Source organism: Sorghum bicolor, chromosome 1 (genome assembly GCF_000003195.3).
Source record: "Sorghum bicolor cultivar BTx623 chromosome 1, Sorghum_bicolor_NCBIv3, whole genome shotgun sequence".
NCBI classification, from domain to species: Eukaryota; Viridiplantae; Streptophyta; class Magnoliopsida; order Poales; family Poaceae; genus Sorghum; species Sorghum bicolor.
The window spans coordinates 54,090,263-54,161,137 of record NC_012870.2 but is presented as its reverse complement, the minus strand read 5'-3'; the positions used below and the strand labels follow the sequence as shown (position 1 = coordinate 54,161,137).

Here is a 70,875-nt window from a genome sequence, read left to right as displayed (position 1 = left end):
TACATCTTGGTTCGTGCAGAATATTGTCTCTAAACATGATAAATGAAAAAGATGAAATATTTCTAATCATGATCAATCCACTTGATGATATTTCCTGAAAACCTACAATTATTGAAAAATTATTTTAAAAATCCTGTGTTACTTAAGTCATTGTGGAATGTGAGATGGTAGAGTATGAGTACCTTATTCTTGATATCTTTGTCGCTTGGAGAATTTCTTTCAAAAAGTTTTAAAAATATTGCTACCATCCTCAGTGTTTTATATGCCGGCTAAACCTAGAAATATTAATTATGATAATTTAAGCAATCTGCTTTGTATTGAGTTTGTTCAAAACGAGTTAGACCCTTGTTGAGAGATTTATCATACTCCTAAGATCAAGACATTTTTATTTAGAAAGATTCACTCTTCCGAAGTATTATTGCATTAGAGGCATTGGCTATGCAAAAATATGAATTTCAAGGAAATAAAAAGAAGCAAGTGCTCGGAACCCACGCAGAAAAAATAGACAAGTGTCCGGCAGTAGAATTAGGGGTACCACGGTATCCACCTAAGGAAAATATTTTTTATGAGATGATAAAAATATGATAAAAAGAAAATGATAGCCCATGGTTTCTCTAATAAGCAATATGCCAGTAAGAGTTGACAAATTTTTAATTTTCAAAGTCTTTGATCTAAGAGTATGGCATTCCTCTCCTCGGACCCCGTTTTGATCAGGCAATAAATGCAAGGTAAATAAGCTTGATAATTTCTGCAAATTAAAACAGCCTCAGTGAGATATACAAAAGATAAATGAGTGATCTGAGAGCGCCTATGAGGATAAAGGTATGCTAATTTTCTTTTAAAAATATACAAAAACTTCAAGTGACAGGGTTAAGAAGAAGAAAGGATCTCTACTTCAACCATATAATTCCCTGACTACAATACACAGTGGACATTTTGCAACACCCTGCAGGTATGAAAAGAATGCTTTACAATGTTTTAACCCCAGTTGTTTTTCTGAACCATCCTTTTCTCGAGGACGAGTAAAAGCCTAAGTATGGGGGAGTTTGTTGACGGTCCTTAAGTATTAATTTTAATCATCAAATAAACAAAGAAAAGGATCCATATGCAAGCAACACCTAGAATTAGGGTTTGATCTAACAGAATTCCATGAGTTTTGCTATTTATCTATTTCTACAGGGGGGTTATTAGGAAATATGGAGGAAAGGCCCACACGTCGGGTTTACATAGAGATGTTAACGTGTGCACCAATTTTCCTCGATCTAGAAGAGTCCAGAAGCCACACGAACGAGCGGGAGGCCGAGCAGGCCCATCAGCAGGGCGCCCGCCCCCCTATGGTGGTCAATCAGCACGAGCCTCGCGGATTATGCTCCACCGCCTCTGAGGATCAAGGAAAACCGTTCAATTAAGGCCGGTTTGATCCGACGGCCCACGTTCATTTGAGAGGGCTATATAAGCAAGGCCCCTGGCCCCTAGAGGAGGGCAATCCCATTATTCATTAGCATATTTTCCAGAGAGGATTCAGAGAGAGAGGTCCCTCTAGGGTTCTAATCTCCTAGGGCTTAGCATCCAATGTGAGATTAGAATTAGTTCTTCTAGATTGAGAGAGATAGAGTGGAGGTGTAGATCGGAGGAAGCCCAGCCTGTCGGTGTCTACTCCGAGGTTGTACCTGCGGGATCAAGTCTCCTAACCCGAGGCTTGCTCCTAGGATTCTTCAGTATTTCGACTTCTAAATTTTAGTAAGTTCTTTGTTTTATTGTTCTTTGGTTTATGAGTTTACTTTGATCTCTTCGCGTAGAGTTTAGAGTAATCATCGCTAGCATAAACATGGTGTTTGGGCTAGGATACTCATAGATATCCCCTGTCTGGTCAGATCGTGGTAGTAGCGAGGAACATGACATTTCCGTAGCTACCTTTGTAGCCCATAATCTCGTTAGCGGGATCGGTAGGGTTTATAGGTGCGGGTTGAACATCCTCTGTGGTATCTAGATTCTATAAGCCTCCCCAATAGAATAGTAGATCATCCTTACCAAGGTTAGAACGAGGGTGCAGTTGTAGTCTTCTCTATACATCGCTCACATCAAATCATAGTGGTTGTAGCCTAAAGGTTAGTAGTAATAGATTTGGTTAGTCAGATACACGCTTTCTCCTAGTGGTAAATGTTGGGTATTCTTAACATCATTACCAAAAGTAGACTTAGTTTTCTAATTATAATAACGGTGCCAAAAATGCCAAACCTATCCCTCATACCACTTAAGCCAAGTTGTCATCCCCAGCATGACATGAGAGACACGGTATTGAAATATGCAATTGCTCTTCTAAATAAATAATGAATGGGATCTGCAAGCGCACAGATTAATACCGATGTAGCATTTTAACCGGGAAGTATTCCAGGTATCGTTATTTATATTTTTACCACTGGGAAGGGATTAGCAATCATCAATATTGATTACAGAATGGAATATGAGATTGAGTATCTATCATTGCATGTATAATTGAGAACATTTATATAATTCTTTCATACAGGGATAAGTGTCACATAAAAGATATATGAAGTAATGAATAGTGACAAAGATAATTAATCTGATCATAACTTAGCCACATAATAAATATGATAAGCACCTCAATTAGATACTCTAGAAAGTCATCAGCATGGAATTAGAACGAACTACAAGAATATTTCCTAAGTTATTCTCAACTATATAGTCTAGCATTATCATAGTTAGTGCAAGCATACTTAGCAATCATTGCGAGACAAGACTACGCCCATGCATAGTGATATTAGCAAGGTAAATGAGAAACATAGCAATCACTCCCCTATAATAATATTGCTCTGCCAGCCCAATACACGAGAGGGGGACTATATAAGAATCAATGAAGCAGTCACTATCACGAACTACCCCACAATCTGGCCTATTGGGTACAATCGCAGATAAATACGGTATGAGCACCACGCCTACACAATATCTATCATTTACCCATGGATCCGACGGATAAACGCTACACGATCCTAAGCATATATATAGATCCAATCTAACTAAGCCAAGTACATAACTATGATAAACTAAGAACAATATAATCTTGAATATAAACAAGTAGAGCAAAGTCATAAGCAATATATAAGTAGAACAAAGTCATATTCATAATATTGAAGAACAAAGATGATTAGAAGAACAATTAGAAGAACAATTAGAGCATTACCAAGAATCCTCTTGACAGATCCGGAAACCAATCGAAGATTGACTCCTTCTAGTTCTAATCCTATGTAGCTATGCTAATCTAGATGTCTAATTGATGTGGTGGCTCTAATCTTGATCAGAGGCTTCTTCTCCGTTGAAGAATAATGAATTAGGGTTGAGAGGCTCTCTCCTCCAGGGGCCAGGGGGTCTGGTTTTATAGTCCCTTCAAGTGAATATGGGCCGTTGGATCAAACCGACATAGATTGAACGGTTATCCTTGATCCTTTAGGTCGGTGGAGATCTTTCTCGAAAGAGAGTCCTGATTGGACTCCACGCGGGGGCGGGCGCCCAGGTCAACTGGGCGGGCGCCTAGTGCCTGGCCCCGTTCGGCCTCCGTTTCCTTCCCGTGGCTTCTGGAGTCTTCTAGATGCAAGATAATTGCGTGGCACGTTGATATCTCTATGTAATCCCGACGTGTGGGCCTTTCTTCCATATTTCCTGATAACCCCCTACAGAAATAGACAAACACCAAAACTCGTGGAATTCTGTTAGATAAAACCCTAAGTCTGGATGTTGATTTCATTTGGATCCTTTTCTTTGTTTATTTGATAATTAAATTTGATACTTAAGGACCGTCAACAAACTCCCCCAAGCTTACCTCTTGCTCGTCCCTGAGCAAGGATAATCTCAGCGATGGATCAGAAGTTGCTGCAATACTTTTAAAAATTGACGGTACACATGCTTTTAAATGAGGTCTCATCTCTGAGTTAGAGTAAACTATCAAGACTTAAAACTTACTTACTTTGCCTTTCACCATGGAACTTATAACCGTCACTTCTGTCTTGAGTGGTTAAAAGATAGAACAGTCTAGTCAGGTGCCATGTCTCTTATTCTTGATCAGCTATAGCTCTGGAGTTTTTACAGATTTTCAAATAAAACTCAGAGATTCCTTGTACGACTCTCTCATATATCTCTTTTGTGGTATTTCTGGATCCTTACCAAGGCAGTGATGGTATATGCCTTCTCTCAAGATATGTAGTATTTGTGGTATAAGGCATAGTTACATTGCCTTCTCTCTCATCCTACCCTAATAAGGCTTTTGATATCTGGAGCTCATAGGTGGGAGATAAAGTATACATACTCACAAGACATTTATTGTATAGTCAAACCATGGATCCAAAGAAACAAGCCAATAAGTTCATTCAAGATGTGCATGTGTGGCGAATGAATGTTGTATGGTGATGATGGTGATAACAATGGTGAAAACAATGGTGAAAGTCTAATTCTACTTTTGCTCTTTTGAGGGGATATATACCTTCCTTGCTTTTTGAAACTTTATGAGGAGAATGAGATGCTCTATCTTTTCTTTTCTCTCAGGTGGGTACCCCTAATTCTACTGTCAGACACTTGTCCATTTTTACCTCTCGTCTCTCTTTTTCTTTTCTTTCGAGGTTCCGGGCACTTGCCCCTTTTTATTTCCTCGTATCTTTCTCTTTTTTAGAGCACTCATCTTTTGAGATAATATAGCAAGTGGTAGTAACAAGATAACTTGAGCATTTATTTCACAAGGTAAATAGAAATATTTTTGGTTATTCTCTCCCGGATTAGAAGTAAAATATTTTTGGGTGGTTCTGGAGATGGAAATGGGTGGATATATGTGGATGGTACTTCCGGAGTAGAAGCAGCATATGTGAGTGAATGTGCAAGTGAATCTTGATTTAACCACATGACAAGCTCCTAAGGGTCTACACAGCTTGACCACACTCAATGCTCATAAGTAGTAAAGTAAATGTGTGGCTCAAAGTCTAGCAACCATGTATATATGGCTGTGGTAGGAATTTAAACTCTCATCATACAGGAACTCATCATGCAATATTTTAAAGATTTGAAGATAAAGTTCTCCAGAATTCTAGCATCTCTAGGAACAGATAAACAGCAGCTCAACCTTCCCATATCGTATCCTTTAACAACTTAGACTTCAGATCAAGTTCTCTTCCCACAAGTTCAGGTTTAGAGTAAGCTTTAAATTATAACAGTTATGTCTAAACTTGAGACAGAACTCAAATTTGAAAATTAGGCAGAGCAACTATTCATCATATCCATGCTAGAGTTTTATTATTAAGATTCAGTTTAGCATAGCCAATTTATTTATTAAATACACTAAGCAAAAGATATATATATATATATAAGCATAAAATCTTTATTTGATTTTTCATAGTTATGTATATTTAATATAGTGAAAGTATAAAGATAGATAGAAATACTTAGCGGGATAAATGGGGGTGCTCTCCCCCAAGCTGAATTTTGACGTAATTTCTTCTAATGTAGCTAGCAGGTGGCACAGGTGTATTTGAAAGTCAGCAGTATCCTGACAGCGATTAGAATGTAGTCTTCTTTATTCTTAAATTCTGTAGAGCTCAAATAGACAACAAAGCTTTGTGGAACTGATTAAGTATTAGCATAAATATCTAGCCTTTATCATGTTGAGACTCCTCAATAAATATTACTCCCTATTTTTTATATTTTCGTATTATAAAGCAGAAAAACATTTATTTTATTTTTATGCCACCACAGTGAATGTACTTATGGGTTTTATGTCACTCGTATACTCACATGGGGCTTACTATTTTTTATCATTTTTATTTTCTTTTTAAGATAGTATGAACATGATTAACTAAGCAAACTATTTAAAATAATTGAAAGGGAAAGGATAACTACCAAGTTTACCTCTTGGCAAGGCGTTCGGTGTTTTGAAGTCCTCCGAACGGGACTCTCCGTTTTCTAGTTGTCCTGGGATTCGTTGGGTGGCAAAGTCGGTACTTTCGGTGGCGCCTCCTCTTCATGTATGGTTATCTTCTCTTTCCACACCTGACTTGGTGCTACGGACTCCTCTGGATAATTCTGTTTAAACTGTATGTCTTCTGACCTTACAACTTCTCCTTCATAGTCTGCCCATCCGTCCTTGATGATTTGCCTCCTCTGGTTGCGGTTGCGTCGTTTTCTTCCCTGCTTAGATTCTTCAAAGATGTAGTTAGGGTTAGTAAAATAGCGGCGTACCTTCTCTGAGGGGAAGTGCATATGGACTTCTTCGGTTCCAATGTAGATGATTGCTTTAACGGTGCTGAGGAACGGTCTTCCAAGGATGATGGGTGGATCATATTCGTCTTCTCCCATGTCAATAACCTGAAAGTCTGTGTAGACAAAATGATCGTCTATTTTGACAGGGACATCAGTTACTGTTCCTTTGACCTCTCGAAATGTCTGATCTATCATCTGGAGCTGAATGTATGTTGGTTTTAGGGGCATGGTTCTGAACAAGAGCCGATAGGTCACTGCGGCCATTATGTTGACGCCCGATCCGGTGTCGCAAGCCGTCTTGTAGAAGTTGTATCCATTTATGGAGTAATAGATGCTTGGCATTCCTGGGTCGTCCTTCTTGGTCAAAATGGTGACTTAAGTTGATGATCTTGACCTCCTTGAACTGCAGTGACCATCTTAGCTGACTTGGTTCACACTTGCTTGTTCCTGTTCCTCCTGTTGGTCCTCTTCCTTGATTCATGTCTGGATTGCTCTGGAATTTGTGTAGTCTTGTTCTTGAAGGAAAACGTCTCCTTCCTCCCTTTAATATAGAAACTGATCTTGGCAGCACTAGCGTAGATGATAGCTCCCGAGGTGTTTAAGAATGGCCTCCCTAAGATGGTGGGTGCTCTCTCATCATTACCAGTCTCTATGACCACGAATTCTGCTAGGGCATATAAGGTATCAACTCGGACACAAAGGTTCCTCAATATTCCTTTTGGAAAACTTATCGTCTGATCTGCAAACTGCAAACACATGGTTGTCTCTAATAAAGGATATGTAAAGAATTTTTCATAGAGTACCCTGGGTATAATGTTGACGCTGGAGCCAAAGTCGCAGAGTGCTTCTGGGACGTCCACCATGCCGATGGAGATCGGGATGACGGGGCGTCCTGGATCGCCTCTCTTGACCGGCAGAAGTTCAGTAGTAACTTCAGTGACGGGGTTACTCTAGTAGTTACCTACTTCAAACATGTCTACAAGATTTGCAGATTCTAATCCTTCTAGTTGTGATGGTATACCGGGGTTAGTAGTAGGAACAGCAGCAACTATTTGATTTAATTGAGATTCAATCATTTTATTAAAGCTAATTTGATTCTTGATGGCAGTAGAGAAATTATCCATTCTATTATTTATGTTTTCTAGCATTTTATCATTTGATGCCAATTTCTTAGATAGGTTATCCATTAGCTTTCCTTGATTAGACACTAACTCCCTCAAAGGTGGTAAATTATTATTATTGTTGTAAGAATTATTACCTTGATAATTACCTGAGTAGTTAGGCCTCTGTTGATTCCAACCTTGATTTTGTTGAGTACGGTTGTAGTAGTAGTAGTTGTTATTGTTGATGTAGTACACATCCTCAAGCATCTCAGGGTAGTGATTGCCTCAGTGTCCAGTATCTCCACACTCCTCACAAGTCATGTGAGAGTCGTAGATGTGCATAACTTCTTTCTTGTCTCCAGCTCTATCATCGAGCTTCTTCATGAGCAGGTCTAGCTTTGCAGACAACATGTCTACCTCCTTGAGCTGATGCATACCTCCACCTCTCTTGCGTGTCTAGGTCCTCTCTTCATTCCAGCCTTGGTTGGACGCCATCTTCTCCACAAGAGCTGTGGCTTGTGATATGGTGAGTGATAGGAATGCTCCTCCAGCTGCAGCATCCATGGTCTCTCGGGCACTGTTGCCGAGCCCATGATAAAACGTCTGCATCAGTAGCCAACTCTTCATTCCATGATAGGGACATTCTAGGATGTAGTCTTGGAAGCGCTCCCATGCTTCTGGAACAGATTCATCATTTTATTGCTGAAAACTTGTAATCTTCCCACAGAGAGCATTGGTCTTGCCCATGGGAAAGAACTTAGCCAGAAAGTTTGTTGAGCAGAGTGCCCACGTAGTATTCTTCTCCTTTGTAGCGTAGAACCACTGCTTCGCTCTTCCTAACAGTGAGAATGGGAAGAGACGAAGTAGTATAGCATCTCTGAAAACTCGTGACATGGTAAATGTGCTGCAAATCTCCAGGAAGTGTTGGAGATGAGCACTAGCATCTTCGTGTGCCTTCCCACAGAACTGGTTGGATTGCACCATGTTGATAAGTCCAAGCTTGAGCTCAAAGTTGCCATCGATCTCCGCAGTATGTCCAATGCGGATGTTGTCCGTAGTGGGAGCTGAGAACTCGCAGATTGATTTGTTCGCCATGGCTTCGAACTCTGAAGACAAGTTCCGGTGATCTTCTTGATTGGATGAAGCTTCTTGCTGAAGTGTTGATGATCTCTTCTTGAGCTTGGCTCTTGTTTTTCTGAATAACGCTTCGGGATTGTCAACAAAATTTCCTGGAAGATGCATTCTATTCATACATTACCCTGCATAAGATAAAATAGAAAAATATCAGAGTAAAACTGTATGAGAGAATTAATAAGCTCAATCATATTAGTGATGCGAATGATAACTCAAAATCCTTTATTCATTCCTGATTAGTAATCAACCTTCCCCGGCAACGGCGCCAAAAATGCTTGTTAGGTATTCTTAACATCATTACCAAAAGTAGACTTAGTTTTCTAATTCTGATAACGGTGCCAAAAATGCCAAACCTATCCCTCATATCACTTAAGCCAAGTTGTCATCCCCAGCATGACATGAGAGACGCGGTATTGAAATATGCAATTGCTCTTCTAAATAAATAATGAATGGGATCTGCAAGTGCACAGATTAATACCGATGTAGCATTTTAACCGGGAAGTATTCCAGGTATCGTTATTTATATTTTTACCACTAGGAAGGGATTAGCAATCATCAATATTGATTACAAAATGGAATATGAGATTGAGTATCTATCATTGCATGTATAATTGAGAACATTTATATAATTCTTTCATACAGGGATAAGTGTCACATAAAAGATATATGAAGTAATGAATAGTGACAAAGATAATTAATCTGATCATAACTTAGCCACATAATAAATATGATAAGCACATCAATTAGATACTCTAGAAAGTCATTAGCATGGAATTAGAACGAACTACAAGAATATTTCCTAAGTTATTCTCAACTATATAGTCTAGCATTATCATAGTTAGTGCAAGCATACTTAGCAATCATTGTGAGACAAGACTACGCCGATGCATAGTGATATTAGCAAGGTAAATGAGAAACATAGCAATCACTCCCCTGTAATAATATTGCTCTGCCAGCCCAATACACGAGAGGGGGACTATATAAGAATCAATGAAGCTGTCACTATCACGAACTACCCCACGATCTGGCCTATTGGGTACAATTGCAGATAAATACGGTATAAGCACCACGCCTACACAATATCTATCATTTACCCATGGATCCGATGGATAAACGCTATACGATCCTAAGCATGTATATAGATCCAATCTAACTAAGCCAAGTACATAACTATGATAAACTGAGAACAATATAATCTTGAATATAAACAAGTAGAGCAAAGTCATAAGCAATATATTGAAGTAGAACAAAGTCATATTCATAATATTGAAGAACAAAGATGATTAGAAGAATAATTAGAAGAACAATTAGAGCATTACCAAGAATCCTCTTGACAGATCCGGAAACCAATCGAAGATTGACTCCTTCTAGTTCTAATCCTATGTAGCTATGCTAATCTAGATGTCTAATTGATGTGGTGGCTCTAATCTTGATCAGAGGCTTCTTCTCCGTTGAAGAATAATGAATTAGGGTTGAGAGGCTCTCTCCTCCAGGGGCCAGGGGGTCTGGTTTTATAGTCCCTTCAAGTGAATATGGGCCGTTGGATCAAACCGACATAGATTGAACGGTTATCCTTGATCCTTTAGTCGGTGGAGATCTTTCCCGAAAGAGAGTCCTGATTGGACTCCAGGAGGGGGCGGGCGCCCAGGTCAACTGGGCGGGCGCCTAGTGCCTGGCCCCGTTCGGCCTCCCCTTCCTTCCCGTGGCTTCTGGAGTCTTCTAGATGTAAGATAATTGCGCGGCACGTTGGTATCTCTATGTAATCCCGACATGTGGGCCTTTCTTCCATATTTCCTTATAACCCCCTGCAAAAATAGACAAACACCAAAACTCGTGGAATTCTGTCAGATAAAACCCTAAGTCTGGATGTTGATTTCATTTGGATCCTTTTCTTTGTTTATTTGATAATAAAATTTGATACTTAAGGACCATCAACACTAAAATATAAATACGATGCTCTAGATAACCTCCCGGGTGAAGTGCTCACTAATATCCGTGCGCTTGTGGATCATTTCCTGATTGCGTTACCAAATATCAATAGTGTACGTGATCTTAGTTTTAAAAGCATGACAAGACTCTCGTAAGGTATACTACAAAGGTTGACTGAACTCAATGCAAAGCAAGCAGCATAAATATGTAAATGTTTTCCTAACTCTAAATATATATTATATCTGGCTTTGATAGGAATTTATTTTGTCATACAAGAGCTCACAATGTAGGTTTTTTTTGGGTTTTTAAAATAAATCTCCAGAACTTAATAATGATGGGTATAAGACAAATAGCAGCTCAGACTTTCAATGATCATATCAACCAACTACCTAGACTTAGGTCAAACTTATGCCTCCACAAATTGCAAGTTTAGAGTAAATCTTCAAATTAAAATTGTAATGTCTAAAACTCGAGAAAATCTAACGTTGGAATCTAGGTACTTGTAAAGAATAGAGCAACTATTCATCATTTCTAAGACAAAATTTTAATGTTTCATCAATTTTTATTTGGTTCTAGTTTAAACTGACTCTAAGTAGATTCTAATACTTAACTAATTATAAACTCACAAAAGACTATGAATTGTGGACCTTCATGTGCCCACATATTTTTGATATTTTTGTAACTATATAGACTCAACAATCGCTTAGGTATAATTACCTGATAACTAGGGGATGCTCCTTCCCCAAGCTTGATGTTTGCAATACTTGGTGTTGATGTCCTTTAGAGCGAGCTAGCCAGTAGCAAACCTGGTGGGTGCCACCGATAGACTCTCTTCTTGCTATGTGTTATTCTTGCATAGTCATACTCCAACAAGAAAACCAAAATTCGAGGCTTGAATTTAATAATGGGTTAGTGGTCAGCCAATAAGCAATTGATTATTCTTATGAGCTAATTTTAATGTTGTCTGATTTAAGCAGGATTTCAGTTTTCTCTTCTTTTTGAATTTTCTATTTATAATGCATGAATTAAATATGAATGCTATTTATTATATATTTTTTATGCCACCACCATAAATATCCCTAAGGGTTACCATAAGTTTATTCACATTGGGCTTTATGATGTAGTAATTAAAGCAATAAATATTTGTTTGTATTTTGTATTAATATGCCAAGAGAAATAAATATGCTACTAAGTGTATTAAAGCAAAATTACTGATGCATGCTAACTTAACTAGATAACTACCATTCTGACCTTATGGCTAGGGTACGAAATTTAAAGTCTACCGATAGGACTTAGATAGTGGAGAGCACTTACTCAGTGGGTTCATTGTCTGAGGTAACCTCAGTCAACTCCCCGTCTCGTGGTGATGCGGTACATGCGTCTTCCTTCCATCTTGCTTCTGTCTCTTTTGCTTCTTTCTTCTCTAGTTCCAACTCTTTAGCTTTGTTCTCTTTTTCCCAGGCTTCTTATCGGGCTAAGATCTCCTCTTTCTCTTTCTTGGCAATTTGGTCCATCCTTTCAGCTTCTTCGGTCCACTCACTCCATCGGGGTGCTTGCATGTTCTCTTCTTGCTCCATGAGGCGATCTTCATATTTTACAATTTTCCCAGGAAAATCTTCCCATCTGCAGTGAGACTGGGCAGCCTGACGGCGGGCTTGGTGTCTTCTCCTATTGTGTTACTTCCTGATCTGCTCATGGTTAACTAGTGTTGTAAATTGACATCGTACCTTTTCGGCCAGTAGGTTGAAGTGGATGTGCCCTGATCCAATGTAGATGTTGGCTTTGGCTATGTAGAGGAACGGACTTCTCAAGAGGATCGGGGACTCATCGTCTCCCTGCATGTCAAGAACTACAAAAACTGCAGGTATATATTGTTCTTGAATTCTTACCATGATATCCTTGACCACTCCTTTTGAGAACCTTAATGATTGATCCGCCATCTGCAACTAAATATATGTTGGGTATAAAGGTAAATCAAATAATTCATCGTATACCAGTTTTGACATTACGTTGCAGCCTGATCCAGTGTCGCAGACGGTGTGGGGGGAAGGTGGTGTTTTTGATTGTGCATTCAATGATTGGAACTCCTGGATCACCTCTCTTTATTGGAAATGGCTTGGGTAGCATATGATCATTCTCTGTGTTGAGAGCGGTGATCAATTGAGTTGTCTCTCCAAGTGCATGCTTGGTCCTCCTCCATCTTCTGTTGTTTCTATTGTTCTTCTTCTTCGGCATTGATTGATGTTCTTTCTTTCCTTGTTGATAGAATTGCTTCAGGGCTGCATGAAAGGTCCAAATGGCTAGAGGGGGGGGGTGAATAGCCTATTTAAATTCTCTACAAACTTCAACTAGACAAGTTGATTAGTAAAACAAAAGACAAAGCTATTCTAGCACTAGCACAACTAACCTATACAAGCCACCTACACAAGTCTAGCAAGAAAGCTAAACACTAGTTACAACAAGAAAGCACAACTAGAAGCTTGCTACACTCCTAAACAAGATAGCTAAGCTAAACAAGCTACACAACTAGCAAGGTATGCACAAAAGTAAAGGAGAGGGGAGTGATTGTTATACCAACATTGTAGAGTACAAATATATCCAATCAATCACGTGCACAATCACAAGAGAGACCTCGACAAGAGATGACACAAGATTTTTTACCGAGATTCACTTGCTTCCCGCAAGCTACTCCTTGTTGTGCAATACACCCACTTGATGGATCACGAGCTAATTGGCAATCCAAAGCCAAACCCTCAGCGGGTGCCGCACATCCACTCACAAGATGGGGATCCTCCAAGCCACGAGCAATCCACTAAAGTAGCCAATTGCGATCTCCCACGGGGAAGGCTCAAGAACCCCTCACAAATCACTTGGTGAGGCTCGATACAATCTCCAATCACGAGCTCAACACCACCGCTACTCCAAGCCGTCTAGGGCATCGGGAAACACCCAAGAGTAACAAGAAATCCGCAGCAAACTCAAGAATCAAGTGCCACTAAATGCAACTCTCAAAGCAATGCACTTGAATCTCACTCAATCTCACTAGGATTAGCAATCATGCAAGGAGATGAGTGGAGGGAGTGTTCTCTAACTCAAAGTATGCCTCAAGAAACAAAAGTGCAAGAGAGAGCCTCCCAAAGCCGGCTACCATCTATTTATAAGCTCCCTCAAAGAACTAGCTGTTGGCCACTTTCACTGGGCTGAAAACGGGGGCACCAGACGCTCCCCCCAGCGTCCGATGCTCAGGGGTTGGCCACGTGTCCTTCTTGAATCTCGCGTGTCAGTTTCTAACGGCTACCTGCGGAACACCGGACGCTCTGCAAGTCTACACCGGACGCGTCCGGTGCACACCGGACTCATGCGCAGAGAGTTTCGCAAACCTGCAGGGTCACCGAACGCTAAGCATCGGTAGCGTCCGGTGCTCACCGGACTAAAGCGCAGAGAGGGCTGCAAAATCTCCTCACACCGGACGCACACCACCGGACGCACTCAGAGAGCGTCCGGTGCTCAACACTAGCAGGGTCAAGCACACCGGACTCTGAGGCCAGCGTCCGGTGCCTCCGCACTCAGCGTCTGGTGAGTGTTTCTCTGTGAGAAGACACTCCCGCGACTTCTACAAATTTCCCACCGGCGTAATAGAAAATATTTACTTAATTTTCTCAAAAGCGCCGATAGGTGTCCAAACACCTCTCAACCCTAGGAACTCCACCTCCTTTGCAAATGTGCTAACACCAACAGGCGTCCACCACCAAAGTGCATGTGTGTTAGCTTTTGACAAACATTTTCATCAAAGGAGTTAAGTTAGCACTTTACTAGATCCTAATGCATATGCTCAAGATATGGACATAGTAGCACTTGATTCGAGAGATGACCGTGATTTCCCCTCTTGATAGTCAGCTATCTATCCTAAATCCGGTCAATCGCTTCTCTACTCAACTTAGACCGGCAAAAGTAAAACCCTATGTTTATACCTTTGCCTTGATCATTTTACTCCTTGTCTATCATCATGATCTCCACATCAAGCTTCATCTCTTTGTAATCGTGTGGCCACCTTTCCATGCCACCTTGCACTTTCATCACATGTGTTGCTATGCCTATCTCAATTCACTTAAGTACAAAGCATTAGCAACTAGGTGTCATTAATTACCAAAACCAAACTTGGGCTTTCACTGCAGGAGCTTTCAGGATGCGGTTCTTGAATGTGAATCTCTCCTTCTTGTCCTTGATGGATAAGACAATCTTGGCGTACTCCACATAGATGATGTTTTTTGTTGTGCACAAGAATGGTCTGCCCAAAATGATGGGTGCCATCTCATCTACTCATGTCTCCATGACCACGAAGTCAACTAGGACATATGATTGCCCCACTCTAATGACAACTTCTTCTAGTACTCCCTCAGGGTAGCAAATGGACTGATCTGCAAGCTGCAAACGCATATTTGCGTACAACAGGGGATCATTTAATATTTTCTCACAAATTACCTTGGGCATGATGTTGGCACTTGCACCGAAATCACAGATCGACTCTAGAAAGTTGTGGCATCCTATAGAGATAGGAATGACATGTCTTCTATAGTCTCCCATCTTCTCTGGTAGAGTGTGGTCAATCCACTGTACAATTGTAGGCTCAATATGATATTGGGTTGCATTGTGAATATCAACAAGGTTAGCAGTTTCTAAATCTTTTGGTTGGCCTTGAATCTTGCCTTTTTCTAATGGAGGAACAACAGCAGCTAATTGAGATAATTGTGATTCTAGTATTTTATTGAAACTATACTGATTCTTTATAGCAGAAGCAAATGTATCCATCCTAGTATGTATGTTTTCCAAAGTTTTATCATTTGACGTTAGTTTCCTAGTCATTTGATCTAGTAGTTTGGATTGACTAGCAACTAATTCTCTCAAAGGCGGAAAATTATTATTAAAATTATTACCTTGGTTGTTACCTTGGTAATTGTTGGTATAAATTAACTGCACTCCATTTAAATAGATTTAAGTAGGATTATCCGCAAGCGCACAGATATCATACCAGTGTCATATTTTACCCAAAGGTTTTAAATATCGTATCCACAGGGAACAATTGTGATGATGACATCGTATATAGACTTAACCCTACAATTAGGCTAGATCATATCAAGAAAAAGGAAATAACTAATGCACTTTGGTTCTGACTCTGGTAAACTTTGTATAATATCGTCTTATCGGGCAAGTAACCTAATAGGAGAAGAAACAGAGTAATCTCCTACGACATTTCTAGGGGGTGCCTATCAATCCTATCAACAGGAAGTGGACTACAGGGGAATCAACGCAGCTATAAAGTCACCTATACGAACTACCACTGTCCGACTAATCAGGGACATTCACAAGTAAACCTAGCCTAGGCACCACGCCTACACTATGAAATACTACTTCAACCAAGTTACGACCAAGATCAAAGCACTTAATATGAGTTGTGAACCAAAGAACGAATAAGAACAAGTTGTTTACTTAAATCAGAAGGGTAAGTACAAAAGTACCTCAGAACGTAGCTCCAGGCGAGAGAACTGAATCCAGACGAATACATCCATGAAGAAGCACCGACAGGCTAGAACTCCTCCAGAATCTCTACTCCTCTACTTAATCTCTCTAATCTCTAAATAAGACTAGATCTAGAAGAACTAGTCTCTCCTAATTGCTACATCTAGATGAACTAGATCTAGATGAACTAGAACTAGAACAACTAGAGGGACCCTAACCCTAATTATGTAGAGAATATGAAGCACTGGGGTGTAGAATCCCTTTTGGGAGGGGGTCTGCCCCTTTATTTATAGCCCGGTGGGATCGACGTGCGCCGTAGGATCAAACCAACTTAACCAAGGGCCAAGATGCATCAAGAGAGGCGATAGAGGAAGCTTCCGAAAGATGGCAGCCAGAAACCCTAGGGGGGCACCGGCCGGCGCCAGGGTGGGGCCGGCCGGCCCCACCTTGCCTCCCTTGCGGTTCTCGTTCCTTCAGGTGTCTTCTAGAGCCTTCCTGACCCCGTTGGCAGTGTTGTTGCATCGCGGTTAAGTTTCATGTTTATTTTGCACTTGAATCCCTCTTTTCAGCTCTCTATGAAATAAACCCTAGAAAATACAGAATATGCAAAACTCATGGAAATTGTCAGATTAAACCCTAGACTAATGTGTTTTTATGTGTTTCCTTGTGTCTAAAGTTCTAATAAATATTGACGTTATCGATCATCAACAGTAATTACCTTGTCGAAGTTGTTGATTCCATCCTTGATTTTGTTGAGGATGATAGTACGTGTTATTGTTGATGAAGTTCACATCCTCTTGCAGTGTAGGGCAACTGACAGCTGAGTGCCCGTAGTCTCCACATTCTTCACATGTCATATGGGAATCATTGATGTGCATGACTTCCTTCTTCTCTATATCAAGCTTCTTCATGATGAGGTCTAGCTTGGCAGTGACCATGTCAGCTTCCTTGAGATGATGGATTCCTCCTTTCTTCCGAGACTGAGTACGTTCATCATTACATGTTGAATTTGAGGCCATCTTCTAACAAGTGCTTTAGCGTCTAAGAGCTTAAGTGACAGGAAAGCTCCCCCAGCTGCAGCATCAACAGACTTATGGGTACTAGAGATGAGCCCGTGATAAAAAGTCTACATTAACAGCCACTCCTCTATCCCATGATGAGGATAGTGTTCAATGTAATTCTGGAATCTTTCCCATGCTTCAGTGAATGATTCATTATGTTGTTGTTGGAAACTTGAAATCTTCCCACGCAGTGCATTAGTCTTGGCTGTAGGAAAGAATTTTGCTAGGAAAGCAGTCGAGCAAAGGTCCCATGTATTGTGTTTGTCTTTGTTGGTGTAGAACCACTGCTTGGCTTTCCACAATAATGAGGACGGGAAAAGACAGAGTAAGATAGCATCCTTTGGTACTCCTCTGATCGTGAAGATGTTGCAGATCTCTAAAACGTGTTGTAAGTGTGCACTTGCATCTTCATGGGCATTTCCATAGAATTGGCTGGCTTGAACCATAGTAATGAGAGCAGGCTTGAGCTCGAATCCATTCTCCCCAGTGTTGACTGTTTGGTGCTCGGACTAGGTTGATGAGGCTTGGTTGGAGTGTAAACTCTAGGTTATCCATCTAGAGTATAGGCCCAACATGGATGTTCCGAATGCTTGGAGTAGAGAACTCCTTCAAAGTCTTGTCAGCCATTGTCTTCATCACTTATGTTGATCTTCTAGGTTGAGTTGATTTTAATTGAATATTGATTGATCACAACTGAACCTGGATTACCATGTATAAAATATAAACAAAGATAGAATAAGGGTAAGCCTGAAAAGACAGAAGTACTTGGTTAAGAATTTTGTCTATAAGTATATATTTGATGTATTCTTCTCATAGCCATATAAATATTTCCTATTTAGAAGCTCCCCTGCAACAACGCTAGAAATACTTGTTAGCATCTCTTACGCCACACCTGCTAGATTGTCATCCCTAACACGACGTAAGAAATGTGGTTGTACTTATAATCATGGCACTTATAAAATATGAAACAAAGTTTATCTTCAAGCGCACAGATAAAATACTCCCGTTGTAGCATTTCACCCAGGTAAATTCCAGGTATCGTTATTTATAATTTTACCACTAGGAGCTTCTAAAAGGGGTCTAGAAGAGAAAATTGATATGGCTATAAGAATTACAAATACATACTCTAGATTCAAATTAATTAACCACTTCTATCTAAACATGGGTAAGGTAGGTAATGTTGATAATAATAATAATAATCATAATGAGATAATGATAGAGAATCCATAATTAGAGATGACTCATAGGATCAAGTAGGGTAGAATAAAGTGACACGATTAAAGATTTTAATTCCTAGGTTTACATCCTATCTACTAAGTCTCAAGGCTATTCTACTCTTTATCATTTATAGCAAAATCAATCTTCCATCTAAACATAAAGAACATTACTTCAGAGAATTCAAGAACATAGCAATCTTTCCCCAAGTAATTGGGATCTACTTGTCCTAGATTCGGGGAGTGGACTACATATGACTCAACAAAGTTGTCACCTTTGCGATCTACCACATGGCCCAGAAAATAGGATGCATTCATAGTTAAATATAATCTAGACACTACGTCTACATTACCTCTACCACCTAATCCAATCCGGAGTTGAACTAAGCGCTCTACGAACATATGTCTAAACTTATTATCAATCAAGACTATATCAAAGATAGGACTAGAATAAACTAAGAACAAAATAAACAAGAACATAATAATATTAAAGTAGCATAAAGTCATAATTACAATATACAATGATAAATATTACCAAATCTCCTGACATCGATCCGGAATCCTAAGACGCGCTCAACTCTACTTGTATCTAACTAGATCTAATCCTAAACTTGAAGTGGAGATCTAATCTTCTAATTGGAAACCCTAGCTTTTCTCTTTGGCCTTCTGAATGAGAGATCAACTAATGAGATAACTGATCCCTGATTCTGGGGGGTTTACCCTTGCTTATATAGTCCGATAAGATGAACCGTAGCCCTTGGATCAAACCGACATAGAACAAGGGTCGAGATGCGTTGTAGAGGTCGGTTGGAAGTCGTCACATGAAGCGGAGGCTGCTTCCAGGGGGCCCAGGCTGACTAGCATGGCTAGCGGCCCCACCTGTCTGCCGTCGTGCTCTTGTTTCGTTTGTATGTCTTCTGGTGTCCTCAACAACCTTACCGTCAATTCTTGTGGAATTTGGACATGATTTGGTTCGGTTTCTTATCTCCTACTCTTCCTCGGATTATTCTGTTTTTATCCCTCAAAATTCACAAATCACCAAAGCTATGGAAATTGTCATGTTAGTCCATAAAACTCTTGTTTGGTGATTCTTCCGGAGTATTCCAGAGAATTCTTGGTCATATCAATCGAGGACTCTTGTTTGGACTCCAAATATAACAAATGATATGTCCGTTTTGATCGTCTCGACGAGCTCTTTACAATGATGTGCTCTGTTTCATCATTTATAGCACTTTTATGTGATCAAGTGTCAATAATCCTGCAAAAGAGGTAAGAGCAACACAACGCGTGAAACTTGTTAGAATAATCCCTACAACTATGCATTAATAACTCTTTTGCCATTATGTTCTGCACTAATTGAAGATATAATGTTGACGTAAGGACCGTCAACAGGCACATCTCTTAAAACCCCATGATAATATGAGGATATATTATATCTCAAGAAACATCTGCACTCACATATGCTTAGTTGATATTGCATTCAAGGTGAGATTGGAATCATCTAGTGCATTTACTTGAGAGAGATAACATGTAGTAGCACTAGTGGCTGGTTTGCAAGTGTGGTTGTTTGTTACTCGTGGAGGTTGCTATCTCTTAGATGACTTAGTGGCTATGACTCCATTGAAGCATCACGAGGAGATTGTGTAATAGCTCTGGAGAAGGATTTGTATGTGGTTGTGCTCGTTCCCGCCAGTTGTGGTAAAGAGAAACTATAGTGGAGTGAGGCTTGTGGTGTGCCTTGTGTTTGGCTAGCTCATAAGAGAGCTCATGTTGGAGCTTTGCTACCTTGAGGGGTAGTTGAGCTTACGAAGGAGTGGCAATCCTTGCACACGTCTCAAAGGGGAGTCGGTTGCCAGCAAGAGACCAAACCTGGAGGAAAAATCTTGTGTCTCGTTCCCAGCCACGTGGTTCGCATCTCTCTACACTAGCTCTTTACATGTATTATCTCTTGGTAGTGTAGTTGCTATTTCTAGTGTGCAAGCTTATTGTTTACCTTATGCACTAGAATTGAGCAGGAGTTCTCTTGCTTAGTTTTGTTGTTCTAGTTGCTTAGGTTGCTTAATCTTACATACTAGAATTGTATAGGAGCTATTACTTGTGTTTGCTAGTCACCCTAGTTGCCGCTTTGCCTATCTTGTGCCAGAGGGCTAGTGTTGTAGTAAGTGGTAAAGTCGATTTTAACATTAGTTTATTTTCATATTTATTTCAGCTAGAAAATCATAATTAAATTTAGAAATGACTATTTATCCCTCTCTAGTCGGTTAGGACTCCAGGGCCCTCACTAGGGCCCGCTTTTCGTGACTTGGATGACAATGTCATGCTGAATCAGCCACTCTCCACATGACTAAGTGCACCTTAGTTTTAATCTCGCTGCTGTCAGTAAGAGCACCACATCTGAACCATCCGACGAGTGTGATGCGCTTGGCACTTGGCAGTTGTCTGCTCCTACTTGCCCTTGATCGTGGTTGACGGTTGTACAAGTCGGGTGGCAGTACCAGCAGGTGCATATAACTTATTTATTACCGAAACGGCGAAAGCGAAACCATACATGACAAGGACTAAGGAGTACTAGCTAGTACATTATTCTTTTCTTCCAACAAAGTCGCTAGCTGCTTGAATTCAACTTGCTAAGATGAGGAGGATCTTCTCCTTGAACTTGTCCATGGCCGGCTCAGGTAAGTACATGGAGGCCACCACGCAGTCGTCACCGTCTGCATTCTTGCACCTCATCTGGTAGCTCACCAGCTTGGTGGCGTGGTCGTCTCCAACGATGGGCACGCCGCCGGCCACCCGCTCCGCCCACCCCATGTCCAGGTCGTCCTCCCCGATCCGCGTTATGTCGGACACCACGAACGTCCATCCCTGCGCGTAAGGCGCCGCCCCGCCGACCGAGAACAGATCCACCATCGACCTCACGTACTCCTCCGTCATGCCCCGCTTGGCCTTCTGCACGAGCTCGACCGTGCCGCCGAGCGAGCCCGCCGCCGCCGTCCCGCGCAGCTCCGCCTCCACGAAGACGAACGCGTTGCCGTAGAACCCGCGCGGGAGGGGTGGGGTCAGCTTCGCTTTCCCTCGAACGTTCATGGTGATCAGCAGGGACGACGACGACGACGCTCGCTGCTGCTGGCTGCCGCTGCCGTCGTCGGCGCTCCCGCACCCAAGCGCAAGAGCTAGAGCTTCTGCTCGGCACATCCACATGGCGGCCGTGATGAGCTCGAAGTCCGTGGCTGGCTCCGTCACTTGGCTTCGCAGGGCGGCGATCTCTCTCGGCCCGAAGAGGAAGTAGTCACCGACCATCTTGTCCATGGCCATAGGCTGGAGCTGGACCGGCACCGGCGGCGATGGCTCGTCCGAGACGAAGGGCAGGCTTGTCAAGTCGGGTGGGTTGCGCGCCATCAGAAGCTCTCTGTCCCACACCGGCACAACGGCCGGGTGCTCCTGGCCTCGTGCGAGATCGGTCACGCACTTGAGGAACTGGATCACGCCGAAGCCGTCAGCCATGTTGTGGCAGATGCTGACGCCGATGGCAAATCCACCGCATTTGAACCTCGTCACCTGCACGATGTATATATCAGAGTTCAGACCTTTTTCAGAGTATAAGCATTCTTGTTTCAGTTACTTGCAAAGATTCATTCCATGAACCATGATTGTGATTGAAAATATGCTATATATATATATAGTTTCAGCTTCGAAGTAGCTAGTCCTAGTGTCCTAGCAAAATAGCAAAGATTTGTGGTAGCAAGATTTAAGTATGCTGCAAGGGACTCACTTGCATGAACATCAGAGGCCTGCCAACGACGTCTTTGGCATTGCCGATGTCGCATACGAGCTCCTCGATGCAAGGGTATGGCGGCACCAGCGGATCACCAAGCTCATCTAGCCGCACATCGGCGGCATGCGCCTCCACGAACACCACTCCTTCTCCGGTGCACTCCACCGCCAGCTTCCCTTTGGAGACCTCCCTGAGACGGCCGGCAAAAGGGTAGTAGTACACCAGGGCCTTGGCCAGGGCCACCCTGATGGCCTCGGCGACGTCGACCACCGGGGTCTCGTGGTCGTCAATGGCGTCGCGGGGGCGGAAGAACTCGATCACCGTGGCGTAGAACCACAGGGGGATCTGGCTGTCGACATCGGAGAGGGTCTTGCTCCCCTGAGGCGTTGGTGATGCCGGCGTCACCAGCTCCGGATTGCTCCGGTGTGCCTTGAAGGTCGTCACCATGGCGATTGATGTGTTGTGTGCCTACAATGTGCAGTGTAGAGATGGTGTTCCACACTAGAAGGTGTATATGTACGCTGCATCTGATGCGTATGCGTGTACCCCTTTTCTTCCGTATTTCCTGCTGCCGTTTCCTGGATGCAGTAACGAACACGGTACACAAGAGAATCCTTATCAGTAACCACCACCCTGTTCGCTTGATCTTATCTGCCGAAGCTGCCAGCCATTCAGCAGAGTTTTTCTGTCACAACACCTGAGTAGCTGTCAATTTGTCATTTGTAATAGTAACGCTCATTGTATATCTGTCAAACACTATGACATTGTTTCTTCTCTAGGCCTTGTTATGATATTCATTAGATTTTGGGAGAGACAAAAACGATTAGCAAAGTGTTTGCTTCAATATGTGGAAAACAAACTATAATGTTACAGCACAGAGTGCATTCAGCAGGTTTATTAGAGAGGATCCGTCCATATTTCAGTTAGAGCTGCGTTGTGGCCAGGCAGCTTTGGTTCGCCCTCCTGTCGCCTCTTGGGTGGGCGTCAATCCAAGCTTCCACAGAGGACACTTTGATTCAATGGTGGCTACGCTCAAGGGGCTCGTTGCCCATGGACTCTAGGCCGATGTTCGACGCCGTGACATTTCTCATCTCCTGGTCCATCTGGAAAGAGCGGAACGGCAGAACGTTCAATGGAGTTAGTCGAAGCTTCCGCGACTTGGTGTTCGATGTCCTGCACGAGGCTGACGTTTGGGTCTCCGCTGGGTTTCTACCGCTTGGAGAAGCTCTTACGCGCTGGTCGCATCTGAGTGCTGCCCTGTAATCGAAACAATTTGTTTCTTTCCGGTTCTTTTTTGCTTTCCTGTTTGCCGGTTTTAAGTGGCTACTCGCCGCTACCTGTCAGGCACGCTGTGTTATTTCAAAAAAACTCTCTTCCTCTTAATGAAATACGGGTGATTTTCACCTGGTCGAGAAAAAAAATATTTCAGTTAGAGCAACTTGAGCAATGTCCCCTTGAAACAGGGGCCCTACTTGGGATTTAAGGGATACGAAGCTTCCTCTATTTCTGAGAGTACTATTTCTGATATTAACACCAGTAACATAACCCCTATATCATGCTCTGGTGTGCCTTTGTGTTGTGGTGCTTATAATGTGACTAGGTAGCGTGCCCGTACGTTGCTACGGGATACCTGACATCTTATATTTAAAATACACGGATCGCATGATAAAGTAACAATACCGTGAAAATTAAATATTAATATTAAAAACTAATATTTAATTAAAAATAAAGTTTATGAAATTAACACGGAGGGCGCAACCGCTACAGTCGCCCGGCCACCAGAGGCGGATGCATGTGGGGCTGAGCAGGTCTCACGGCCCAACGGACAGCTCCTCGACACCGGAAGGCACACGCCTCGTCCTGTTCCCATCAGCGTCGGTGTTGCGGCGTCCGACTTCACTCCATCACAAGTGTGCAGCTAATATGAAAAAAATACAAATATTAGGTTAAATTTGAATGGAAACCACATAAATTAAAATTTTAGATGCAAATTGTGAAAATATCTAAAAAATCTCAACCTTCTTAAAGTATTCTATATGGATGCTCATTATATTAAACAAGGAACAAAGTTTTTCATGGTACAAGTGTCACTGATAAGCATCGCTACAAAGAAATTATTTGAAGAAAAAAAACTTTAATGGCTACAAATTCCCGTTATAGGCAATACCTTTGACAGGATATAGGCAACATTCTCTTTTCTGTTGGCGGAATTCACATGCTCGACGAAGCCATGTTGTAAGATCTTGTACAGCTCATGCACCATAGCAGTCCTAGTGAACAGATATTTGGCACCTGAGCAAATAAATATCGGAGTAGTAATGTAGTCAATTACGAGTAAAACATCAACATAAAGGTCACCTTAAAACATATGGTGAAATATAAAATTAGGGTGCTAAACAAAGCATGGCCAGCAAGAATACCTGTTGCCCGTCAGGTCATTGTACTCGCCGCCGCCGTCCTCGTCGTCGAGGTCGCCCCGCATGGCGCGGAGCGTCTTCCGGGCCATCTCGCGCCGGACGCCGCCGCCCTCGTCGGCCACCACGCGCCGGAGCGCCCGGTCCGCGCTGGCCGCGCGCGCCAGGCCGCGGAACCGGAGGCTGCCGCGGCTCATCGCGTACATCGCCGACACGCACCACTCCTCCAGGTCCGCCGTGCCGCTGGAGCCAGCGTTGTCGTGGGAAGGCGAGGCGAGGAGGATGGCGGAGACAGACGCGATGGCGCCCGCGTCCATGCGCGCGTTGCGGCCCTCGGCGCAGGCGGCCACGTTGCAGGCCACCATGAGCTCCATCCTTCCGCGGCTCCGGACGCCACGGCGAGCAGCGCCTTGGGCGCGCCGGGAAAGCGCGCGACCTTGGACTGGTTGACGGCGGCGAAGGTGAGGTGGTAGAGCGCCATCCCGGCGTCGCAGCACGCGCGTGGCGGGTACTGGGCCGGGGACGTGAGCTGGTCCAGGAGCGGGGGCACCGCGCCCAGCACGCCGATGGCGGCACGGTTGTCCTCGTTGAGCGCCAGCCCGAAGAGCGCCCCCGCCGCGTGCTCCCGCGCCTCGGGCACCGACGCGCCCGACCGGAGCACCTCGACGAGCGCCGGAACCGCACCCACGCGCATGATGCGGACCTTGTTGGCGGGCTCCAGGGTGAGGTTCACCAGCGCGGCCGCCGCGTCCACGCGGGCGGGCGCGTGGCGCGGGAGCCGCGGCACGCGGCGCAGCGCGCCCAGGAGCCACGGCGTGCACAGCGCGCGCCGCCGCTCCGCGCCCTCCCACGTGGCCTCCCGCAACGCGCCCATCGCGGCGGCCACCACGCCGTCGTCGTCCGCGTCCATCACCTTGCCCACCACGTCGTCCTCCAGCGGGTCAACCGGCGTCGCGACAGGCGGATCCGCCTCCACCTCCACATCCTTGACAATCCTCCTCCGCGGCGCCTCCTCTTCCTTGGCGTCGTCCTCCGCCGCGGTGATCTCCGAGGCCGACCCGTACGACGACGTGGACTCCGTCGGGGACGAGTAGGACGAGTTGGATGTGCTCGCGGCCAACACCGCCACGCGCCTTGCGGTGGTGGTCCTCACGGACTTGGCGGCCGCCGCTACCGCCAGAGGCATAACGCGCAGCACGGCCTGCCTTGCCGCCTCGGCGGACGGCGGCGCCGGCACCGCCCGTCCGGAGCGGGCGCACCAGGTGCCGATGGCCGCATTGAGCGCGGCGTTATGGATGAGGGTGTCGGCGCCCCCGGCGTCGATGGATGAGGGTGTCGGCGCCCCCGGCGTCGACGCCGGGGGGCAGAAACGCGAGCTCTGCGCAGGTCTGGAGGCAGGCCCGCTCGAAGGTCTTCCCCGACGGCAGTATGACGGGGTCCGCCATGAGCGCGCCGGAGACCACGCGGGAGCCGCGGCCACCTCTATGCAGACCGTCGCCGCCGCGAAGCCTCCGCCGCAGCCATTGCCGCGCGACCCCGCGACCTCCGCTAGATCCCTCCTCGGGCTGCCGCCATTCCCGCCGGATCGGTCGGATCAGGCCGTCGGCAACCGCCGCCCCCGGCAGGTCGGGTGATCCGGCCGGCGAGGACTCGGTCGTGCGGCCGCAGGCTCCGCTTCCGCTTCCGCCGCCCCGTCCCCCTCTTTCTCGATCCCTGGACCCACCGTCTGAGCGGGGGAGTCGCGGTTTCGCATGGGCGGACCGACGGAGCGAAGTTGGATTGTCGCACCAAATAAAAGTCTTACTTTCTTTCTTTTTAGTTGTAGCAGAAGTGTGGCTAAGGCAAGGTGAATTTCTGCTAGCTTAGTGATAGTGCTCCACACTACAAGGGTGTATATGTACCCTGCACCCACACAATTGAAAACGCAGCAGCTCATGCGTGTACTCCTTTTCTTCCTTCTTTCCTGTTGCCGTTTCCTCGATGTAGTAACAGTTTACAAAAGATTTCGTACCAGCAACAACTGAATTTGTCACTTCTAACAGTAACGCTCTGTCAATTTGTCATTTCCATCTATGGATTAACACTAGGACATTGTTTGTTCTCTTGGTCTTGATCTTCACTGAATTTTGAGAGAGATAAAACAATTAACAAAGGGATTGTTTGGATCTACGGAAAGTAGAATAATTGTTACAGCGAGCAGTGGATTCAGTAGGTTTATTAGAGGGGATCTGTCATAAATCAAGTTAATGTTTGTAAATATATGCAGAAAATATATATGAAAGATTAAACAAAAAAGTTATACACAAAAAATATATACTAAATTCATGCATCAAGATTTAAATAGTAGAGCGTAATAAAGTTATAGTTGGCCATAAGGCCCCTGTTCCATCACGGGCCATGTACTGCTCCTCTAGCACCACATGCTAGGCCAGTCTCAATAGTGTATTTATGGTGGTTTCTATGTCTATTAATTACTATGACAGCTCAGGCTTTTGTTGATGCGGCAAAAGAAATAATGAAGAGAGAGGACACAAAACAGAGAAACGGTTTCTTCAAGAAGAAACCAAGTCGACGCTAGCATCGAGACAGCAGGAAACGATTGAAACCCCGTTGGGGAGACTCGAGTAGTTTCGAGTTGCCTCCATCCAGATCCTGTGCGCTGTCGTCGCCGTGCAGATGGCGCGCACTCACCTGCTCACTCCTGCCTCTGATTTCCCACGAACTCGCCCTGCCCTCTCCAAGGGAATGAACGTCGTCGGCAACTAGCGAAGTAGCAAAGCTGCAGATAGCGGCGGTGGAACTAGAGCTAGGCGGGGATGCGGCACTAGAGGTGGAGCAAGAGATGAGTGTCGGTGCGATGTTGGAGTCTCTTGTGGTGCGACTCAGGAAATCTCGGGTGGCGGTGTGTGTTCCTCTTCGGTGAGCTTTTTTTTTTGAGAGGAAGGTAGATTTTTATTAATTCATAATGTTTTGAGGTACATGTAAAATTTCTGGACGCCCAAGAAGCCATAAATATCTCCCTGGTGCCAATTTACAAACACTTTTAGCAAGAGCATGGGCCTCACAATTTGATTCTCTACCTTCATGCTTAAAAACTACTTCATGAAACAAAGTGCTTCTAGCTTTAATTTCCTTCAACACTAAGGAATAAGCACACAAACTTTGCTTCTGAAGATTCAAAATCACTTCCAAGCAATCTGAAGCTATTACACACTTACGCACCCCAATGTCCATGGCCAAAGAAATTGCTTCATTACAAGCCAAAGCTTCCAAAGATGACGGATCAGTTAAACCATCAATGACCATAGCACTTGCAGCCACATAATTCCCTACATTATCCCGACACACCACACTAACAGTCCCCTTATCTTCAGCTCATGCCACCGCAGCATCAACATTGAACTTCATGAAAGCTTCAGGTGGAGGTATCCATTTGGGAGCTGATTTCTTGTTTCTTGTTGACTTGGTCATATCAATGTCCTCAATCAAACCAGCCAGTTTGAGATCATCAAGATATTTTGTAATAAAGCTGAATATTGATAATGGGCTTTGAAATATATCCTCATGTAATGCCATTCTTCGTGCCCTCCAGATTGCCCAACATATGATTAGAAGTTTTTGAAATTCTTTTGCCGATAAAGTTTCCTGCATAAAAAACAGCCACATCTTTGGATTATTAATCTCAGTTGCAGCAATATGGTCAATGAGATCCTCATCTACTAGAGTCCAAACACATCTTGACATTGTACAATAGAAAAGAGCATGGCGCCACGAGTCAATAATAGCACCACATAACTTGCATCCACTATGTTCACTCATTGACCTTTCTTTAAGAACTTCACCTGTACTTAAAGAATTATGGGCCAATCTCCAAGCAAAGATATGAATTTTTTATGGTATCTTGACCTTCCAGAATAATTTCCATCTTTTTTTAGCCCCTTCAGTGTCCGAGCTTTCTACTTTGCCATCAAGCCAATCTTGTATTTGATTCCTACGGTGGACAAGCATTCTGTAAGCAGATTTAACTGAGAATATACCACATCTTTCGTAGTGCCATGCCCAAAAATCATCTTGCCAACAAGAACTCAAAGGAATATTTTTTATTACCTGAGCATCCATATCATAAAAGTACTTTTGAATCACATCTTGCCTCCATTGCATAGTTATTCCATCTATTAATTCACTAACACATCTGGGTGGGTTTGATAGCTTTGATGCAATTGGCCGCAACCCACCATCTCTTGGGAGCCAATTATGTTTCCAAATATCTATACTTTTACCATTCCCAATTCTTTTGATCAATCCTTGCTCAAGAACGTCCCGTCCATCAAGTATAGCTCTCCAGATTTGTGACGGTCTACTTCCCAGGACTGCATCAAGAAAATGTTTATGAGGAAAATATAATGCTTTCAATAGTCTAGCACTCAAGGATTCTGAATTTTGCATAATCCTCCAAGCCTGCCGAGCAAGAAGAGCCAAGTTAAAGAGCTCTATATCCCTGAATCCCAGCCCACCAAGGTATTTAGGCTAAGTCATTTCTTCCCATGATACCCAGTAATTTTTCCTTTTCCCTTCCTTGCTACCCCACCAAAATTTTCGAATCATTGCATTAATAGCTTGACATAGTCCCCTTGGTAGTCTGAAACAACTCATGGAATAAGTAGGTACTTGGACTACAGCTTTAATCAACACTTCTTTGCCGCCGACTGAGAGGCATTGTTCCATCCATCCCTGCACCTTATTCCATATCTGGTCTTTTAAATATTTAAAAGCACCATTTTTTGACCTACCCACATCAGTTGGCAATCCTAAATAGCGTTCAGTCATTGCCTCATTATTCACACATATCTTCTTTTTTTATCTCCTCCTTTAATGTATTGCTGCATTTTTTGCTAAAATAAATTGATGACTTGTCGTAGTTGATTCGTTGTCCAGATGCATCACTATAAGCAGCAAGAAGTGAATCAATTATTTCTGCCGCTCTTACACTCGCGTTGAAGAATAAAATGCTATCATCTGCAAAAAGTAAATGGCTGATTCTTGGAGCATTCTTAGCTAATGTAATTCCCCTCTCCTGATTGCTATTGCTATTTAGAATACATGATAAGCCTTCAGCACAAATAAGGAACAAGTATGGAGAAATTGGATCACCTTGTCTAATTCCTCTGGATGGTTTGAACTATTCTAATATTTCTCCATTGAAAAGAACTGAGAAAGATACTGAGGTTACACATTTCATGATTACATCAATCCATTTCTTACTGAATCCCAACCTCTCCATAGTGGCAAATAAATATGGCCACTCCACTCGATCATAAGCCTTAGACATATCAAGTTTGAGAGCACAATAGCCATTCCTCTTTGTGCCATTTGTTCACATAAAATGTAGGCATTCATATGCAGCAATTATATTATCAGAAATATCCTACCAGGGACAAATGCAGACTGCTCTTCGAAAATGATTTTAGGGAGGACTAACTTCTGTGAGCTAATTGAAGACCTAATACGGTTGGCAAATGGGCCTTAGTCCACACACTGCAGGCCCAAGGCATGTATAACTTAGAATTTTGTATATACTACATCAGTGACGTGAACAAAATACTAAGAATCGAAACATCTTTTAAAACAGCCAAATAAAATTCAAAAATTGTCATGATTGCAATTAGGCTATATGGCTACTTGCCATAGTTGATCTATTGCTTTTTTGTTTTGCATTTAATTTATCTCTTGTATACAAATTATTGTAGAAATCATATATTGGAAATGATAGTTTCTACAACACATTAGTTGTTCTATTTCTCTCTTAGAAACTGGCTCAAGAAACTACCTATTGGAACTGCCCTAACTCGACGTGGCTCAATTAAAGCTTAAGCCTAACTTATCTTATTCCTACCGTTGTCACTTTCTTCTTTCACTCTCTCTTCAACCTTTCACCTTCTCTTCCATTCCAACCAACTAGAGGTGGAGGCAGTGTGGCCCCATTCCCATCCTACATGGCACGGAATAGGTGGCAATGCGGCCTGAACGGGCATATGTGGAGGAGGCGAGGCAATGGCACGGCTCTAGCCGGCGTGCATAGAGATGGCAGTGGTGCAACCCCTACTGGCATGAGTAGGTGATAACATGGGCCCGGCTGACACACGGAGATGGCAATGGCATGGCCTCTGCTCCAACTCTCATCTTTGCAGCATGGCAACGCAAGGGCACGTTTGCGTGAGCGACGACATCGTGATTGACCATGCAGCCTTAGTCGACAGCGAGATCCAATAACCCGCCTCGTACGTCACCGGATCCTGGAGCCTTCGACACACCACCCTCGACGCAGAGGCAGGACGGTTGGGGAGGATGGTGAGTTCTCGCAGCCTGCGTACGTGTCGGCGGTTTGGAACTTTGGTTCGATTTGGTGAACTTGTGGACTACTAGATGTACATACATGATGTTCGTGGTATATATATGTGATGTTCGTGAGATGTATGTGCTCGTTGTGGACTCTGTGTGATGGTATATATATATGTATCTGTCTTTTGTCTGGATGAAAATAAACAAACAAAAAAATTTAAAATTTCTCTGGTCTTTGCCGAGGGCCTTGACCATAGCCCTCGGCAAAGAAATTCAAAAAACAAACAATAATCAGGTCTTTGCCGACGGCTTTGGCCATAGCCCTCGGCAAATAATTTCTCAGAAAAAAATACAAAACAGTTCTTTGCCTAGGGCTATAGTTAAGGCCCTCGGCAAAGAATTCTCTAGAAAAAATAAAAAAGAGATTTTGCCGAGGGTTTGCATGTTAGCCCTCGGCAAAGAAATTACCTAAATAAATATTTAAAAAATTCTTTGCCGAGGGCCTGTATGGGGACCTTCGGCACAGAAATTACCCAAATAAAAATTTAAAAACTTCTTTGCCGAGGGCCCAACGTTGGGCCCTCGGCAAAGACGCCGTCAGTTGCAGCCCGTGGCCTAACATCATCTTTTTTTCCCCGAAGACCGGCGTCAGTCCTCGGCAAAATCTTTGCCGAGTGCCCGACAAACAGTCCTCGGCAAAGATCCCTTTGCCGACGGGAAATTTCCCGAGGACTCTTTGCCGAGGGCAGTCCTCGGCAAAGCCTTTGCCGAGGGTCTTATAGCCTTTGCCGAAGACCTAAGGCCCTCGGCAAAGATCCTGTCTGCAGTAGTGATGGGCGTGGTGGAGCAAGGGCACGACAACTGCATGACAGATCAGGGGCACACTAGCGTGCAATGGCGCATCTCGGGTACAGCTTGGACCCAGCGGTCTTTCAGGGCGTCTCAGCCTGGCTAAACTCTATTAGGTTCGTGTCTGAGCCAATGGCTCAGCCTCCGGGCTGATACGACATGACATATTCAGTTAACAGGGCCGTGCCCTCAATAGGCTCCGAGCCAGGCTGGGCCACCCATTTAGCCATCTATACATACAATTATAAATACGAGAGTTAAAAACAAATCTAAATCATGTAGAAAGAATATTGAGGTCAACTAGTGTTGATAAATAATTATCATTGTTTGTTGGTAGTACAACCTGACAATAATACTATGATTGTTGATTATATTATCATTTGGTAGTGACCCTAGCCTGAACCTAAAAATTTGATTCAATCCATTTAAGTTCTATAGTTGATGTCTGCTCCCCCTCTCTTTCATCCTTATATTATATCACTCCTCTTCTTGGCCAGTCTTTCTCACACCTCCTCTCTTCTCCCCTCCTCTATCCTCATAGCCAGAGTGGGGCGGACTCCCCAATCGATTGCCTAGTCGACGTGCGGGGGAACGGGTGGCCTCCTAGCTGCGCAGGGGTTGCAGGGTGGCCTCCCCGGCCAACACATGGTGGGTGCGTAACCGGCCTCGCTAGCCAGAGCACGGGGTGCAGGCGGAGCTCCTAGGCACAATGATGTGTGGATGAATTGATGATGCATCGAGTCTTTCCCCTCTCTCTCTCTCTCATGTGTTATCTCTCTGTGTGATTTGATGAATCGATGTGTAATGTTTTGAATCTCTCTCTATGATGTGGTGATCCATGTTACTGTAATTCCCTTCTTAGCAGCCTGCTGAGGAGGACCTAGTGCGCATTGCGCGCACAACTGTAAAACTATATTCAATCTCCCCGTCTCTCTGTGATGAATCGATCTATGGATAAATCAAAATGCTATGGTGTGGGCATGACTAGAGCGTTGGTGTTCTCTTCTTTTGGGGTTTTCTTTTTTTCATGAAATGAGCATCATTACTGGGTGAGCAACCGGCAGTAAAACGTCATGGTATCACTGCGCTGATTGCCCTCTGTCGGATCAAAATCTGATAGTGAAAGCTGCTTTTGAACCTGAAGTGATTGACAGTATCAATAGAATATCTGCATCGAGCATTACCGAAAGAGCAATTCCTATATATATTGGCTCAACGGTAACCACATGGGACAAACAAACTATCTAGCAGTTGTGACAGATATGGTCATCTCGTTGATACTGCGTGACACAGTACCAGTAGTGGATTCCTCTTCATTTCCTACCCGTACATTGAAATATGCTGGGTGATTCGGCTTAGCCAAGATCTTAGCTTTGCTACTTAGCATTGCAACAACATCTAACATGGTTGGCCGATCAGCTGCATTCTCTTGTACACACAACAATCCAATGTTCATGCACCTCATGATTTCAGTTGAGTGGTGCATGGGTACCAATGAAGAATCAATGAGTTCCCTCCATCTCCCCTCTTCATATAATTGCCATGCCTGTTTGTAGTTTCATCACACAAATGATTAATGTAGATATCACAGTAAACTAACAAAATGATTTTACATGCTACATGTAAATTGATAAACTTACATATCCAAGGATATTGATGAAATCTCCACAATTATGGCTACCGGAATTCCTTTTTCCGCTAAGGATCTCAAGAATGAGAACACCAAAGCTGAATACATCAGACTTGATAGAGAAGAGGCCCTCGGAGGCATACTCGGGAGCCATATAGCCACTAAAACGAAAAGTAATTAAGTATCAATTATTTTATATGCATTGGGTGATATGTATTATAATTGTCCATAAGTAGATCAATTTCTACTACTTACTATGTACCAACCACTCTCCTTGTAGTGCTTCCTTCATTGTTATTTGAGCTAAATATTTTTGCTAGCCCAAAGTCTGAAATTTTAGGATTCATTTCACTGTCCAAAAGAATGTTACTTGGTTTAAGATCTCGATGTATGACACGCAAGCGTGAGTGCTTATGTAGGTAGAGAAGTCCTTCTGCTATCCCTTCAATTATTGCCAGACGTTTGTTCCAATCCAGTAATGATTTTCTATTTTCATCTGTAAATCCATTAAATTAATGTTAGTATAACAGAAAGCCACTAAACAAACCAATAAACTGCAAACTGTATATATACTTAGAAAAATCTAAGGAGGGAAATATTCTCATACGGCTGCCAGAAACAACATACTGAGGAAGTTTTCAATCATTTTGGAACATCGTTATCATAATCAGTATCAAACCTAAGTGAAAAAATTAAAATACGTACCAAAGATAAAGAAGTCCAAGCTTTTATTTGGCAAGTATTCATAGACCAAAATTTTCTCCTCTCCCTGGGAGCAACATCCGAAGAGCCTAACCAAATTTGTGTGTTGCAGTTTAGCTATGAGTTGAACTTCATTTTTGAACTCTACAAAACCTTGCCCTGAATGTGAAGCAAGTCTCTTAACAGCTATCTCAATACCATCAGGAAACTGACCCTGTGAAGAAATCAAGTATTCAAATGTTACTTCACTGGTGTTTAATTTTGCCGCAATCAGGATCTTTGTGATGCACAAGTCACAGTTCCCAGGTAACTAGGGAAAGCAAATCTACCACATTCATCTTAGTTCCCTAAAAAAAACCACATTCATCTTCATTAGAAGAATATATGCAGCAGTCTTCATTTAGAAATAGGCAACTAGCTAGCTAGCGTATCTATCGTTAACCAAACATGCAACCTTCACATATATATAGTTATATACACCATGATGAGGCTATCCTGGTATGTTTATGCCTAGTTTCATAGTTAAGGACTATAAATGTCTGGACTATTTGATCATCACATAGTTAGGACTATACACATGTGCTGCATATTTACCTTGTAGACAGGGCCAAACCCACCTTCCCCAAGTTTATTTTCTTCAGAGAAGTTATTTGTAGCCTCCAATATCTGATGAAAGTCAAAAACAGAAAACTCCGAGAGCTCTGCTTCCATTTCCCAATCTAGCTCGTCTCCTTTCAAGTTGTTGCGAGTATGCTTTTGTCGTAATCTAGATCCACCTGCATAATAGTCGAGAATTTGATCACTTTAAATGTCTAATATAATTGTACGAATTATATGAGAGAGAGAGAGAGAGATGTTGGTAACAATCAACTCACCTTTTCTGTACCTTCTCCTTTGCCAACGGCAGTAAAGGATGAAGCAGATTGCTACTACCGCTACAGGAAGTGCTACAGACACCGCAATTACCCATGCCTTCACCCCAGATCCTAGACAAACGAGCATGCATGAATAATCAGGTCACAATTATAATCAGGTCCAGACATTGTGTGTCTGATCATCAGCAAGTAGTCATAATAATCTTCTAATTAAGGGCTTGTTTATTTCACTTCAAAAACCAAAAACTTTTTAAGATTCTCTATCACATCGAATCTTGCGGCATATGCATGGATCATTAAATATAGATAAAAACAAAAACTAATTGCATAGTTAAATCGCGAGACGAATCTTGTAAGTCCAGCTCTAAGATTGGACAATGTTTATTAAATAAAAACGAAATTGCTACAGTGTCAAAATTCAAAATTTTTTGAACTAAATAAGGCCTAACTTTGTTGTTTGGGAACATCAGAACAGAACATGCATTTATTTAGACAGAAACATAAAAATAGCTTGAACTTCGCCACACATACTGACATACCCTTATTTGTCGCCGGAGCCGGAGGTGGTGGTGCTGGAGCGCCGGATGACGGCGTGATCTGCCTCATCTGTGTGCCGTCGAAGAACCTGATGTTCTCGACTCTGAAGTTGCACCGCAGCAGGAGGACCCGCCCTGCCACTGGCGTCGTGGCGTTGAGCGTGCCGAGGATCTGCCTGAAGCACGCCATGCAGTCGCCGGCGGACAGGTCCGGCGTGCACTGCGCCAGGGAGTAGAGCGTCGGGACGGCGGTGCTGGAGGCGTCCATGTATGCCGTGACGAACCTCCTCGAGCTGTCGGCCGCCAGCTGCGCAGTCTGCGTCAGCAGGTCCTTGACGCCGGCGGCCACCAGGGTGGCGTTGCTGCCGGCGCCGGCGCCGGTCGCCGCGCCGTTCCAGAACTCGAAGAGCGTGCTCATGTCCCGGGTGACGTTATAGGCCGGGACGAGGATGTTGTCGCTGGAGTAGCCGACGAGGCAGTCGTCGTCGTAGACGCTGGCGGCCTTGGCGTTGGGGCACATCCTCTGCGCGTACTGGAACGCGCCGGCGACGCAGGCGCTGCACCCGGTGAGGTTGCTGGTCATGTCGCCGCGGCAGAGCGCCAGCGCGTACACCACGTCGCCGGGAGCTTGGCCGGCGGTCGCGTTCGCGAAGAGCTGAGGCGACGAGGAGGTGTTGGTTGGGAGCGTCGCGGCGAGGAAGGCGAGGTTGGACTCGTATGTGCCGTTGGCCGTGTAGTTGCCGGCGGCGTTGCCGCAGACCTTGCCTATCGCCGTCGCTGACGGCAGCACGAGGAGGAAGCTAAGGAGGATGATGAGCGGCGGGACGCCCGCCATGGCTTGGCTAGCTAGGCGCTATGCAAATAAAGGACGTGCATCCTAGATTCTAGATTGTTATTACTGCGTGCTTGTTCTTTTGCTGATGGATCGAGGTCTCCATATCACCATCATGTATGTCAATGTGGAAAAGGCAAATTAAGAAGCGTTCATGCATGCTTTCAGCACTGAGTCAGTCAATACCATACTTTGTTGAATAATGCATTAGTTAATCAGGCCGGCTAGCTATAGGTCATACAATCGCTCTCTTCAGCTATTAGAGGAAAAAAAATCAACAGATATCTTCATCTTCATATCTTTGCTTATTATTAGGAGAAAAGAAAGAAGAGGAAAAACGTACAAATTAGGAAGCCACACTTGTATCTTTTGATTTATTCTCCAAGTTTGACAAATTCTGTCTTCATCATCTTGTACTGTTCCTACCAACCCTACTTGAACAAGCCCCTGATAAAAACGAAGTGGACTTCGTTCACATGCTCATGGCCGTCAAAATATTGTTTTAGTCCAAGTCATGATCGTCGCTTGCAACAAAAGTTCAGTTGTCTTCGTTCAGTGGTGAGTGGTGACTGGTGAGTTAATAATACCTTATTTTGAAACCATCAATCACGGCATCACCAGCTGGTTCTTGTAATTCACTTGGTCTTATACATGTCCCGGCCGGCAACAATACCTCACATGGCGTAAACGTTGTCTCTTTCCAGCTTCCTGATAAAAACAAACACGCTTTTATTTGGTCATATGCTTTGGTAAATTATTGCTTCATTCAACTTGTTGGTTGGTTGTTGCTATCCTGGCCGGTTGTGTGATGCTACTGGGAGATACCCAAGATATACACGCAATAATAATCTAGAAGTGGACTCTGGTCAGCTTATGTTCATAGCTGAAACGCGCCACAAATGGCGAACCAAGCATAATTTTCAGGATTATTTTGGTATACAGACCTTTTGCTTCTCAAACCTAGATTCATAAAACATGGACACCATATAACTGTAAGAGATTGAGCGTTTGAAGAAAGAAGAACCACCACAAACTAGATGAGATGGTGCATCACGAGTTGAAGAGGCCAATGTCTTGAATCAGGCACCATTGAATATTCAGTTTAAGACAAGTTCATTGCTTGACATAACCTAGTAGCTTAGCTTTCCAATATTGACCTAATAATAGACACGGTTTTTCTGCCCTCAACGGCATATGCTCTCACTCTCCCACCAATTGGATTCACATTGAGAAGTGTGTAAACACACATCTCAAAGCGAAACTGCATTGAGATATGTGTTTGCACACTTCTTAATGCGAATCCAATAAGTGAGAGAGGGGGAGCATGTGCCCTTGAGGGCAGAAAAAACTTTACCCTTAATATATGAGAAGAACACTTTCATTTGAGATCTATATAAACATGGTCAATTTTCTATTTGCCCCATGTATTAATATTTGATGAACCAAGGCACGAGCATTTTGTTTTCAAATAATTTTTTTGGAAACTAGAATTCCCTGAAAATTTTCTTTGGTAATCTAGCTAAAAGAAATTGAAGTGGCAATAAAAAATATTGTTTTTTATGCTTGTAATAAGGCAATCAAACACCCCTTCTTTAACTGCAATCATGCTAATACAATGCTCATTTTCGCAGATGGTCAAACAAAATTTACAGAGAGGCACCTCTGCCTCTAGAGCATGGCCAAGGGCCTCCTCCCCGATGCTGCTTCCCCCTTCAAAAATTGTGTTTCTTGTAGGTCCTTTTTTCATATGGGGTTTGGTTTTCTGGTGATGTCGCTGAAGTCTTTTCTTTTGTACTAGTCATTTTTTTGTTTCGATAAATTTCATATATATGCACTCTTATGAGTGTTTTTATTAAAAATAATTAATTGATAATTTCTTAGTTTAGCCTTTTGTCCTTAGACTTATCCATTATACATAGTACTAGATTGGGACAATACAAAAACACGTGATAGCAAGAGGGCAAAAAAATTATCTAGGAGTTGTGACAGATATGGTCATATCATTTATACTACATGACTCAGTAGCAGTAGTGGGTGCGTCCTCATTTCCAACCCTCACATGGAAATATGGTGGCTTCTTAGGTTCAGCCAGGATTGTGGTCGTCTCACTGCTTAGCATGGAAACCACATCTGCCATGGTTGGTCGATCGGCTGCATTCTCTTGTACACACAACAATGCAATGTTAATACACCGCATCATTTCTGTGGACTGGCTCTTGTTTACCAATGATGCATCCACGATATCGATCCACCTCTCCTCATCCCATAATTGCCATGCCTGTTTGTAATTTCATTTGAAATGTAAGTTTGATAGCAAACAAACAAAACAAGATACATGGTTAAGTTTGTATCTATGACTCACATATCCAATGAGATTGATAAAATCTCCACATTGATCGCTGCCAGAATTCCGTTTTCCGCTAAGGATCTCAAGAACAAGAACGCCAAAGCTGAAGACGTCTGATTTAATCGAGAAGATGCCCTCGGAAGCATACTCCGGAGCCATATAACCACTAAAAATGGATTTAGCATACATGTTAAAATCATTTTATATTGTTGACTCAGAATATAAATGCTCATAAATTATTTTATTTCTTTGAAACTTACTATGTACCAACCACTCTCTGTGTAGTGTTCCGTTCATTGTTATTTGAGCTGAATATTTTTGCAAGCCCAAAATCTGAAATTTTAGGATTCATTTCACTGTCCAAGAGAATGTTACTCGGCTTAAGATCTCGATGTATGACACGCAACCGAGAGTGCTTATGTAGGTAAAGAAGTCCATGTGCTATTCCTTCAATTATCACAAGAAGTTTGGACCAATCTAGCATAGCTCTTCTGTTTTCATCTGCACAACATTTGAAAATGAGTATAACTTCATATGGAAAGATAATTGAAATGTGTACTCAATAATTGTCTGACATAAATAGGATCTCAAGTAATTGTTAGTTAGTCTACATTAGGCAGTATGTAAATTAAACTAACAAAAATTGTACGTACCAAATATGAAGAAGTCTAAGCTTTTGTTTGGCAAGTATTCATAGACCAATATCTTCTCTTCTTCTTGAGAGCAGCATCCCAAGAGCCTAACCAGATTCCTGTGTTGGAGTTTGGCTATGAGTTGGACTTCATTCTTGAACTCTGTGAAACCTTGCCCTGAATGTGAAGCAAGTCTTTTGACTGCTATCTGCAATCCATCAGCAAACTGGCCCTGCGAAGAGAAGAAAACATTAAAACATATTAGCGATGTTTGTAGAAAAGAACATATATAGGTTCTTACTTGATCATCCATATAATGAGTCTAATCCACACAATCATCATATAGTAATGACTGAACTTGCTTTAACTAGTGTACCTTGTAGACAGCACCGAAGCCACCTTGTCCAAGTTTGTTTTCTTCTGAAAAATTATTTGTGGCCTCCAGTACCTGTTCAAAGTCGAACACTGAGAACTCTGAATTCTTCCCATCCCAAACTAGTTCTTCATCTCCATGCAAGTCCTGAGTACGCCTTGATCCTGCTTGTTGTAACCTCATTGCTTTGCCTGAACATATATATATACAGAATTACAGATGAGAATCCCTCTTTCACGCATGTTTAGTCATATCTTATAAATGAACGAACATGGTTCAACATGATTTCTGAAGCATACCTTTCCTGTACCTCCTGAAGCAAGGGGAGTAGAAGATGAAGCAGAGAAATGCTACTGCCGCCAGAGGAACCACAACTACGGGAATCACCCACAGCTTGCTCCCACGCTCTGATCTCGACATGATATAACATGATAATTAACTAAAAGATCATGGGTAATTAATTTAGGAAGAAAATTACAGCCATGGGAAATTGGGCACTTTAGCTTACTCTTGTGTTTCACCGGGTCCGGAGCTGGCGCCGGCGCCGACGGCCCAAGCTGCAGCATGGGGTTGCTGTCGTAGAACGCATACGCCTCGTACCTGAAATAACACCGTATGACATGGATCTGTGCTCCCATCCGCACGGCCATGGTGGAGTTGACCATGTCCAGGAGACGCTGCAGACACGCCAGGCAGTCGCCGGCGGACAGGTCCGGCGTGCACTGCGCCACCGAGTACACCTTGGGAAATATCGCACCGCTGTCCAGGACGCCCGTGGCGAAGCGCCTGGGCGCCGTGCTGGCCGCGAGCTGCGCCGTCTCCACCACCAGCTCGTGGACGCGGCTGACGACGAGGCGCGTGTCGTCGTCGTCGCCGCCACCGCCGGCAGTGATGTTGTTGGGGTTCCATCGCGTGAACGGCGCGTCGTCGCCGTTGTCCGCCGTGCTGTTGGAGGGCGGCGCGAGGATGTTGTTGCCGGAGTAGACCAGCCTGCAGGCGCTGTCGTAGTAGGCGGCGGCCTGGTAGCAGGTCTGCGGCGGCGGCGGTGTCAGCTTGCTGAACGTGTTGTTGACGCAGTCGCCGCAGGTGGTGTCGTCGAGGACGTCGCCGCGGCAGAGCGCGAGCGCGTACACGACGTCGGGCGCTTGGCCGAAGGTGGCGGTGGCGAAGTGCAGGGGGGACGAGGAGGTGTTCTTTGGGAGGGTGGCGGCGACCTGTTTAAGGTTGTCGCAGAAATCGGCGGCCACCGGGAACAGGTTGTTGAGGCCGGCGAGCATGAGGAGAAGGACGCCGGCAACGACGACGTTCATCGTCATAGCTCGGCGCCCGAACCTCACGTGTGGTACTGATTGTTGTGTTTCATTCATTCACCACCTCCCCGGGCAGATAAATACTTACTACATGAACAACCCAGCCAGTTCATCCGTGTCTTTGTCACCACATCATCATTGACTACTTATATATATAATTAAGAAAAAAACAAGAGAAAATCATGCATCAGTACATTTTTCTCCTGTGGTTGAATCCGTCAATCACGCAACCGAAATTTCAATTTCTTCAGTCGTTCACTTGGTCATCCCAGGTCCGGCCAGCAACGAATAAAGTAGTCCACTCTCCACTGGCTTGAATGTTCTTTTAACATGCTATATCTACTACTATAACAACCAATTTTAGCATTCCTTATTGTTGGAGGAATTCTTTCGTTTAGCTATAGGGTGCACCGTGAACTGGATATTTCTTATCTTAATCTGAAAAAAAAAAATCTAACTTGATCAGAAAAGACAGTGTCAACCGCCTAACTGTGTTGTCCTCTCCACAAAAAAAAGAAGAAAAACTCTATTGTCCTTTATGATTTCCATCTCAATCATCAGAGGTAAAGTAATGTAATAACCATATAATTTTGGTGACCAACAATTTCCACAGCCGTCTTGATTCCGGAACTGATGAAATTAAATCTAGTATAGTATATACACGCAAGCCTACCTGCAGGCCCCCACTAATTAAATTTAGCAGGTCAGCACCTCAAAAAGAAAAAAAAAGATAGCCTTCGTTGTTGGGCTTGGGCCTGCCCCCTCTTGTCGGTCTGAGGCCCCCTCCTCACATTCATCTCCAGCTCTAGAATTTCTCATCTGTGATGGTTTGCCATTGCAACTTTAAGCGAACGTGCTTTCACTTCACCCAATCGGTGTCAAGTGCAAAAACTAGTGCCGGCGGGAGATGTTTTCTCCTCTCTCTCATTAATTTTTTTATCCGAAGGATTGGATGAGTATGTTTAGGAAGCCCAATGGATTCTGGGGTTGATCTCGTCAGAGATATCGGTCCATTGTAGCATTGAATTTGCAGGATGAATGGACTCCCGTGTCGTCTGTTATTAGAGGCATCTTCTCCAGTCCTTGCTCTCTCTGATCTTCCAAGTGCCGAGGTGTCCATGGGCGAGGCTGTCTCAGCTGGGAGTGGATCCAACAGAGACAACTGAAGCTACAGTATAACGACCACTGAACAGTTGTAGAAGCTGCACCGAGGGAACTAGGGCTTGCTAACTGTTCAAGTTGTTTGAGCTCCATGCATCCATTTGCAGATAAACATGCGAAAATATGTACCATAACCTATCAGTAATGATGCAACACATATGTCCTACGTTTTAGTTTTTCAAGTCAAACTCTCTAGCTCTGACCAAGTTTTAAAAAAATATATATTAACATATAAAATACCAAATAAATGCACTATCAGTACGATGAAAACCTGTTTACAGAAGTAGACAAATTCCCATTCATCCAGGATATATAAACTAAACTGCAAGAACTATTCTGGTTGCAACAAAGCTAAAAATGCTTGAACTATGGTATATACACAGCTTCGTAAGGAAACAGAAGAAAATAGTTAGTAGAGGTTGCTTTGAGGTACAGATATATGTACCCACACCTTGAAATGACAGGCTTCTCGTTGTGTTTTCAAATGCACAATCAGACAAAGAAACTTGTTCCAGAATCCTGAGACCAACCAGTGACTTTGTACAGTTGTACCAGCATTTTGCTGGTATTCGCTAACTAGTCTAAAACTTCACTGAAAGTGGACAGGTTATTGAGGATGCAGTCTGATTTCAACTGATGACCTCCACATGAAGACAAAACCGTCGAAAGCACAAAGTCATCAACATCATACCCATCTTGCTGCATTAGGTACATGTATTTTAAAGCCTCTTCACAGAGGCAATTCTGAGTAAATCCTGTAATCATCACTTTCCATGTCACTAAGTTGTGCTCTGGCATGGCATCGAAGACTCTTCGAGCTTCATCGACTTTCCCACACCGCATGTACATATCAATCAGTGAGCATCCCACAAAGACATTTGAGAAAGCTTGGGTCTTGTTAACAACACCATGGATCCTCCTTCCATCTCGAAGAGCCTCCAATCTGGCACAAGCTTTCAAAGCTGAGGAATAAGTGTAAGTATTTGGTGCCACGCCATCCCATAACATCTCATCTAATGATTTAAGTGCTTCAACATTATGGCCAAGATTGTTATAGCCTGAAATCATAGCTGTCCATGCGACAGCATCACGGTCAGGCATCGCTTCTAGAATTCTTGCAGCATACGTATGCTCCCCACATCTGGAATAAAACCAAACAAGCGTACTCCCAATCTGAAGATTCTGTTCCATACAGTTCTTTATTATCTGTGCATGAAGTTCTTTTCCAAGATAAATTGACTGCATAGAGCCACAAGCACTAAGGAGGCCAACAACAGTAAGATGGTTGACAAATACTCTGCGCATCTTCATCTTTCGGAACAACAAGACAGCTTCTTCACCACACCCACTTTGAGCGTATCCAGAGATCATTGAAGTCCATGTAATAGTGTTTCTTCTTGGCATCTTATCAAACACTGCCTGAGCATCAAATACCTCACCACATCTGGCATACATAGTGACAAGTGCACTCCCGACATGGATATCATATTTGTACAGCCTTTTCACAATCGCACCATGCAACTGCTTCCCAAATCTTAGAGCCTTCTCCTCTGCGCAAGCCTTGAGGGCGCTGCAAACAGTGAACTCATTGGGGCGAAATCCCTCAGACACCATTTTTGGAAACATCTGAAGAGCTTTGTCACCATGCCCATGCTGCACATAAGCCGTGATCATCGTTGTCCATGAGACAACATCGCGGGAAGCCATCCTATCAAACACAGTTGAAGCAGCGGCAACATCACCGCATTGAGCATAGAAGTGTGCGACAGCGCTGTCCACTATCACATTGCTCCAGCCACCCTTCACAACGCAACAGTGGACCTGTTGCCCCAACTTGGCATCACATCGCTCCCCACAGGATTTCAACAGGCAAACAAAAGTCAAGCTGTTACCTTCGATGCCAGTGGCCAGCATATCCATCAAAAGCCTCACAACCTCACCGTGGCGGCCAAGCTTCTGATACCCATTCATCATAGCCGTCCACGACACGACGCTCCTCTCGCGCATTTCGTCGAACACCTTCCTCGCATTAGCAGCCTCGTCGAACCGCACGTAAGCGCTGATCAAATTGTTGGACACGAACATCCCCAGGCTGCCGAGCGACCGCAGGGCAACCGCGTGCGTTCTCCGGACGTCGAGCGCGCTCCGGCAGTAACGCAGCCAGAGCGCGACCGCCCCGGCGTCCGGCAGCGACGGCGCCGCGGAACAAGGCAAATCCTTTCTCGGGATTTTATCCGTAGGGTCCCCGTGGCCATCATCCCGGTGGGATTGGGAGCGCAAAGACTGGTTCTTGGACTTGAAAACCTGCGCCCTGACGCGGTGGAACTTGCTCTTTTTGCTCCTCCCCTGCTCCCCGGAGCTGAGCGAGCTCCGCGGCAAGCAGCTCGGGTGAAACGGCGAGCGCGGAGCACAGGTCTCGATTTGGTGGGGAAAAGGACAGCAGCATAGTAGCATCTGGACCTCCTCCCACTTCCTGCCCGCGCCTGGACTCGGAGGGAGAAGAGATGAGCACAACGAAGGCGCGACCAAGCAGGAAGAGGGAAGTGGGGAGTGGCCGCAACGGGGGGGGAATTTGCTGGTGGTAACGGCAGGAGACGTACTCGCCGCCGCCGGCTGCCGGCGAGGGGGGGTGCGCCGCTGCGGGATAGGAAGCTGAGTGGGTGAGCTGATTTTGATTCTGTGGGAGAGTTTGTTTGTTTGTTTGGTGTTTTTTTTTTTTTTGACAGGGTGAGTGGGTCAGTGGTCACATTTTCGCCTTTTCGGCCTGCAAGCAATGGTAGCCCTGGTCACAATTGAGATTCTTTGCTGGATGGCCCATGGGCCGTCGCGTGCCGACCCTAATTTGTTTTATTTTGTACTGTATTACATTTCAAGAAAAGTTTCTCAATTCACTCTGAACTAAGCTTAGTTTGTACCGAGTAGCATTGTAATAAAAAAAACATATAAATTATTTGCATCAGGGAATTGCAATGGCGTATCATAAATGCACAGAAATTTGTCACACAAGCTGAAGTCAAAAGAATAAAACTCCAAATCCAAATGTCTTCAAGCCTTTAACATGGTATTGTTATTGATCGCATTGGCCTGAACCAATACTTAAAAGCAATAGACTAAAGCTGCTCAAGCAGATATGAGTTGGTAACAACGTATTAAAATTCGTGCGCAGACAGGTTATCTAGTTTTCCGCGACATGAATCCATCCAAACTGAAACTAAGATCCAGGTGAACCAAACGTGCGTATGGTCCTAAGTCCACAAATGAGTGAATGAACTGTGACTTGTTCCAGTGACTGATGCAAATGAAATCTATAGCAAGATACTGATGTGAATCTTATCAGGTTCTATGCCATTGTCGGTCAGAAGCTCCACCAGGTTGTCGAGCACAGGATCATGTTCTTGAACCCCCCAGCAAACAATATCAACGCTACCAAGGTGCTCACAGCTGAATGACCTTTCTTCAAGCTCCCCAATGAATCTCTGATGTGTATGGCCAACCTGAAATATGAGAAGACACAAGTTTCACTTTGATGGCACATGCATCAAATTCTGTACAAGGATCAATTAAAATGTTGAGAGAGCCATGTACCCCTCTGAGTTTCAGACTTAGATTCTTCAGACTAGGTGAGTTCTGAAGGAAGACTATCAATGGATAGAAGTCTGGATGCAGACACCATTGACTGAGTGTCAGGGTTGTAAGATTGTTGAATTTTGGGCACCATTGTCTATTTCCCATATTTAGCTGCAAAAGGTTCATAGGATTACGACATGATAAAGACTTCCATATTTCATAAAACATTCATGACTTCAGCAAAGTTGTCAAGATAATTGAAACAAGCTAAAGTTATGTGCCAAATATTGGTGATAATATCTTTGGAATATAATATCTGACAAAGGTCACACTAAACACAAATCTTTTTTTAATAAGAATAGTTCACATTGCAATATACTCTGCCTACTTTCCTAGTGAGATTCAACCATCCAGAGCGCAAATATTTGGTAAGCATCAATTATGATAGATGACTTTAGTGCAAGGCAGGCAGATACACTGGTGAAAGCAGGGGTGACCTATCTACTGGATTCTACTGATCTGATTGTAAGTATAGGGGTGCACTTGCTGTTTGGAAAGTAGACAAAAGTTAAAGACCCCCCCACCCCCCCTATAGACTAGGCATTTAAGCTCTTGTCACATCATTGTGTCAAAGCACCAACTAAGGCTATGTATGTTCCACAAGCTTATGTAAACCTACTACAAATGAACTGAGCACGAGAACTAAATTGTGTTATGTTATCAATTGAGAGCATTAATCATCCTCTAGGTCCTGGCATCAAAATAAACTGTGAAACACTTGGTTTTGCAAAAGAATAAAGAATATATGCCATGCTTAGGTCTTAGATATTGACTCATAAATATATGCATGGAAGCAGAGTGTTGAATAAAGATGCAATACCATATTTCCTTGATAACTGATGTCTAAATCAAAATCAGTAACACCAGAGAGGCCCTTGAGGAACTGACGGATACCATCCTCAGTGCAGGTATCGAGTAGAAGACATGTTCTCTCCAGTGACTCCATGTTCTTCAGCAGTGGTAACCTTTCTTGAGTGAAGTTACAGTATTCAAGAAAGACGAGGCTGGGGATCAAAATTGAGCACTGTTCTTCAAATGCGTAGTGACAACCAACATCAATGATCAAAACCTTCAGCGTCTTGGAGGTGATCTCAACGTCGAACATGAGACAGTCACATAAGTAGAGATATTTCAATGCTTCACAGCATGTTCCGAGTTGGCAAAAGAAACCAGGGAACAAGTTAACATTGGAAAGATGCAGCCTTGTCAAGATGCGTCCTGAAATAAACACCATGGGATCCAGGTCCAAACTATACACCCGAATCGTGACCATGATAGATCGAGCATTGCAATGTAGAGCATGGCAGATCCATAGGTTAGCATCTTCTGAATAGTCATAGGAGTACCAAGGCATGTCATACCACAGCCGGAAGTCATCCAAGGCAAATGGGTTGCGGAGCATCAAGAAACGGTTGACAAACTTCTTGAACAGCACGGTGTCCTCGTCGTAGTTGTCAGACATGTGCTCAAACTCGTCGGACGTGGCGTTGATGCGGGGCACCGAACGCCAGAGGTTGCGCCACTGCCGTGACAGCACGCACGTCTGCACGACCTGGCGGGCATTCAGGTAGGACAAGATGTGGAGGAGCACGTTGTCGGGCAGGGCGTTGATCCTGCACACATCGCCAGGAACGCGCCGGTCGCCTGACATGTCGGCCGTGGCGTCGGGGTCACTGGGGCATTCCGTCGAACAGGTGGTGCTCAGGCAAGCTGCAGCAAGGAGGCGAGAGGAATCATGGAGACATGGATCCGCAGGTTCGAACAAGAACCGGGAAGGCGTAGAAAAGCACGAACGCGTGGAGATTTTGGGGATAGAAATGGAAGCAATCGAAGAAGGTGGAAGGGAAGTTGCCAAACCTGAGTGCGTGCCGTGCCCAGCCGCCCGGCGAGGAAACTGACTCTTTTTTTTTTTTTGGTTTACGGAGTAACTCAAATACTTTTAATGCATGCATCAGAAATGTGTTTACGGAAATGCTTATATATAACTCAAAGGACACTATTCAATCCAAACAAAACATGCTGTGTATGGTCCCAAAAAGTAAGCTATTTATTGTAACTTTCTAAGGTCTGTCTTTGATTTAGCGAAAAAAAATTTCTCAGGACAGGAAAAAATACACAAGTATAGTTAAGCTAGTGACATTTTGACCATTTATCTCTTTTGGTAATGACGAGTCAAATATTTATAATTTTGGCCAATAATATATAAGAAAATACTAATATTTACGGTGCATACTTAATATCACTAGATGAATCATTAAATATATTTTCATATTAAACTTATTTAGAGAAACATTTCATGCTAATATTTTTTATAAAACAAGTTAAACTTAAAAAAGTTTGATCAACACGAACTCGACAGTGACATTATTTTTGGAACGAAGGAATTACGCCAAATTTGTGGTGATTTTTGTGAGCCATAGTGATGATCTAAACACAAAGTTTTATTTTGGACGGTGAAAGCTCTAATTTGATTTTGATAATTGAGTACCAACCATATGGACTAATGCTTGCAATAAGTTTGTTTAGCCAGGGTCCACTTGAGGTGATGAACAAAACATAAAAGATGGTGCAGATGGAGATTAGGACTAAGCATGTGTTTGGTTTTGGGTTGATTAGGGATGGGTTGGACGAAACCTAGATTTCTAGGGATGGGATGGGCCCATTTCATGTTTGGTTTTGGGGGGTTGGATCCATTCTAGTTTTCTGTTTGGTTTGGAGTGTTTGTTGAAGTGGGATGAGACACTAACAAGTGGGACCCATGTGATGGACATATATGTAATTCTCTATGCTTCGACTTTGAGAGTTGGCCTACTAAGCTCAATATTAATAGTCCTATAGTGTCGACGAAAGCTGGTCGGCAGTCTACCTTGGGGTATACCCACGGTAGTAGTTTATCGGTAGACGGTGCGCAAACTACGAACTCGATGGTGACGCAAGACACGGACAAGCTTTTTATCCAGGTTCGGCCGCCGAGTTGGCGTAATACCTACGTCCTGCGTCTGGTTGTATTGATTTGTGTTGAGAGAATATGATATGTCCTAGGGGGGTCCCTTGCCCCTCCTTATATAGTCTGGAGGGCAGGGTTACAGATCCGGAAACTAATCCTAGTCGGTTACAATTGCCATGGATAATTCGATATCAATTCCTATTCTAACCGACTAGAATCCTGCTTGATCTCCACATCTTGTTTCCTTGCGCGAAACTCCAGGTTGTCGGATCAAGCCTTGAACTCGTCTCGTAATGGGCCAAGCCTCCTGGCCGAAGTCTAGCCGTAAGGGTATAGGGGTTTATACCCCCACAGCTAGTCCCCGAGCACCATGTATTGTGATGTAACACGCCGTCTTGAGCTTCTTCGATCAGTGAGACTTGACGTCTTCAATAAGTGGGAAAGTCGCCCAAACAGTTGCAACGGTTCTTTGACCAACTCGAAAGACAGTTGATCAACATCGACATCGAAGAAGCGAGTTGTTCGAAGAATGCGTGGTGCTCTAAATTAAAAAAGATTTCTTTCCTGGTGAAGTGTGCCCACTTTACTTTTTTGAAACGTATAAACATCAAAAAAGCAAGCATATTCACCGCAAGGTGAAGTGTGCCCACTTAGTCCCCGAGCCTGGTAGTAGGTGACGTAGGCACGTGGTGCCAGGGTCAAAATAAAAGTCCTCAAAGAAATTCTGTAACTGAGATGCATCGCCAGATGCATCGTACCGATGTAGTCCCGGAGCTTGCTGGAAGGCGAAGTATGAGCCTTGTAGCAAGGTCTAAAAAATTGAATTTACCAGTCCGTCTGCAATTGAATAGACTAATCGACCAGTCCCCGGGTGTATAATAGTATGACGACCAGTCCCCAAGCACCAAGTGCGCTCCTTAGAATTCTGCGCTGCTATACTGTACGACCAGTCCCCGAGCATCGAGTGCTCGGTGGTCGGTGCAGCCTTTGAAGTTCCGAGCTGATAGACTGGGCGACCAGTCCTCGAGCGTCGAGTGCTCGGTGGTCGGTGCTGTCCTTGAAGTTCCGAGCTGATAGACTGGGCGACCAGTCCCCGAGCGTCAAGTGCTCGGTGGTCGGTGCAGTCCCCGGATTGTTGACTCTGTGGCATATTTGTCTTCTTTTTATTGAAACGATCTTTTCAGTTAAAGTTGACATGACGAGACCTCCTGATGGGTTGTCAGATGGACGCATGAAAAGTTGCGCCTGGCAACTGTACAGCCGCCCTCTGCGTGGTTTGAGAAAAAGGGAACCATCAATTGGTACGAAAACTCCGCCGCATTAATTGTCTATAATCATTATAAACCGAAACGCCGCATCCGCCGCATGGCCCGCTCACTTCCCGAGAATACGGGAAGTGGGAGAGGTGGAGTTGCGGGTTATAAAAACCTGACAGTTCCGCCGGTACTCCTTACCCTGCCATTGCCCTCAAGCCTTCCATTTTCGCCTCCTTCAATCACCTGCATCTTCGTAACCCAAATCCACTTCTCACCTCCAATGGCGAAGAGCAACGCCAAGAAGAGGGCTGAACTGATGGCCAAGGAGTGGAAGAAGTCCCGTAGCACCACCAAATCCCTCGGTGACCTCGTCGACATGGGACTCCTGCACAGCTCGGAGCTCGGCGGCTGGAGAGCACCGGAAGGAGAAAGCTTCCCCGACCCTCGTGCCGGTGAGATCGTCGTGTTCGAAGATTTCATTAAGAGGGGCTTTGGGGTTCCGGTTCATCCTTTTCTCCAAGGTCTTCTTCTGTATTATGAGATCGGGATTTGCAATCTGTACCCGAACTCAATTCTCCTTATTTCCACGTTTATTCATCTGTGCGAGGCCTATGTTGGCATAGAGCCGCACTTCGATCTTTTCCGTTACCTTTTCTGCTTGAGGAAGAAGGGAGCAGTTGGAGGCTCTAAGGTTGCAGGTGGAGTGTACCTCAACCTTCGTGATGGAATGAAGAATCACTACCTACACTGTCCATGGAACACTTCCTTGACCGAATGGTATAGGAAGTGGTTCTACGTCAGGGAGGAACCGGGCAGCTCCACGTTCTGCGACGTGGGGTACATTCCCGAGAAGAGGGTAAGCTGGACCGACCGCCCGGAGTTCGACGGTCAAGTGGCGGATCTGATGAAGCTGATCGACTGGTCGCGCCTGGATGGGCTTGGCGTGGTCGGCAACTTCATTTGCCGTCGGGTGATGCCCTGCCAGAAGAGGGTGCACTCGGCGTACGAGTATTCCGGAAGCGTGGACCCGACCAGGATGCGACCGGAGATCTTGGAGAAGGCGGAGGTACAACGGCTGTTGAATGAGCTATTCAACTTTGCGGACGGAGGCTTCATCCGCGGCAGTGATCGGGTGCAAGCCTTCAAGTTAGGCCGACCAGCACCAAAGGTATGTTGCAGAGTATTTTGTTTTAGCATTCGTATATCGTCCGTAGCTGACTCATCTTTGTTGCTTTTGCAGATCGGCGATGTCGACCGGTGCACAGTGTATGTATCACTGGCACCGGGGATGGAGAATCCTGCGGGAGAAGACCTGCCAGAAGTCGATGCTGCTAGGTGTACTCGTTACACCAGCAGTGAGGAGGAACAAGCCCGCCCCGTCCCGACCACCGAAGAGAGGGTAGCGGGGAAAAGGCCATTGCCGGCAGATTCCTTGCCGACACCGGAGTTGCCGGCAGATCTACCGGCGGAGAGTAGCCAAGCGCCGAAGCGTCGTCGGCTCGTGCGGATCGTTGACGACGATGACGACGACGAGGAGGCTGCACCGTCGTTAGTCCGACGGCCTCGGAGCCGCCCAGATAATGCGCCGACCGCTACTGATCGAGTGGCCGGCGACCCCCCTGCACCGCAAGTTGTCGAGATGGGGGGGCAGGTGCCGACCGGCCGGGCGAGGAGGAGGTTCACCGCGACCCACCGTCGATCGGACCTGTAAGTGTTCAACTTACGTATTTTGGACTCCTCTTTGCTTTTTTTTATTATACTTTTGTTCCTGTAGTGCGGCGTCGGATGTCGACCCCGGCCAGGCTGCCAGCCAGGGGACGGGCGAGCCTGTCCGCGCTGCTGAAGATACGGCCCCCCAGACCACAGAGCAGCCTACAGCTGCAGCCGCGCTTGGGAGCACCGAGGGGCTCCCGACCGCGGCACCGACTACGACAGGCAGCCCGACCAGGGCTGAAGAGGCTCCCCCAGCTGGCTCCACAGAAGAGGAGGGAAGAGCCCCGACCCCTCCTCCTGCCGGGGGGAGTGGAGTCCCCACGCCGCCCCGAGCAGGAACCTCTTCGGCTGCAGGCTCCCCGGGTCTGGTCCGGGGGCCAGTAATGCCTGGGACCACCACCGGGGGTGACGCAGCGCAGGAGGAGAAAACCCGGGCGGCCTCCGATGACGAGGTGGAAGAGATTGAGGGTCGTCCCCGTGATGGCCGCCAACACGTATATGTGTGGCGCCAACGCGGGGATCACTTTATCGGGCATGAGGAGCTCGCCGAGACCGAGGAGGCCGCCAGGGTGGAGCGCGCGGCCAAGCGCCTCGTCGACGAAGTCAAGGTAAGCGACTTTTTGTACTGCTGTACACTCTATGCCTTTTCTTGCATGGTCATTATATGTTCGCTTTGTAGGGCGTAATGAAAACGGCAAAGTACCGGAAACGGTGCTTTGACCAGATAGAAGGCGTCGTGGCCGAGAACAAGGCCCTGGCCGCGGAGGTAGACCGGCTGCGATCGGAAGTCGGGGAGAAGGTGGCCGAGATGAGCGCCCAAGAGGAGCGTCGTCTCGACCTCACTCGTCGCTTGGCCGACCAGTACCGGCAGCGAGAAGGTTAGTCACACGCTCCGAGCAGCTTTGCGTACTTGTGTAGTTTGCTGTACCGACCAGTTTATGATTCACGCAGACTTGGAGGAGGAGGTGGCGCGCCTCCGACAAGAGAAGGAGCAGCTCAGCCAACAGCTCGCCGGTGCGCTGGAGTCCGGGCGGCGAGCAGGAGAGGAATTGGGTCGGAAAGACCGGGAATTATCTGGTAATGGGTGCCGCCTTGCTAGCTGCTGCTTGTCGCCCCTTTGTTTGTTTGGTATGCCGAAAATAACGCTTTGTTTCATTTGCAGTGCTCAAGGTGAACGCCAAGAAGCACCTGGATGATCTGATCAAGGACCGGGACTCCTGGAAGGTCAACTGTTGCAGGATCTGGAAAGGAGTGTCCCCGGTCCTAGACCTGATCAGTCCCGAGCTCCCGGAGAGCCAGCCCCGCGCGCCACAGTTGACCCCGGTCGAGAAGGCGCAACGGGCGTGGGACTGGCTCCAGCAGTTCGTGAAGGACGCCGGGGAGTTTGCCGGCGCGCACGTCCTCAGCATGGTGCGCGCCCACTACCCCCTGATCGACTTGAGCAGGCTGGAGAAGGGGTACCCGAAGGAGGTCGGCCCACAGGAAGCGGACGAGCTTCGGGGTAGTCTGCTGGACTTGTCGTCGACAGTGATCGGCGACATCAATCTGTGCGGAACGGCCACTCCCCCCGACCAGCCGAGTTCAGATAGGTCGGCCAGGGAGTTGTCGGGCGCGTCCGTTGCGGGAGATGGGCGGTCGACGCCTGCGGTCTCGACCAGCCAGGCGCCGGTGGCCCCGACACCTTCGTCCGGGCAGCAGGGCCAGGCGGGTGATCAGCCCGAGCAGCTAGGCCAATAGAGTAGTCTGTAGGAATAGACTAGTGTCTGCCCGTCAGGGGATTTATTGTAAACTTTGTATGTAAAGTTTGTAATAAAGTTTGCTTTTTGTCGTGACTGTTGTTTTGAGCGCTGTAAGATTATCTGAGTGACGTGTCACCGTATTCATCTTGGTAGTCTTTAAGAGCATCCATTGCAGGAGTTTTGCCGAGTGCTGTGACAAGGTATAGGCAAAGAATAGAGAATTTCATTATCAACGATTATGAGATACTTACAAAGGAAAGTTATTAAAACTTTATGGATAGAAACGTCGCAGTTTGTCTATGTGCCAAGAGTTAGGCACTCGTGTTCCGTCTGGGTATGCCAATCTGTAGGACGTAGGTCGTGTGACCTCGGTCACCACGAAGGGTCCTTCCCAGAGAGTGGATAGCTTGTGCATTCCCTCCTGGCTTGTTTTCCATCGAAGTACCAGATCGCCGACCACGAAGGAACGGTCCTTGACGTTCCTGTTGTAGTATCGCCTGACTGCCGCGAGATATTTTGCTGTTCAGAGACACGAATCCAAACGCTTTTCCTCCATGCAATTGATTTCGAGTTCTCTGGCGTTGTCAGCGGTCGCCTGGTCGAAGTGTTCGATTCTGGGAGATCCGAAGTGTATGTCAGACGGCAGGACCGCCTCTGCGCCGTACACCATGAAGTAGGGAGACACCCCTGTGTTTCGACTGGTCTGAGTTCGGAGGCCCCAGACCACTGCCGGCAATTCTTTCATCCATCGACCGGGTGCTCTGTCGTTTTCGGTGTACAACCTTTTCTTTAGGGCATCGACGATCATTCCGTTAGCACGTTCAACTTGACCGTTGGCACGTGGATGTGCCACTGACACGTATTTTATGACTATGCCTCTGTCATCGCAGAAGTCCCAAAAAGCGGTGCCAGTAAACTGAGTGCCCAGGTCGGTGATTATGCTGTTCGGGATGCCGAATCTGTGTATGATTTGATTGAGGAACTCCACAGCCTTCTCAGAGGTTGCCTTGACCAGAGGCATGTACTCAATCCACTTGGAGAACTTGTCGATTAACACGAAAACAAACTTGAAATTGCCCGGGGCTGGTTTAAATGGCCCGATCATGTCAAGCCCCCAGCAAGCAAAGGGCCAAGACGACGGGATGGTTTGAATTTCGTGGGCAGGTACGTGGGTCCTCTTAGCGAAAAACTGACATCCTTCGCAATGTCGAACCAGTTTTTCTGCGTCGCCGACCGCGGTTGGCCAATAAAAACCTGCTCGGAAAGCCTTTCCGACCAGCGTTCTGGATGCGGCGTGATTGCCGCAGGATCCAGCATGTATGTCCTCTAAGAGCTTGATACCGTCATCTTGGGGTATGCACTTGAGCAATACTTCGGAGCTTGCGTTTTTCCGCATGAGTTTGCCGTCGACCAGGATGTAGTTCTTTGATCGTCGAATGAGGCGCTCGTTCTCTGTTTTGTCCTGAAGGCCTGTCCCGTCCGATATGTATTTGATGAACGGGGTACGCCAGTCACGCCCACCGGTTGTCGGAGTGGCGTCGTCTATGAGCATTGCCTCGGTGGGTTGCTTGTCGACCAGGGAGGAGCCTACGCTCGGCTCGTGGATGTCCTGGACGAAAATACCCCGCGGGATCTGGGCCCGAGATGAGCCTAACTTCGACAACGCGTCTGCTGCTTGGTTCTTATCCCGGACCACGTGGATGTACTCTATGCCGTAGAAGTTGGTTTCCCATTTGCGAATTTCTTTGCAGTAGAGATCCATCTTCTCGTGGGTTGCGTCCCACTCCTTGTTGAGCTGGTTGATGACCAAAGCGGAGTCGCCATAAACATAGAGGCGCTTGACTCCCAGCTCAACGGCTAGTCTTATGCCATGCAAGCATGCTTCGTATTCGGCGACGTTGTTTGACGCCGGAAAAAGGATCCGAAGGACGTAACGCAGTTTGTCCTTGTTGGGTGATACGAACAGTATCCCAGCGCCGGCACCGTTGATGTTCAAGGACCCGTCAAAGAACATTGACCAGTGGTCTGAGACATCGGGAACGGAAGGCTCGTTGAGATCCGTCCATTCAGCAATGAAATCGACCAGGGCCTGAGACTTGACAGTGGTGCGACTCTGGAACTCCAGGGAAAATGGACATAATTCCATTGCCCATTTCACGATTCTGCCGTTGGTGTCTTTATTGCGCAGGATGTCCCCGAGAGGGAAACTGGTTGTCACCAGGACTCGATGGCCGTCGAAGTAGTGCTTCAGCTTTCTTGACGTTATTAGAATGGCGTATATGAGCTTCTGTATTTGTGGATACCTGGCCTTGGACTCGTTTAAGACTTCACTTGTGAAGTAAACTGGTCTCTGGACCTTGTAGGCGTGACCTGGTTCACCTCGCTCGACCACTATTGCCGTGGAAACAACCCTGTCGGTTGTAGCAATGTAAAGGAGTAGGTCTTCATTGGGCTGAGGCGCTGTAAGGACAGGTGGTGAAGTGAGGAAGGTCTTACGCTGGTTGAATGCGGTGTCGGCTTCTTCTGTCCAAGAAAATTTTTCCGACGCTTTTAATAGTTTGAAGAAAGGGAGGCCTTTTTCTCCTAGCCTTGAGATGAAGCGACTGAGGGCGGCCATACATCCGGTTAGCTTTTGGATATCCTTTACGTTCTTCGGTGGTCGCATGTCGAGTACGGCTTTGACTTTTGAAGGGTTTGGTCGTATGCCGTCGCGACTGACGACGTTGCCGAGCAGTAGACCGGAAGGAACGCCGAAAATGCACTTCTTGGGGTTGAGCTTCCACTTGTACCTATTGAGCGCCTTAAAAGTTCGGTCTAAGTTGTCGATTAGGGTGCTCGCGTCCCTTGTTTTTACGACCACGTCGTCTACATAGGCCTCGACGAGGTCATCGCGAATCTCGTCGTGGAGGCATTGTTGGATGGCCCGTTGATAAGTGGCTCCGGCGTTTTTGAGTCCGAAAGACATGGTCGTGTAGCAGTATGCGCCGTAAGGTGTAATAAAAGACGTTTTGATCTGATCTTCTTCCTTTAGCGAGATCTGGTGATAACCAGAGTAGCAGTCTAGAAAAGAGAGGAGTTCGCATCCGGCCGTTGAGTCGACCACCTCGTCGATACGAGGGAGACCAAAAGGATCTTTAGGACAGTGTTTATTGAGATCAGTGTAATCAACGCACATTCTCCATTCATTATTCTTTTTGCGTACAAGAACCGGGTTGGCGAGCCAATCGGGGTGATACACTTCTTTTATGAATCCGGCTGCTAGAAGCCGTGTTATTTCTGTCCTAATAGCCTCCTTTTTGTCACGAGCGAACCGTCGCAGTTTTTGCTTGACTGGTCTTGCGGTCTTCGAGACATTTAAGGAGTGCTCGATCAGGTTTCGTGGGACACCGGGCATGTCTGCGGGTTTCCATGCGAAAACGCTCACGTTGTCCCTTAGAAACCTGACGAGCGCGTCTTCCTATTTTGGATCCAGGTTGGCCTCGATGAGGGCTGTCTTCTCGGGGCTGCCCTCGACCAGCTGCACTTCTTTGTACTCCTTGGATTTTGAGTTCTTCCTGGCTGTCTCCTGTTCGGGTAGTCGGAGCTGGTCGGGAGGCAGCTGTGCGGCTTGGTTTGCTGTTTCTGCCATGCGGATTGAGAGGTCGATTGCCTCGGTGATCTTGAAGCTTTCTTCTTCGCAGGTGTACGCAGTGTAGACGTTGCCTCTGACGGTTAGGACACCCTTCTCCGTGGGAATCTTAAGGACTAGGTATGAGTAGTGCGGGACTGCCATGAACTTTGTCAGCGATGGTCGGCCCAGTATGGCGTGATAGGTCCCGTCGAAATCCACGACTACGAAGTTGATGAACTCCGTCCGGAAGTGGTCGGGTGTGCCGAATTGGACAGGCAATGTTATCTGTCCGAGAGGCACTGAACTTTGACCTGGCAAAACCCGCCAGAATTGGGCGTCGTAAGGTTTTAGTTGTGCAGGGGATATCTTGAGGGCGGGCAGGCTGTTGCAGAAAAGGATGTCGATGGAGCTTCCCCCGTCCACGAGCACGCGCTCGAATCTGACGCTGTTGATGCAGGGGTCAAGAATCAGGGGGAAACGACCCGGCTCTGGGATAGCGGCCCACTGGTCCTTCCTGCTGAACGAGATTTCCCTGTGGGACCACGTGGGAAATTTCGGGTCTGCGATCAGCCCGTCCGTGCTGTCTATGTTGAGGCAGGCTCTCTTTAACAGCTTTCTTTCTCGCTTGGACTCAGTGGAGACCTTGCCCCCGAAGATGGAGTGGACCACGTCAGTGGGGCTGACGTATTGGTGTCGGGGGTCCCTATCTTGGTCTTCATCCTCTTCTTCGTGGTCGTGCCCGTCGCGCTTGTTATTTTTCTTGGCGGAGTCGTCTTGGGCGGCCCGCCGTGTATAGATACTTTTGAGGACGCGACACTCTTCCATGGTATGATTGGACTTTGGATGTAGTTGGCATGGTCCCTTCAACGTTTTGTTGTAGTCTTCTTGGTAGTCCCGTCGTCCATTGGGACGTTTGACCGTATTTACTTCGTGGTCGTATTCGCGAGGGCGCTTTCCTCTGAAGTCGTCGCGGCTGTCGCGCCGCCGATCCCAACCGTCTCTGTGGTCGCGGTTGTCGGTGCGACGGTGGTTCCTGTTGTCGTAACGACCGCGACCGTCATCTCGCCGGGAAGGCTGGTCGGGACCTCTCGCATCGTCTCGGATTAGTTTTTCTGCGTCGTCGGCATCGGCGTAATTTTTGGCCGTGGCGAGGAGCTCTGCTACCGTTGTTGGACGTTTACGCAGCAGCTTGTTCCTCAGCGCTTCGTGGAAACGCAGGCCCTTGATGAAGGCTGAGATGGCCTCGTCGTGGGAAATCTTCGGGATTTTGAGGCGCATATCCGAGAATCGTCGGATGTAATCGCGCAGGGGTTCGTTCTTCCTGTCCCTTATCCTTTCGAGGTCATACTTGTTGCTGGGCTGCTCGCATGTGGCGATGAAGTTGTCGATGAAAGCCTGGCGTAGCTCTTCCCAAGAGTCGAAAGAGTCCTCGGGCAAGCCAAGAAGCCACTGATGACCAGCCTGGTCGAGGACTACGGGGAAGTAGTTAGCCATGACGTGCTCATCCCCTGCCGCTGATCGGACGGCGATTTCATAGAGGGTGATCCAGTTCTCTGGATTTTCCTTGCCGTCGTATTTTTTAAGTTTTTCGAGCTTGAAATTGCGGGGCCACACGACCTGGCGGAGGTGTGAGGAGAATTGTCTTAGGCCCGGAGGACCGTGCGTTGCATCATACTCGATGCGGCGCAGGTTTTCGTGGACTGCTCTCTCTGCGGCGCGCCTGTTGATGCGGTCCCGGGCATCTTTGGGAGGGATGTCGTGGCGGAGATCCCTGTGATGGTTTACTTCTTGGCCACGTACGTGGTTCTGCTTGCGGCGACCGTCGGCGTCCCGACCACCATCGTTGCGCCGTGAGTCCTCTCGACGGTTGTCGGGGGAGCGGCTGCGGTGACGCCTGCTGGGAGGCGGTGAGGCTCGGCTACGATTAGTCTGGTCAGAGGCAGCTCCCGTATAAGAGACGTCCTGGACTCTCTTGAGCAGAGTGGCTGTCTGTCCCATTGCAGCGATCAGGTGTGCTCGGATGCTGGTCCGGACTCCCTGGCATTCGGGGGTATCAGGAAGCCGATCTAGGTTAGCCATGGCGACAGCCACGTTGGCGTTTGGCGTTTTGTAGACTGGCTGGTCCCCGACCATGTCAAAGGCATCGTTGAGATTATTTGGTGGCATTTGTTGTTGCTCGTCTGCGCGTCGTCGGGCGCGATCGGTGTTGCGCTGTTCGCGGAGTTGCCTCTGGTCATCTGTTTCTCCATCAACGACCGGTTCGTCGGCGCTGACATTGAACACAATATCCCCTCGCCGGGGGGGAAATATCGGGAATCGGTCGAAACCCGGAGGGTGTGAAGAAAAATCCAGGTCGTAGCCCTCGTCTTCGGTGTTTATAACCTCGGTGGGGACGGAACCGGTGCTTGAGTTGGTGCTGGAAACCTGGCCGTCCCGTAGTTCTCGGATTGTCACCATGTTGACGTAGTGACGATCGTTCCTTGTCGGCAACCAACCCGCCTTGCTGAAAACTGATTGGGTGTGCTGTGAGTAAACAGAGGCCGAGTTGTTCAGGCCGCAAGGATAATCTTCCTTCTTGAGCTCGACGGATCGTCCTGAGGGTGTTGAGGTTATCGTCAGAGACGTTCCCAGCCGTTCGTGTGTGGCGACACGAGTTGGCCGGCGGGATTTGAAAAAATCCACTGGAGCAGCTTGGTCGGGCCGGCGCAGAACTCCGTCTACTAGTTGGGAAACTTCGAGTAGCTTGGAGTCAGCGCGATCAAGCGCTTGGAGAAGGTCCGAGCTGTCGATTTTCTTTCCCTCGTAGAGCGGGAGCGGTGGTCGGGTGCTCGGTGCCGCCACGTGTGTGGTCGGAGACGGCGTGATCTCAGATTGGATCTGGGTCTCTTTCGAAACCGTGGTCGTGAGGCCGCCGCTGCACGTCGTCCACGTGATCTGGCCAACGGTGAACGTGAGGCCTTCAGGCACGGTCGCGGAAGCTGGGATCGTGACCATCTTGTTCGCCGGAAAAGTTGCACGCACACCCCCTACCTGGCGCGCCACTGTCGACGAAAGCTGGTCGGCAGTCTACCTTGGGGTATACCCACGGTAGTAGTTTATCGGTAGACGGTGCGCAAACTACGAACTCGATGGTGACGCAAGACACGGACAAGCTTTTTATCCAGGTTCGGCCGCCGAGTTGGCGTAATACCTACGTCCTGCGTCTGGTTGTATTGATTTGTGTTGAGAGAATATGATATGTCCTAGGGGGGTCCCTTGCCCCTCCTTATATAGTCTGGAGGGCAGGGTTACAGATCCGGAAACTAATCCTAGTCGGTTACAATTGCCATGGATAATTCGATATCAATTCCTATTCTAACCGACTGGAATCCTGCTTGATCTCCACATCTTGTTTCCTTGCGCGAAACTCCAGGTTGTCGGATCAAGCCTTGAACTCGTCTCGTAATGGGCCAAGCCTCCTGGCCGAAGTCTAGCCGTAAGGGTATAGGGGTTTATACCCCCACACATAGTAAGTCATTTCTATTGTGCTCTGTACTTATGCTTGCACCATTGACTTAATATCCTAGCAAGTGGTTGAGATACCGAGTTGAGAAGTGCCTATGTGACGAATAATTGACACTTGAGCTGAGAGGATTGAGTTTTTTGGTGAAGGACGAACAAAAAGGCTTGGACCTAAGGACCAAGATGCTAGGAGCGGAGCATGCGCGACTCACGTTAGACATGTGGAAGAGCAAGAGTACATGGGTGATGACGATAATGTTGACAAACTCAAAGCCTGATTTAGACAAAGTCAAGGCAAGGTGTTGCGAGCACTTGGTGGAGCGTTAGACTGAGGACATGGAGATTGGACATATGTTGACATTGATGAGTCACACATAACGAGGCATGTATGAGGGTTGGTCAATCTTCCTCGAAATTGGGAACGAAGAATTTGGTGGTTTTGACATAAAAGTCATGGATGGTGAGTTTCACTAGTCCGGGTCCTAAAATCTGGAGAGGCGAGTCAAAGAACGCGTGGCACCACCACGAAACTTGTACTGAGGTGAAGCGTAGTGTCATCTGGTCCATCCAATGCACCAAAAAACTCAAGATCTACAAAGTTTAATGATCACTTTTTATGCAGCTTAATGTTGCCCATGTTGATTATGGTCCATGGACTGCGCAAAATTCTTGAAGGAGGCGTCCTAGCTGGTGGCAAACTGGTCGACGACGGGTGCCGTCGTGCCTTGCGCCTGGGGCGATGTCTTGAACTCCTGATCGGAGTTGAGGAAACCCCGGTTCACTTCGATGTTGTTGTTGTATTGGTTGTGTCGAAGGTGTCTGGAGTGGTTGGATCGAGATCGTTCAGTGCTGAGCCGTTGCCGTTCCTTGGACACCTCTGTGACAGGAACTCAAGGTTAGCAAAGTCCATGGTTGGGTCCAGCAGGCCTGTGTTGCTGAAGTTGTAGAGCCGGTTCACTACGGATTGACATTCACTATGGACATCGGGGTCTTTGCCGAGTGTTAAGTGCTTTGCTGAGTGTTTTCTTTCGGGCACTCGGCAAAGAAGCTTTTTGTCGAGTGCGAAAAGAAAAACACTCGGGAAAAAGGCTTTTTTGCCGAATGTAAAAAAAACACTCGGCAAAGAACTTCTTTACCGAGTATTTTTTGACACTCAACAAAGAAAATTTTAAGTTGAATTTTGAAACTCTACATGAATTCAAATCAAAAAGTTTTCAACTACAAAATTGTATAACTTTTCAAGATCTACAATATTTATTTTGGTCATTTCTTTATTTGACAAAGTCAAAATAAATTTGTTCATAAATTTTATATATCTCTCATATAGTTTATAAAACTATAAGAGAAATATATAAGATTTATAAAAAATATTAGAATCACTATGTCGGATGAACAAATGACAAAATAACCAAAATAAACTCTGTAGATCTTGATAAGTTATGAAATTTTTATTTGGCAACTTTTTTATTTGAATTCATCTTGTCAACTTTTTTTATTTGGCAAAATTCTTGAAGGAGGCGTCCTGGCTGGTGGCAAACTGGTCGACGACGGGTGCCTTGGTGCCCTGCGCCTAGGGCGATGACTTGAGCTCCTGATCGGAGTTGAGGAAACCCCGGTTCACTTCGATGTTGGTGTAGTAGTGGTTGTGTGGAAGGTGTCTGGAGTGGTTGGATCGACATCGTTCAGCGCCGAGCCGTTGCCGTTCCTTGGACACCTCTGTGACAGGAACTCAAGGTTAGCAAAGTCCATGGTTGGGTCCAGCAGGCCTGTGTTGCTGAAGTTGTAGAGCCGGTTCACTACGGATTGGCATTCACTATCGAAATCCAGGTCTTTGCCAAGTGTTAAGCGCTTTGCCGAGTGTTTTCTTTCAAGCACTCGGCAAAGAAGCTCTTTGTCGAGTGCCAAAGAAAAACAATCGGAAAAAAATACTCGGCAAAGAGGTTTCTTTGCCGAATGTAGAAAAACACTCGGTATAGACTTTCTTTACCGAGTGTTTTTTTGACACTTGACAAGAAACTTCTTTGTTGAGTGCTTTTTTTACACTCGGCAAAGACCTTCTTTGCCGAGTGTCAAAAAAACACTCAGCAAAGAAAATTTTAATTTGAATTTTGAAGCCCTAAATGAATTCAAATAAAAAAATTAACTACAAAGTTCTATAACTTTTCAAGATTTACAATATTTATTTTGGTTATTTTTTTATTTGACAAAGTCGAATAAATTTGTTCATAAATTTTACATATCTCTCATATAGTTTATGAAACTATAAGAGATATATATAAGATTTATGAAAAATATTAGAATCACTATGTCGGATGAGCAAATGACAAAACAACCAAAATAAACTTTATAGGTCTTGATAAGTTATGAAATTTTTGTATGTGCCAACTTTTTTATTTGAGTTCATCTTGTCATGCAAAACTACGTCTTTAATTGAAAATTTTAAAATTCGAATTTTTCAAATGACCTCAGATGGAAAAACTCCCTAAATAAACTTTGTAGATCTCAAAAAGTTATAAAACTTTATAGTTGACAACTTTTTGTTTTGGAATCATCTTGTGATACAAAAACTACGTTTGAATTTCTCAAATTTAAAATTCAAATTTTGTAAACGACCTCGGATGGAGAAACTCCCTAAATTAAAATTGTAGGTCCCGAAAAGTTATAAAACTTTATAGTTGACAACTTTTTAATTTGCAATCGTTTAGAATATCAAAATAATCAATTTATATGTGATTTGATATAATATATGAGGAACCGAAATGTAATATAGACATAAGTGATAGTGTATAAGTGATAGTGTGGTGTAGTGATTAAGGAGGGAGACACGTGACAAAAGAGGTCACGAGTTTGAATTCCATTGGCCGCAAAGCCACAAAAATTCTGAAACTTGAGCAGCACATAGAGTCAGGTGGGCGCAGGCCTCCTGCGAAAAAATATTCTTTTTGTTCCCTATTTTTCAGATTTTTTTGAATTTTTTTCGTTTCTATCCTTACCGAGTGTCGGACACTCGGCAAAGGCTTTATCGAGTGCACGAAAAATAACACTCGATAAAAGATCTCTTTGCCGACTAAAATTTTGCCGTGTGGTTTTTGCCGAGGCTAAATGTATTTGGACCTTTGCCGAGTGCTACAAACACTCAGCAAAGTACCAGTATCTCGTAGTGATTGTACACGGCCAAACGTGTGCCCCCCTGTCGTTTTCACAACAAAAATCAAGTGAATAGACGATACCAGCTGAGAGGGCATCAAGTTTATGGATTTGTAGGTACCTGAAAGGGCGACAAGGTCGACATCGTTGAGGCTGAGGTTGCTGAACATAGCTGAAGATGGTGAGGTTGTCGGTGGGCGCTGTGTGGTTCAGGGATCCGTTGTAGTCGGAGGTCTTGCTGTCCAGCCTTCCCAGAAGCACACCCCAACTTGGGCCTCCCAACTGCATGTTATTAAACGTTGCTAGGAAGTTAATTGATCCTATAGTATTTCCTTGTTTGGTGTTGTTGATGCATGTGCAATCACAGGGAACAAGTAATGGATGAATGTGACCTTGTATCTACCATTGCCTCTCATTGTAACCTTGTCCCACACTTACTACCATTGCCAGGAAGATCCTACCTACTTGCTATATCCTTCTCTTTGGACTTGACGGCAGGGTGTATATAGTATTTAGGAGGTGTTTGGACTTGACGGCAGGGTGTATATAGTATTTAGGAGGTGTTCATAAAGTAGAGTTTATTTACACGTCTATAAGAATGAGTGTGCGTGCGTATTAAGCGATCTGCATTGTAATTCTAAAAAAAGAAGTTTTATCACCTAGCAAATAACACTAGTACACAGAACCACTACATAGGCGGTTAACTGAGAGCCTGTGCTGGGTGTCTGTAGAAATATTTTTTCCACAGGCGGGTAATTGAGAGCCGTTAATGCAAATGTATTTCTACAGACGGTTCAGTTATGTCAACCGTTAGAAATTTTTTTATACAAAATACAAAATCGGCTTTTAAAAATAGAAAAAAATAAATTATAGGGAAGTCGCAAGTCGCGCATTGTTTCGCGTAAAATCACGTGCTACACGGCTGGCTGGTGGGATTCAAACCTGAGATCTCGCCCTCGCGCGTAGCCTCCTCTACCACTCCACCTATCACTTAATTGTGTCTATATTACAGTTTCGTTCCCCACATATTATCCTAAACCGAGCATATATTGATTATTTAAGGCCCTAAACGGATTCCAGTGAAAAAATTGCCAGTTACAAAGTTTCACAACTTTTCAAGATCTACAACTTTTATATTGGTAATTTCTCCATACGAGGTCATTTACAAAATTTGAATTTCAAATTTGAGAAATTCAAACGTAGTTTTCGACGACAAGATGATTTCAAATGGAAAACTTATCAACTACAAAGTTTCATAACTTTTCGAGAACTACAACTTTCATTTTGACGGTTTTTCTAAAAGAGGTCATTTGAAAAGCTCAAAAAATTCAATTTCAAATTATTTCTACAGGCATTTTTTAAGAAACCGCCAATGGAAATACGATTTTCACTGGCGGTTTCTTAGGAGAACCGTATGCAGAAATAGATGATTTCTATTGGTGGTTTTGTTAGGAAAACCGTCGGTGAAAATTGATTTTCACAGGCGGTTTTTTTAGTCGGGCAAGATTTCTCTCCACAAATGCTGTTTAATTCGAACCGCCTGTACAAATTATATTCCACCGCAAGCGTAGTGCTTTTTTTACTAGTGTAAATACGAAATTTCATTAATATCGGACGAAATTCAAACAAATCCAAATTGTTTTTTAAAAATATTGACGTCATTTCACTAGAAATATTTTGACGCTTTTTGTTATCGAAGGTGTACATACCAGAACCATGCATATATAATCATGAAAAACGACCTGACATGACATGTTACTATAGCACAGCAATATGCACCGTGTGGGCGCCCATCAAATCATTCATCCTCCAAATTAAACGAAAAGGTGCCAATAATGAAGTAATTGCATGCTGTTAACGGTTAAATCACTATGCATGCCCCTTAATTTGAAAGCCATGGTGCAGCTACCGGCTACCGCTACGTCCTCTATACTATCACAGTATTGCTTCATGTATATGCCATGAATTTTGTATCGCTGCACTGCATGCATGCAGGTACGTACGTGTACGTACCAGCTCGACGGAGATCTCAGCGGCGATGGCGACTCGCAGGAGACAACCGCAGGGCAGGCGTCCTCTAACGCGGCCTTGGCGGCGTCCACCGCCGGGAACCCACGCGCCGATTTGTTGTTGGGCGGCGACGTCTTCTTCTCCGACGGCATCGCGGGCACGATAGGATGATCAATATCCCAGTACTGCAGACGCTGTATACCTCGCATGATATTTGATGATGACAACAGGTCAATGCAAACAAAAATGTTTTCTTCAGTATATATGTAGAGAAAAAAAAGGAGGAAATGGCAAATTGCATTTACGTTTTGGAAATATATGTTTTTATGTAGAGAAAAAAAGGAGGAAATGCCAAATTTATGTTTTGCCAAAAATGTTTTACATTTACAAATCCAAAGGATTTTTTGCCGAGTGTAAAAAAAAACACTCGACAAAAAAGGTCTTTGCCAAGTATTTTCTTTGACACTTGTAAAGAAGTCTTTTTTGCCGAGTGTGTTTTTTGACACTGGGCCCCGAGTGTAAAAAAAAACTCGACAAAGAAAATTTCAAATCAAATTTTGAAGTCCTAAATGAATTCAAATCAAAAAGCTTTCAACTACAAAGTTGTATAACTTCTCAAGATTTACAACCTTTATTTTGGTCATTTCTTCATTTAACAAAGTAAAAATAAATTTTTTCACGAATTTTACATATATATCTCTTATAGTTTATAAAACTAGAAGAGAGATACATAAGTTTTGTGAAAAATGTTAGAATCACCATGTCAAATGAACAAAAGGACAAATAACTAAAATAAACTTTGTAGATCTTGAGAAGTTATAAAATTTTATCGTTGGCAACATTTTCATTTGAGTTCATCTTCTGATGCAAAATTACATATTTATTTGAAAATTTGAAATTTTCAAATGATCTTGAATGAAAAAACTATCTACATAAACTTTGTAGATATCGAAAAGTTATGAAACTTTGTAGTGGACAACTGTTTCATTTGAGTTCATCTTATCATGCAAAATCACGTCTTTATTTGAAAATTTGAATTTTTCAAATGACCTGAGATGGAAAAACTCCCTAAATAAACATTGTAGACCTCGAAAAGTTATGAAACTTTGTAGTTGACAACTTTTTGATTTGAAATCATCTTGTCATGCAAAAACTACGTTTAAATTTCTCAAATTTAAAATTTAAATTTCGTAAACAATCTCGGATAGAGAAACTTCCTAAAGAAAAATTGTGGATCTCTAAAAGTTATGAAACTTTGTAGTTGACACTGTTTCATTTGAGTTCATCTTGTCATGCAAAACCACGTCTTTATTTAAAAATTTGAATTTTTCAAATGACCTTGGATGGAAAAACTCCCTAAATGAACATTGTAGATCTCAAAAAGTTATAAAAAATTGTAGTTGACAACCTTTTGATTTGAAATCATCTTATTATGCAAAAACTACGTTTAAATTTCTCAAATTTGAAATTCAAATTTTGTAAACAATCTTGGATGGAGAAACTTCCCAAAGAAAAAGTGTAGATCTCTAAAAGTTATGAAACTTTGTAGTTGACAACTTTTTGATTTGAAATTATTTAGGACCTTAAACAATCAATTTATATATGATTTGGTATAATATATATGGAACCAAATTGCAGTATAGACACAAATGATAGTGTGGTGTAGTGGTTAGGGAGAGATGAGTGAGAGGAAGGTCATCCCACTAGCCACATAACCACGTATTTTGTGCAAACAATGTTAAGACTTACGACTTAGACAGAGACAGGTGGGCACTAGTCGGTGGAGGTCTCCCCAATTTTTAAAAAAATATTCCTATTTTTATGGATTTTTTTATTCTCGGCAAAGATGACTTTGCCGACAGCTTTTTTTGCTGAGTGCATTTTGCCGAGTGTGGCATTCGATAAAACCTTTGTCGAGTACAATATAGACTTTACCGAGTGCAAAGCCAAGGAATCTGGTCGATTGCAGATTACAAATTTTGTCCCCGCTTGCATGCAATTTTTCCCCATTTTTCATGGTGCCCACCGATGATGCCATATAGGTGGACATCATGCATGTGCTATTGTGCTTCATGTACCTAGCTAGTCAGCGCACGTATTCATTATGTTGGTGTCCTGTTAATCGTTCGTTCTCCATCTCATCAATTCACTATTGGCTTTAACGCCTATCTGCATGGATAGAGACAGACTAACCAGGACAAAAAATATATAAATGAGTTTATTCACATTTTGGTGAAGTTTATCAATGGTTTGAGTGATGGTTTAACAGATGTAATGCACGTTTGCACAATCACGTCTTGCTGATCGTCAAGAATTTTCAAACCTTCAAGGTTCATGCTGCTGTTCTCTCTTCACTTTGAGTTTGAGAATGACATACACTACCCATGATGGCCAAATGAACGGCAACTATTAGACACGGTATTAATAGGCACAACTACACTAATAAACGCTATACCTTATTCATGATGTGCCAACTGTTGGACCGAAAATAGTGACCAGAGGATGGGGGGTGAATGAGAAGGGTAAATTTCTTGTGAAATATTTGGCCGCTGTCCTAAAATCACCGCCAAACACAAATGAGTTCCTACCCAAGCCAACTGGTGATGTGAGTATTTGGAAAGTTTCCTCTTAACGGTAGAAAGCCAACACAACAAATTGAACACGATTCGGAGGTCAAACGACTAAGCTGCAAGCGAAACAGAAAAGTAATCTAAAAAACATTAAAATCCACGTACTTGAATATTTCTATACTTATTCATAATCTAAAAAAACCTCACATACTTGGATTTTTATAATCTTAAAAACCAATCACATAATATAGAAAACAAAGATACATGAAAACCAACATATATTACCAATGAAAATAAATCTACCACTATTATACATAATCCAAAAAACCACGTATTTAAATGTATCTATGCTTAGCATCAACCGATCTACATTATTATCAATGAAAGATTCGAAGATAAAGTTGCTAACCTTTGGAAGATTTGGAGATGAAGCCGGCGGTGTGCACAAGAACTTACTCAAGAACAGGATGAATGCAAGCAAGTCCAAGCAGTAGTAGCCGGCGACCGATTTTGACCACCAGGTCTCCTCCTTGGGGGACAGTGCATGGGGGTATATATGTGGAGACATTTAATCCTGGTTGGTGGAGCCTACCGACACTAAAGGGTCGACCCCTACTCCCGGTTGGCGCCAGAACCCGAGATAAAAGGTCGGCTGGACCTTTGGTCCCGGTTGTTGGTATCAACCGGGATGGAAAGGTAACCTTTGGTCCCAGTTACAGACACAAACCAGGACTAATAGCCCCAACGGATAGTGCTACGAAAAGTCGTCTGCACTACTGTTGGAGTCACCAATTGAGACTAGATTTCCTACTACTCCCGGACCAAATCCTACCAAGACTAAATCCAAAGATGAAAAATATGTTCTCTACGAGTGATCTAAAGAAGCCAAAACATATTATAATTTAAAATAAGAGTATTAATTATTCCTTGGGCGAGAAATGACTGAGGGGAGGGGGGGGGGGGGGGGCAAAAATAGTACCTAATTGTTAACTTCACAATAGTTAAGTTCATAGGTCAAGATGATGTCCATGTATTATACCCAATCTGATGTTTTAATGTGATTCAAAAATAAAAAAGGAATTGGAAAGTTACCTTTAATTTGCATATATATATATATAACGCGTTTCTTTTAGACGCACGTGTAGTTACTCTCATCTATATATCTTTAGATTTAAGGTGTATATGACTGGATGAAATGTATATAAACAAAGTATATGATCATACTAGACCATCTAAAGTAATATGTATGTTAAGTATGCATGCATACATAGAGTATATGGTTATACTTATTGTATATAATATAGTAGTAGCATTTTAGTAATATATTTAAAATATAATCGAAAAATTTTCACGTGGTAAGATCTAGAGTATCTTAATATGAGTATATAAACATACTCAAACCGATAAATAAGTATGAATACATACACAATGTAGTTTATTGAAGATGAGAGTAACTACACGTACATGTAGAAAGGAATTTCCCTTCTACACTGTGTTGGGTGAAACGATAGATACGATTTTATTTTAAGAATCAGGGGTGGTTGCCCCCCTACTGCTCAAGTATTACTATATGTTTTTTATATATAGAAGAAAACTCAAGTACAACAGCTAAGAATAAAGAAAATCATAAAAGTTAGCTAAGATTCTCTAGCCATTCTTCAGTATGTGGGAAAGTAGGTACGTACTTTTTCTTTCCTTTGTATAGAACCAAAGTTATCAGATATAGGAGTATAATATAATATGCATGTATGTATTTCGGTAATCTAAATGCTTGTTGACCTTACTAGTCATGTATATATGGATTCTGAATAGCGGATTGCTCAACTTGCAACTCCAGCTGGCCCATCCCCGAGGGTATGTACCAACTATCAACCACATGTATCCTTGTGGCTAATTTCATATGGATGCATGGATACAAACAGTATAATGGGATCGACGACATGTGCTGGTGTGTGTACCTACTAATACTAGCTATATCTGCTTTATATCTGTTCATTATGAAACTGCAGAAGTTGGAATATTAATATATTTCCCTTTCTAAAAAAATGAAAGTGTAATAGCGTAGAAGATAGTCATCGCAACGCGCATTCATGCATGCATGTTGGTTTGATGATTCTCCATCTCTACTCGCAACTGAATTTAACAAGTATCAACATTGACAAAGATGTATAAACAAATAGATATAATGATAATGGGTTTATTTATTTGCAGGGCCAAAGAAAAAATAATTATACAAGTTAGCTAGCTTAATGTATTGTCTAATTCACTAGTACAGAAAAGCTCTGCACTGACGGTGGAGCATAATTTTTATAGGCGGTTTCAATTAAATAACGTCTATGGAAAGAAATCAGCTTGTACGACTCAAAAACCGTCTGTAAAAATTAAATTTCAAAACCGCCAATAGAAATGATGCATTTCCACTGGTAGTTTTTTAACTACCGGTGAAAATTAATTTTCACAGACAGTTTTCCTAACAAAACCGTCTATAAAAATCATATATTTCTATAGGCGATTTTCCTAAAGAACCGCCACTAAATCATATTTCTATAGGCAGTTTTTTAAGAAAACCGCCTATAGAAATAATTTGAAATTGAAATTTTTAAGTTTTTTAAATGACCTCGTTTGAAAAAACCACCAAAATGAAAGTTGTAGTTCTCTAAAAGTTGTGAAACTTTGTAGTTGATATTTTTTGTTTGAAATCATCTTCTCATTGAAAACTACATTTGAATTTCTCAAATTTGAAATTCAAATTTTGTAATTGACCACA

General features: G+C 44.5%; 5 protein-coding genes and 2 pseudogenes across 5 annotated transcripts; all 7 read right to left on the bottom strand.

The window, feature by feature from the left end:
• Window positions 20,710–22,453, bottom strand: LOC8055091 (acyl transferase 1). The gene is made up of 2 exons (XM_002464787.2): window positions 21,986–22,453; window positions 20,710–21,771 (listed from the first exon to the last, which is right to left on the bottom strand). Exons 1-2 carry the CDS (start codon window positions 22,433–22,435, stop codon window positions 20,836–20,838), a joined length of 1,386 nt encoding a protein of 461 aa, XP_002464832.1. The 5' UTR covers window positions 22,436–22,453; the 3' UTR covers window positions 20,710–20,835.
• Window positions 23,675–25,990, bottom strand: LOC8055090 (annotated as a pseudogene).
• On the bottom strand, window positions 32,723–36,244 carry LOC8055089 (cysteine-rich receptor-like protein kinase 10). Its single transcript, XM_021451354.1, has 7 exons — window positions 35,337–36,244; window positions 34,798–34,908; window positions 34,517–34,698; window positions 33,926–34,136; window positions 33,476–33,716; window positions 33,231–33,381; window positions 32,723–33,136 (listed from the first exon to the last, which is right to left on the bottom strand). Exons 1-7 carry the CDS (start codon window positions 36,166–36,168, stop codon window positions 32,831–32,833), a joined length of 2,034 nt encoding a protein of 677 aa, XP_021307029.1. The 5' UTR covers window positions 36,169–36,244; the 3' UTR covers window positions 32,723–32,830.
• LOC8055088 (cysteine-rich receptor-like protein kinase 19) lies at window positions 37,908–40,861 on the bottom strand. The gene is made up of 7 exons (XM_002464784.2): window positions 40,026–40,861; window positions 39,817–39,924; window positions 39,521–39,708; window positions 39,166–39,376; window positions 38,773–39,013; window positions 38,528–38,678; window positions 37,908–38,443 (listed from the first exon to the last, which is right to left on the bottom strand). The coding sequence occupies exons 1-7, from the start codon at window positions 40,831–40,833 to the stop codon at window positions 38,135–38,137; spliced, it is 2,016 nt and encodes a 671-aa protein (XP_002464829.1). The 5' UTR covers window positions 40,834–40,861; the 3' UTR covers window positions 37,908–38,134.
• LOC8086445 (pentatricopeptide repeat-containing protein At4g18520, chloroplastic) lies at window positions 42,213–44,835 on the bottom strand. Its single transcript, XM_002464783.2, has one exon. It carries the CDS (start codon window positions 44,440–44,442, stop codon window positions 42,565–42,567), a length of 1,878 nt encoding a protein of 625 aa, XP_002464828.2. The 5' UTR covers window positions 44,443–44,835; the 3' UTR covers window positions 42,213–42,564.
• On the bottom strand, window positions 44,997–47,575 carry LOC8083643 (F-box protein At4g22280). Its single transcript, XM_002464782.2, has 4 exons — window positions 47,473–47,575; window positions 46,436–47,325; window positions 45,574–45,726; window positions 44,997–45,482 (listed from the first exon to the last, which is right to left on the bottom strand). Exons 2-4 carry the CDS (start codon window positions 47,264–47,266, stop codon window positions 45,294–45,296), a joined length of 1,173 nt encoding a protein of 390 aa, XP_002464827.1. The 5' UTR covers window positions 47,267–47,325; window positions 47,473–47,575; the 3' UTR covers window positions 44,997–45,293.
• On the bottom strand, window positions 61,874–65,747 carry LOC110432156 (annotated as a pseudogene).

What these genes read in the sequence shown, in the direction of transcription:
- LOC8086445 (XM_002464783.2), bottom strand. Translation starts at nt 44,442, where the DNA reads ATGCTACTATGCTGCTGTCCTTTTCCCCACCAAATCGAGACCTGTGCT.
- LOC8055088 (XM_002464784.2), bottom strand. Translation starts at nt 40,833, where the DNA reads ATGACGATGAACGTCGTCGTTGCCGGCGTCCTTCTCCTCATGCTCGCC. An exon ending in CTTAGACTTCTTCATATTTG is followed by an intron (nt 39,014 to 39,165) that starts GTACGTACAATT and finishes AATGTTGTGCAG; the next exon opens with ATGAAAACAGAAGAGCTATG. An exon ending in TTATCAATCTCATTGGATAT is followed by an intron (nt 38,444 to 38,527) that starts GTGAGTCATAGA and finishes AATTACAAACAG; the next exon opens with GCATGGCAATTATGGGATGA.
- LOC8055089 (XM_021451354.1), bottom strand. Translation starts at nt 36,168, where the DNA reads ATGGCGGGCGTCCCGCCGCTCATCATCCTCCTTAGCTTCCTCCTCGTG. An exon ending in AAGGAGAAGGTACAGAAAAG is followed by an intron (nt 34,699 to 34,797) that starts GTGAGTTGATTG and finishes ACTATTATGCAG; the next exon opens with GTGGATCTAGATTACGACAA. An exon ending in CTTGGACTTCTTTATCTTTG is followed by an intron (nt 33,717 to 33,925) that starts GTACGTATTTTA and finishes ATGGATTTACAG; the next exon opens with ATGAAAATAGAAAATCATTA.
- LOC8083643 (XM_002464782.2), bottom strand. Translation starts at nt 47,266, where the DNA reads ATGTCAGGCGACCGGCGCGTTCCTGGCGATGTGTGCAGGATCAACGCC. An exon ending in TCAGTTATCAAGGAAATATG is followed by an intron (nt 45,727 to 46,435) that starts GTATTGCATCTT and finishes AACCTTTTGCAG; the next exon opens with CTAAATATGGGAAATAGACA. An exon ending in TAAGTCTGAAACTCAGAGGG is followed by an intron (nt 45,483 to 45,573) that starts GTACATGGCTCT and finishes CTCATATTTCAG; the next exon opens with GTTGGCCATACACATCAGAG.
- LOC8055091 (XM_002464787.2), bottom strand. Translation starts at nt 22,435, where the DNA reads ATGGTGACGACCTTCAAGGCACACCGGAGCAATCCGGAGCTGGTGACG. An exon ending in GGCCTCTGATGTTCATGCAA is followed by an intron (nt 21,772 to 21,985) that starts GTGAGTCCCTTG and finishes TACATCGTGCAG; the next exon opens with GTGACGAGGTTCAAATGCGG.